The sequence below is a fragment of the Cibotium barometz genome, chromosome 26 (assembly GCF_041138505.1).
Source record: "Cibotium barometz isolate CiBa-2024 chromosome 26, ASM4113850v1, whole genome shotgun sequence".
In the NCBI taxonomy this organism is placed as follows: Eukaryota; Viridiplantae; Streptophyta; class Polypodiopsida; order Cyatheales; family Cibotiaceae; genus Cibotium; species Cibotium barometz.
In genome coordinates, this window is record NC_141071.1 from 35,296,706 (window position 1) to 35,368,794 (window position 72,089).

Below are 72,089 nucleotides of genomic sequence, written 5' to 3' on the forward strand. Positions count from 1 at the left end.
TTCCTATAAATAGAAGCCTCCCCTTGTTGAAAAAGAGATAGAGTCCTATGCTTTGTTACTCTACTCCACCTAAGCCAAATAGATAGTGTCTTATGCTTTGTTACTCTACTCCACCTAAGCCAAAATATAGAGTGTCTTATGCTTTATTACTCTACTCCACCTAAGCCAAAATATAGAGTGTCTTAGGCATTGTTACTCTACTCTACCTAAGCCAAGAACTGTGAATTCTTTAATAATTCACTAGTTTTTGATACTTCTCTCTTTCTTCAATCCCCATTGGTGGCTCCATCAACATACTAAACCAATTGATTGGTTGGGGGCCTCTACCGTGAATAAAGAATCAAGCAAATCATAAGGTAAGTATATTGAATTTTGATCTTTTCTATGATTTCTCAATGATTCTCTCTTCTCAACCCCTCTCAAGCTTGAGAAGTTTAATTGGTATGGTTTTTTTAAATACTATTGAAGTTAATTGGTGAATAGTAGTGAAGTGTTACATAATTTAATAAATGCTATAGAAGTTAATTTCCACTTATATTTAAGTTCTAATGGTTTTTATAATTTCTCTCTCTCACTCAAGAAATGGTCATACTCATGACCCATTCTCAATCCAAATGAAGCTTTTCATAAAGCTTTTCCTTAATCCAAGATTAAGCTATGCTTGAGGCCAAATTAATGGCTTTTTGCTATGCTTTTAGTTTATGCACATTGATGATTCAATCCATTATGGATTGATGACCCAATTAGAGACCATTCTAATTGTTTTCTTAATGATCCAATTAGAGACCATTATGGATTGATGATCCAATTAGAGACCATTCTGGATTGATGATCCAACTAGAGACCATTCTAATTGTTTTCTTAATGATCCAATTAGAGACCATTATGGATTGATGATCCAATTAGAGACCATTCTAATTAATTCTTTAATAATGAGCTTTATCCCTTAGAAAAAAATTGAGATTTATCAGTCATAGTAGCGGAGCTATGGCAAAATTTTTATAGAAATTACGCATAAAATAAATTCATTCAAAGCATAAAAAGAGGATTTCCTACCATATTCTAGGAACTATCATCCTAGATTAATTAAAAGAACTTTATTATGCATGGAGATGTAGATGTTTGCATGTAGATGTAGATGTATAGATGTAGATGTGGATGTGGAGGTGGATGGATGCATGTAGATGTAGATGTATAGATGTAGATGTGAATGGAGATGTGGATGTATGCATGTAGATGTAGATGTATAGATGTGGATGTGGATGTATACATGTAGATGTAGATGTATAGATACGGATGTGGATGTGGAGGTGGATGTATACATGTAGATGTAGATGTATAGATGTAGATGTGGATGTGGAGGTAGATGGATGCATGTAGATGTAGATGTATAGATGTAGATGGGAATGGAGATATGGATGTATGCATGCAGATGTAGATGTATAGATGTAGATGTGGATGTGGAGGTGGATGGATGCATGTAGATGTAGACGTATAGATGTAGATGTGAATGGAGATGTGGATGTATGCATGTAGATGTAGATGTATGGAGGTGAATGTGAATGTGGATGTGGATGTATGCATAGAGATGTAGATGTATGCATGTAGATGTGAATGTACGCATATAGATGTGGATGTATGGATGTGAATATACGATATGCGATGTGAGGGAATCCGAAGTGATGAGATAGAAATGATGTGATGGGATGAGTATACATATAAATGGAATATGGAATAAGTAATGTAGATTGATGAAGGATAATGTGGAAAAATGAAAGTTTAAATAGAAATTGTGTTGTAAACTGTTTGTAAATACTGTTTGTAAATGCTGTTTGTAAATGATTGTTTTATGTCAAGAATGCTGGGGGGAGCATTTTGACCGTCTTGTGATTAAAGTCGTGATGGTAAAGTTGCAACTGCTGACGGGGAGTCAATGAAGGACGTCTCGCGTAGCAAGGTCGGCCGAGGTCTTGACCAGCCTCGGTGCGATTAAAATGGTGAGCTTCCGGTACGGTGGATGAGGGGCCAAGGAAGCGGCCTATGCGTGAAGCGCTAGGTTACCTGCGAAGGATCCTAGAGGGTGCTGACCATACGGTGCTCGGGCTCTGGGTTGCCTAGGATACCCACGCGTGCGTCGAGGAAGATATTGGAACAGAGTTGGAGTTGTTTTCTGAAATCGAGCATGGATCTGGTTGATTGACCTTGCTGGTCTTCAATGGATGAGTCCATGGCTCCTTATATGGATCTGTTGGTTGATCTTGCTGATCTTCAACGAGAGTCCATCTTGTTAAGTGATTATATTGCCAAGTATTATGGGCTAGGAACTATCGAAACGGCTCCTGAGCGTTCTAGTTGCCAATGATGCCATAGATACTCTGATGAAGGAATGATGGAAAATTAAGAATCAATTGGATAAATTGGAAGATGGTGATCAATGATACTATGGTTTATTTAAAGGATTGTTTTAAACTGGTTGAATCTGGTTGAAAAAGGCAATTTCATATTGGGTGTGTGAGTGGTGTGACTAGTTTTATTTTGCATGAACATCCGGCTAGGGGGCCTTGGAACTCTTTTCCTTGGTACCCGGGACAAAACCTAACCAAATTTTTAATTGGATTCCATCACTACAGTGGTTGGGCGGTTGGCTAACCCATGGGACTGGATGGGGTTAGGCTGGACTGATGGATCCGTAAATCGAGACTCAAACTTTTGTTTTTACGATAGAAAAAAAAAAATAAATCCCGGACAGAAACTGTTCTATGGATAGGAATCAACGGCTGTGCCTCTTGAATGGGGAAAAAAGCGTTGATCCCAATGATCCAAGTGCAAGTTTCTTCCTTGAACTGACTAAGTATCTTATAGATGTAATCGGACCATCTCGATCAGAAATGATCTTGACTACGTTAGAGTAAAAAGTTATCCTGGTGGAATCGCCCGTGCTTTCCGGTAGAGGAAGTTTTTCCGGGTTCGGTTTTGGAACAACCGATGGATTAGTCTCTTATCCGGATATCCGTGGGCGAGGCCCCGAGTGTGGGACCCCTGTCCCGCGCGAGAAGCGCTACTTCCGCTGCCAGTACCCTGAATCCGTTGCTCGGTGGGAACAGGGATCTTACAGTTGGTATCAGAGCATTTGGTTAATAAAGATCAACTGAGAAGACAAATATGTCAAAAAATTATCAAGAAACACCAAAAGGTTATAATTGTGTGATATAATTCATACAAATTGATATTCAAACTGAAATTCATAATTTGGTAATCGGTTCTTCAGATGGAAGTACCACAATTATATAGAATCCCTGACTTGCTTGAGGCCTAGACATGATAGTATTTACCTTATAATTCCAAGGGCCGTGACTACGCGTATATACCGAGAGTATACTGCAGCTCTTTACTGACAGTATATACGAGTAAATCTAAGACTTGAAATTATAAGCGTTAATGCTATCCAGATACATCTCGCGTTTTTTAAGTGGGGTAGAATGTAAGATTCCTCCCCCAACCCCCTTTTTGATGTCTAGTATATTCCCCTGTAATCAATTCCTTTTCTGAAATATAAGAGATCTTGTTTGTGACTGTTTTAACCTAGAGAGAGAAAATATTCTAGAGAGAGAATATTCAGATTTTGAATATTTCTGGATAGAAAAATATCTCTTATAATTCAGATGAGTTCCCCTGAAACAAAAATTTAAAAGGAATTTTCCAATGTGCAATTGGAATTAATTGGAAATAGGTATAAAGAACCTTAGCCTAAGGGTCTAGATTTTCATAAATCTTTAGACTATGGTCCAATTAAGGTTCCTATGGGCCAATAGCATCAATCCATGTGTAGGGAGGAGATAAATCCAAATTGTAAAAAGGAAATACCCAAAAATGAGTAAATGCTCACATGAGGTGAAGAGTTGAAAATGTACAAGGTTTATTAATAAAAAACTATGAGCAATATTAAAAATATGAGATATTTTGGGAATAATGATTTTATTATGACACATATGTAAGGAAGGGGAGTCCCTTAAATGCTCACATAAGATGAAGAGTTAAAAATGTACAAGGTTTATTAGTAAAAAAACTATGAGCAATATTAAAATGATTCCATTATGACACATATGTAAGGAAGGGGAGTTCTTTAAAGGAGGTGCATATTTCACATAAGATGAAGAGTTGAAAATGTACAAGGTTTATTAGTAAAAAAAACTATGACACGTATGTAAGGAAGAAGAGTTCTTTAAAGGAGGTGCATATTTCACATAAGATGAAGAGTTGAAAATGTACAAGGTTTATTAGTAAAAAAACTATGAGCAATAAAATTTTGACACATATGTAAGGAAGGGAAATTCTTTAAAGGAGGTGCATATTTCACATGCTTGAATGAGTTTTAAACTCAAAAATAATGTGATATTTCTATCTCTCATCTCTCTTGAACCAAACCAAATCAAAATGGAACCAAACCGAATCAAAAAGTAACCAAACTAGGTTCAAATCTAGTCCAAATTCAACCAAACTGACTTGGAAAATTCTAGAATCAGTTTGTTTGGTTAGGAGCTCAATTTTTCCTATAAATAGAAGCCTCCCCTTGTTGAAAAAGAGATAGAGTCCTATGCTTTGTTACTCTACTCCACCTAAGCCAAATAGATAGTGTCTTATGCTTTGTTACTCTACTCCACCTAAGCCAAAATATAGAGTGTCTTATGCTTTATTACTCTACTCCACCTAAGCCAAAATATAAAGTGTCTTAGGCATTGTTACTCTACTCTACCTAAGCCAAGAACTGTGAATTCTTTAATAATTCACTAGTTTTTGATACTTCTCTCTTTCTTCAATCCCCATTGGTGGCTCCATCAACATACTAAACCAATTGATTGGTTGGGGGCCTCTACCGTGAATAAAGAATCAAGCAAATCATAAGGTAAGTATATTGAATTTTGATCTTTTCTATGATTTCTCAATGATTCTCTCTTCTCAACCCCTCTCAAGCTTGAGAAGTTTAATTGGTATGGTTTTTTTAAATACTATTGAAGTTAATTGGTGAATAGTAGTGAAGTGTTACATAATTTAATAAATGCTATAGAAGTTAATTTCCACTTATATTTAAGTTCTAATGGTTTTTATAATTTCTCTCTCTCACTCAAGAAATGGTCATACTCATGACCCATTCTCAATCCAAATGAAGCTTTTCATAAAGCTTTTCCTTAATCCAAGATTAAGCTATGCTTGAGGCCAAATTAATGGCTTTTTGCTATGCTTTTAGTTTATGCACATTGATGATTCAATCCATTATGGATTGATGACCCAATTAGAGACCATTCTAATTGTTTTCTTAATGATCCAATTAGAGACCATTATGGATTGATGATCCAATTAGAGACCATTCTGGATTGATGATCCAACTAGAGACCATTCTAATTGTTTTCTTAATGATCCAATTAGAGACCATTATGGATTGATGATCCAATTAGAGACCATTCTAATTAATTCTTTAATAATGAGCTTTATCCCTTAGAAAAAAATTGAGATTTATCAGTCATAGTAGCGGAGCTATGGCAAAATTTTTATAGAAATTACGCATAAAATAAATTCATTCAAAGCATAAAAAGAGGATTTCCTACCATATTCTAGGAACTATCATCCTAGATTAATTAAAAGAACTTTATTATGCATGGAGATGTAGATGTTTGCATGTAGATGTAGATGTATAGATGTAGATGTGGATGTGGAGGTGGATGGATGCATGTAGATGTAGATGTATAGATGTAGATGTGAATGGAGATGTGGATGTATGCATGTAGATGTAGATGTATAGATGCGGATGTGGATGTATACATGTAGATGTAGATGTATAGATACGGATGTGGATGTGGAGGTGGATGTATACATGTAGATGTAGATGTATAGATGTAGATGTGGATGTGGAGGTAGATGGATGCATGTAGATGTAGATGTATAGATGTAGATGGGAATGGAGATATGGATGTATGCATGCAGATGTAGATGTATAGATGTAGATGTGGATGTGGAGGTGGATGGATGCATGTAGATGTAGACGTATAGATGTAGATGTGAATGGAGATGTGGATGTATGCATGTAGATGTAGATGTATGGAGGTGAATGTGAATGTGGATGTGGATGTATGCATAGAGATGTAGATGTATGCATGTAGATGTGAATGTACGCATATAGATGTGGATGTATGGATGTGAATATACGATATGCGATGTGAGGGAATCCGAAGTGATGAGATAGAAATGATGTGATGGGATGAGTATACATATAAATGGAATATGGAATAAGTAATGTAGATTGATGAAGGATAATGTGGAAAAATGAAAGTTAAAATAGAAATTGTGTTGTAAACTGTTTGTAAATACTGTTTGTAAATGCTGTTTGTAAATGATTGTTTTATGTCAAGAATGCTGGGGGGAGCATTTTGACCGTCTTGTGATTAAAGTCGTGATGGTAAAGTTGCAACTGCTGACGGGGAGTCAATGAAGGACGTCTCGCGTAGCAAGGTCGGCCGAGGTCTTGACCAGCCTCGGTGCGATTAAAATGGTGAGCTTCCGGTACGGTGGATGAGGGGCCAAGGAAGCGGCCTATGCGTGAAGCGCTAGGTTACCTGCGAAGGATCCTAGAGGGTGCTGACCATACGGTGCTCGGGCTCTGGGTTGCCTAGGATACCCACGCGTGCGTCGAGGAAGATATTGGAACAGAGTTGGAGTTGTTTTCTGAAATCGAGCATGGATCTGGTTGATTGACCTTGCTGGTCTTCAATGGATGAGTCCATGGCTCCTTATATGGATCTGTTGGTTGATCTTGCTGATCTTCAACGAGAGTCCATCTTGTTAAGTGATTATATTGCCAAGTATTATGGGCTAGGAACTATCGAAACGGCTTCTGAGCGTTCTAGTTGCCAATGATGCCATAGATACTCTGATGAAGGAATGATGGAAAATTAAGAATCAATTGGATAAATTGGAAGATGGTGATCAATGATACTATGGTTTATTTAAAGGATTGTTTTAAACTGGTTGAATCTGGTTGAAAAAGGCAATTTCATATTGGGTGTGTGAGTGGTGTGACTAGTTTTATTTTGCATGAACATCCGGCTAGGGGGCCTTGGAACTCTTTTCCTTGGTACCCGGGACAAAACCTAACCAAATTTTTAATTGGATTCCATCACTACAGTGGTTGGGCGGTTGGCTAACCCATGGGACTGGATGGGGTTAGGCTGGACTGATGGATCCGTAAATCGAGACTCAAACTTTTGTTTTTACGATAGAAAAAAAAAATAAATCCCGGACAGAAACTGTTCTATGGATAGGAATCAACGGCTGTGCCTCTTGAATGGGGAAAAAAGCGTTGATCCCAATGATCCAAGTGCAAGTTTCTTCCTTGAACTGACTAAGTATCTTATAGATGTAATCGGACCATCTCGATCAGAAATGATCTTGACTACGTTAGAGTAAAAAGTTATCCTGGTGGAATCGCCCGTGCTTTCCGGTAGAGGAAGTTTTTCCGGGTTCGGTTTTGGAACAACCGATGGATTAGTCTCTTATCCGGATATCCGTGGGCGAGGCCCCGAGTGTGGGACCCCTGTCCCGCGCGAGAAGCGCTACTTCCGCTGCCAGTACCCTGAATCCGTTGCTCGGTGGGAACAGGGATCTTACATGGATGAAGCATGGGAAAAGTGTAGTTCTCTCTCTCATTTGGGTTCGTGGACCTTGACCAAGCTAGAACCCATTAGTGGGGCCAAGATGGCACACCCATTGAGCAACATGATGTAATGTACTGAGAGGATAAGGAGCAACTCGCTTTGACATGGTTGAGATGGGTGACCACTTTTCTAGTTTCACTGCACCCACAAATGTAGATAATGAAGAATATTATGTGGTACTCAGCAAGAAATCAAAAATATTCCTATCAAAGGAGGTGAAAGATGGGGTAATGTTTTCAACATCACTAATGAAGTGCTATATGTAGATAATGAAGAATATTATGTGGTACTCAGCAAGAAATCAAAAATATTCCTATCAAAGGAGGTGAAAGATGGCAGAGGTAATGTTTTCAACATCACTAATGAAGTGCTATTGTCTATTATGAAAAACTCCTTATGTCCTTTTAAAGGATGCGCCAACTACTATACTGCATGTTAATGCAATTGTGGTGATAAATTTCTAATGCTACGTGTGAAACACAAGGTGAAGGGCTACAAAATTGTGTACCATGTCCCCCCCCTCCCCGAGGTGCACAACATGAATTTGTAAAGAATTTCCTTCTAAGTTTTAAGTTTGAGGATCTTGGAGGGCATTTCATTTCCCCATTCAATCCCATGCTCAAGAGCGTGATTACTTACTTAGAAATGAAGAAAGGAGAGAGAGTAAGGTTTTGAAGATTGTTTCTAATATGATCAAGAAAGATGTAGCTTTATGTTGATTTTGACTTACCAATCATCAATCTTTTACTTTTATTAATATGATAAGAAAGATGTAGATTTATGTTGATTTTGACTTGCCAGTCATAATTCTTTTACTTTTATTAATATAACTTCTCTTCTTCGCATTTAAAAACTTTAGAGCAATGTTCATTTTCAGTAAGTTCACACAATGTTCCTTTTGAATAATAGACTACAAGGTTCCAAGCTTCATGGAGCTATTCAACTGAAGATGTACACAAAGAAAGTCTACTACTAATGTTTCTAAGCACATAAACATGGTATAGATAAACATAGTAATAAACACCTTTAATTGACTATATGGTCCAATGTAAAAAAGTGCCAAATATATATTTACCAACATAGTATACATATTTTTTGCTGATGTCCCTTAATACAATGTGCTAGTAACAACAACAACTTTAGATCTTCACATTTACAAAAGATGTAGAATTCGAATGGTAACACTCATAAACATGGTACAGAAAAACATAATAATAAACTCCTTTAATTGACTAAATAACATAAAAAAAAGACAGTTGGTACAAAGATACATAGTAAATGTCGAGCAAAGAATATATCCTTGAGAGAATCCATAATTCTTGTAGACCTACATGGTGATGAAAGCATCATTGCTTGTCTTTGCTTTTTGTAGAGGGGATAACATTCTTCATTATGACTTTTTCTTACTTTCTTACTGTTTACATCAAATTCTCCTCATCATACAAACTGTTATCTTCATCCAACTCCTTAGTGCGCTTCTCCTTTTCTTTTCCATCATTTAACCCATCTTGTTCTTCTTCAAAACACTTCTTACTTGGGTCTCCACACAATCCTTGTGCCTAGGCATGCAATTGTTTCTTGAATTCTCGCACACCAGAGTTAGTACATATAGTACCATGTAGTCATACACTATGTAATATACTCATAGACTCCTATTTAATAATGAGTATATGACTACAAGGTAGTACATAGTACTAAATAGAACTATTTAGTAGTCATATTCAGTACGATATGACTACAAAGTACCCTATAGTCATGTAGTGCTTGATAGTGCTCATAAAGTACTAATTAGTACATATAATACCCTATAATCATAAACTCATAGTACTAAATAGTACCATATGAGTATTAATATATAGTATATGACTACAAGGTACTACATAGCACGACATGTAATCTTATTAGTACTAAATAGTACTCATGCAACACCATTTGATAGATTATGGTTGTGTAGTAGTAGATAATAGTCATAATGTGCTATTTAGTAATACCTTGGTACTTCTGTCAATTAGTTGCTATCTAGTATTACCAAAATACCACAAATAGTACTAATTCTAAGTGCTAATTAAATAAGTGCTCACGTTCCACTTGACTGAATCCCATGCTAGCCACCCATTCTTGAGGTACGTTTTCTTTTTCAATGAATGGTGCATGACATTGAAGACTACTAGAGAAATGAACTGCTACACACAACATATGGTAGGTGTGGAGATATGGTGTACTAACTACATGCAATGTCTCTCTACTAAACCCAAGTCCACAAAACATACACTTGTCATACATCAAAATGGTCAAACTTAACCATGTTCTATTATTGAAATCATATATTACAAAGTACCTATGTGTAACGTGTTCATCATTGGTAAGATTTTTAACCTATCTAACTTCACAACTACATTTGTGACATGAATGGGATGCTCCATTAGCAGGTGTGACAAATTTAGAGAGAGAGAGAGAGAGAGAGAGAACCAAACCTGGAACCTTGGAGCCTATAACCTTGGAAATTTGGAGCCTGTTGCCAACTACTCGCCCATGAGTTCGAGCGTTATGGGGCCAGCAACAATGGGTGGCCTATGATACCCTCCTTGTTGTCGTGGTGGTCAATGGTAGGTGGTCTATGATACCCTCCTTGTTGTCCTGGTGGTGGATGCTCTTGCCCACCATTGTTGATGCTTTTCCTCAATGTAAGGACGTATGAAATTGATGTCCATGCAGTCCATGACCCGCTGGGTAATTGGCACAGCTTGGAGTTGTTGATTGAGCAGGATCTGGATTGTTACCTGCTCGAACTCTGTGCAGTCGAGGGGGTCTTGCGAGTTGAGAGGATTAAGAGAAGGGTCGACCTCCTCGCGCTCATGTGCTCGCAGTGGCAGAATCTCATTTTCTTCGAGGGTTGTTTGGGGGGAATGGGGAGTTGGTGACGAGAATGGAGGGTTAGTCGATGTAGAAGTTATGGTTGTGGCGAGGTTAGAACCCAGGGGATTCACTCTTAGAAAACTTATGATATCACGTGAGTGTACAAGAGGATTAAGCTTATAAGGTAGGGGTAAGTCCATGTATTTAGATGAATAATAAATCTTAAATTTAAGTTAGGGGGAGGGGGCCTCGGTAGTACTTACTTTCATGATGCATCTATGGTAATGATCTAATGATATCAAGAAATGATCACAACATGTTTCAATAGTGATTCAAGTAGGTTGTGGTGATTTATAGTGATTATTTCATAGTATTCAACATCTATTTCTTGGTAGCATGTATGAAGTAATTATGGTTGCTTAATAAGGTTCAAAGTGACATACTTTATACTAAGGAGAGGGGGTTCAAAGTAACATACTTTAATCTAAGGAGAGGGGGTTCAAAGTAACATACTTTAATCTAAGGAGAGGGGGTTTGTAAATGCTAGAGAGAAAACATAGATATAAGGAAGGGGGTTGACATAGTCATTTTTAAAGGTATATTTATAAGCTTAAAGAGGGGGGTGTTATCATCTTATGAGGATCATATATAGGGAGTTTTCTTGAGGTTCATGCATGCAGGTGACATCCCCCTTTGTTGTGAGTGAATTCGTTGGGGTTAGCATCAAAAAGTGGTGGGAGCTTTGCGGAAGAGGAAGGGATGTCACAGAATGTTGTGTGCATTCCCAAGTTCAATGATAAAGACGGTGGTGAGGGTGGGGTTGGTGAGGGAGGTGGGTAGGAAAATGAATGGGTGAAGAGGATAGGGGAGGGAAGAGGGGTAGTGTGGATGGATGAACCAGAGGGGGGTGGGGGTGGTGGTGGTTGGGTGAGATAGACTAGGGTGTGGAGAGGAAGGTCTTGGTGGTGGAGAGGAAGGTCTTGGTGGTGGTTGGGTGAGATAGACTAGGGTGTGGAGGTTGATGTGGGGGAGAGGAAGGTCTTGGTGGTGGAGAGATGAAATACCATGAGAGCTTGCATTGGGTAAGCAAGGAGAGCTATGGTGGGTGTATATGAGTGGCATTCATAGTGGCTTGTGTAGTGATAGTGACATAGATGCGAAAGATAGAACTAGAATAGCCAACCCACAATTTTTTTCTCATTCATATGGCCTATTAAATAGGAAAGATACATGGCTACACTGTTACAATGATTGGTGCCATTTGGAAATGACCTTTTGTTCATTGGCTTGTGCTATAGCACCCCTTTCTAATTGGACCACCTTGACTTTGCTCTAATGTTATTGGACCACCCTTTCTACCATTCCCTTTGTTTTCTAAAGGTGCCATTGGCTTTATGTAATGTGATACTTTGTACTCATAGGTGCATAGCTACCATCACTATTTTAACACCCCCCTTTGATGCTAGGCTGGTCATGACCATTAGCCTATGTCACCAAAAAGTGTAGGTGTCCCCCCCTTAAGCTAGGCTGAACCAATGGTGTATTCTTTATGACAAAAGGGTGTGGGATATAACCCCCTTGAGTGCCCACATTTTTTCATAGCTTGTGGAGTCACAAAAGGTGTAGGAGCTATACATAAATTGGCTTATTGAGCTTACAAATTACAATGGTTAAAAAAACTTTTCCTCATTGAGGTCGTATGAATTAGGTGCTGCATTTGATACAAAATTATATTTTTTCTTTTGAAAGCACTTGTTTTCTTCATGCCCAAATCTTGGACAAATAGAGCATTTTGGTTTACCTTTGTTCCTGCAATCTTTCTCCTCATGGTTGTTGTAGCCGCAACAGGTGCACTTGAGTCCTTGTGTAGCCATTTGAGGTCTTGGATTCCTCCTTGTAGCCATGAATGCTTGACTACTTGATGTAGACGTCCCTGCTTCCTTCTTCACCTTCATCCCCCTCTCCAATAGAGAGGCCTCACATGTAATGATAAATTGTCCATATTTGAAAGATACTAAACCAAATCACTATAACCTTGAATGTCACAGCTTGCCAATAAAATGGCCTTAGCCTCGTCATCTTCCAGCTTCTTGACAATGGAGACAAGTTGTTGCTTTAAGCTCTTATATATCTATTGATATGACTCATTACATCTTCATTGGGTTTTAGTTTAAGGACATAGATTTCCATGAGTAATTTAACCTTGGAATGCTTAGATTTTGTTCCAATATCTTTTCTAACTCATCCCAAGCCTCTTTGTCATTACTAATGCCGCTAATATTATGAATTACTTCATCACTCCTTTGCATAAATTCTCCACTCTAATTAACTTACTAAGTATGATTAGGCTTCAACCTTCTAGCTGCCATATCCACTATCACCCACATCTTATCCGCTCACTACTCTCTACACACACACCCACGACCAAAACCCTCTTAGGAGAACTTAGAGCACCCTAGGGAATTCCTCTTTAGGATATTAATTTGACAATTTCATTCTTGGAAAGCTTGGCATCATTCAATTTTCAACACCCACTTTTCAGCAACGCAAGTAGCAAGGTGAAAAAGGCTTGTTCTCTCAAACGGTGAGCACTAAACTAAAACGGCTTGAGTTGGAGGCTTATCTAGTGCCCTTCTAAGAGGCTCTAAAGTCTTGTGGTGATCTAAGAACCCACGTGCCTATACGGATTGATTTTGTCATCAGCTATCCACCCCATCATCAAGCTTCCATTGAAGCTGTTGGTAATCAACTTCAACTTCCTTTTCAGAAGTCTTCAATTACCATTTGTTGGAGTTTAATTTGGCTTTATTTGAGTCAATCTTCATCAAGTTAATCCTCCTCTTGAGGTCCTCTGACACATAATCCTCCTTGCACAACTTGCATAAGTGCACACACACAAGGTATTTAGCTCAACAAAGTAATTGTGGCCAAATCAACTTCTTGCACTCATTTTAGTAAGCCCAAGTGAACACATTTTATTGTAAGGCATTAGACTACCCTTGGGGAGTTCCAAGTGGTAACACCTTGCCATTTGTAGTTCCTTGTAACGTGTCATCATCACCATGGCACATACTATTGAAGTGGATAAGTTTAATGGCTTCGGATTCCATACTTGGCAATCCAAGCTTATGTATTTACTCATGAGAAAGAATCTATGGGAGCTAATGATAGGGAGGCAAATTGAGTCAAGTTTAAGAGGGCTTTGGGAGGAGAGAAATGAAAAATCCATAGGTACTATTGCATTGGCTTTAGAGATGACTAATGCAAGCTCATAGCATGTAACCAAGCTCTCATACCAAGATAAAATGCCATGAGAGCTTGCATTGGGTGAGCAAGGAGAGCTACAGTGGGTGTATATGAGTGGCATTCATAGTCGCTTGTGTAGTGATAGTGAGATAGTGGTCATAGATGGGAAAAATAGAACTAGAATAGCAAACCCAAGATTTTTTTCTCATTCATATGTCCTATTAAATAGGCAAGATACATGGCTACACTTTTACAATGTTTGGTGCCATTTGGTAATGACCTTTTGTTCATTGTCTTGTGCTATTGCACCCTTTTATGATTGGACCACCTTGACTTTGCTCTGACGCTATTGGACCACCTTAAAGGTGCCATTGGCTTTAACGGTAATGTGAGATTGTGTGCTCATAAGAACATATCTAGTATCACTATTTTAACATGGAGGTGGTTGGGCCCCTTGGTCGTTGCTTTTGCTGTCGTGCTCATCGTCATTGCTATCTTGATCTTCATCTTCAGAATCCTACGGCCCATGGGCTTTGAAAAAAGCTTTTTCTTCTGCAGCTTCCTCAAGCGTGAATTCCATGGGGAAGGCCACGTGCGAATTGTCGAATTGGCAGATGCCCATGGCCTCCATGATCTTCATGACCTTTACCTGGATGTGGCATCTTTGGTATAGAATGAGGAGTCCTACCGCGAGATGAGTATGAAGGAAGGGTGTCATTGTAAGATTCCTCCCTCCAGCTTTTGAGGAGTAAAGGTATGAGAACCTCCCCTTCTGTTCTTGAAATTATTCTCCTCTCTGAAATAGAAGAAAGATCTTGTTTTACCCTATTTTGGCCAAGAGAGAGATAATCCAAAATTGAGATATCTTTGTAAATAAGAATCCTCCTAGTGTCTAAAATGGATTCCCTGAAATAGAAGTTCAAAATGAACTTTCCAATGTGCATTAGGAATCAATTGAAAATGGTATAAGGGACCTTAGCCTAAGGGTCTACATTTTCAAAAAAAATTGGATAATGGTCCAATTAAGGTTCCAATGGGCCAAATGGATTAATCCAAGTAATGGGATGAGATAAATCCAAAAGAATAAAGAAAAAAATCCAAAAATGAGTAAATCATTAGGAAAATTCTAGACTCAAAAGAGGGCTGTTTCAATAATAATATAATAATAGACACATAGATTGAGTGTGACATGAAATCTACCAACAATATTCACCGGTGGTGGGACCTCTGTACAAATCCACCTAAAATGTGGAGAAACTCTTATCTTCATGAAATATAAAAAAAACCATCACCTTGTCTTAAAATATTTTAAACCGTTTTTTTGTCAGCACCTAACACAATAGAAGAATGTTTTCCACATTCCTGTGTTAGACGTGGAGTAATAAAAACTTCTTTCCACCACCCCTAAAACTAATGATTTTGAATGCTTGGAATAAATAGATACCCAATCTCCTAGTTATTCCCTCAACTTGGTTCCACTTTTGAAACTCGAAACATCTTTGGTGCCCAAAAGGACACACCGTCCCCTCATTTCTTCTTCCCTCCTTGATCCACAAAAGTGGTTAGCTCAGTCATCCACTTTCTGCTACTTCTTCTTTCTCATATGTCTATTAATCTCTCATGGCAACGGAAAGTGGACTGAAACCAGCAAGGAGCAGTATCTCATCTGTTGTGTTGTATAACATAAAAGACGAGAACGAAGAATGGATTCCCCAAGTATACAAGAAGTACTCTTGGGTCACTATGCAGCCAGGAAAACGTGGCCACTATCGAGTGAAGGAAAAGGCATCTGAAGACTTGGCCAAACATTGGAAAGGAAGGATCCTTGACTTCAAGATGGCACTAGGAGGGAAAACTGTCAAAGAAGTGTTGATCCAACATGTATTCATGCAAAAAGAGATCAACGTGGGACCATTGGAAGGACTTCTAAGACACAGACCACAATGTAAGTGCTTGTGTTTTTTATTCCAATGTTGCAAAATAAGGTGATTGATATAAATTTTTCTGCCTTGCACAGATTTATACCCATCCAATCTCCAAGAGTGGGAGCCTACACAATGCTTGATGGGATTCTTGAATGTCGTACATGGTGAGGTGGGGGAACTTCAATACGAAGGTCGTGCACCAAGTTATCTCGCCGCAAGAAGTAGAACATATTTCTATGACGCATTTTATATCTTTCCCACTCAATCGAGTCGACATGGAAAGTTGGAACGTATTCATTTGCCTGCACTTGATAGTCCTGTGAGTGGCCATTGCTTGATACAGAAGTGATAGAGTCATAGAAGACCAAAATGTTTAATGATATTAAATGTGCTATGAAGCCTAGCATTGGTGCAAGAAATGTCCACTTAAGTTTGTTTGTTCTAATTGCATGCTTTGTTGATTTATTTTCTGATTGTAAACAATTGAGAAAAACTAGAACAACTTTTATGTGCAAAGATATAGATAAAGACTGGCTTGATCATTTGTTTGACAAAGGTTGAGTGAAATCATCAAAGGGAGATGATTTGATCGAATGTCGATTGAACACCTCCGACATTGCATTTCGGTGAGTGTTATAACATTCAAATGTCTTTTTGTGAAACAGTTACAAAGCTTATTTGATTATACTCGGAAAATTATCCTAATGATATTTTGGAAGAATCTGATACTATATTGCCAGGCAACATCTATGCATATCATTTACTTATAGAAGGAGGCGATGAATCAACAACAACTGGGAAACCATGGACCAAGATTCAAGAGATGGCAGCCACTCTTGCTTGATAGATATAGTTATGATTCAACAAGGTCACCCATCATTGACATTGGAAGTGGAAGAGAATTGGACTCTCGAATATGTTAGGAAGGAATTAGAAGTAGCTATTCAGAATCCTCCAAATCAATTTTGCTTCAAGCTCGATGGTCGGAAGGTAAGTAGAAGAAGAGAGCATCAGATCATTTGTAAAGATGTTGGAGCCCCACATGAATTGGAGGCATTAGAAGATATATGATGTGACCATGTATATGTATACGGTGACAATGTATTTTCCATATGCAATAAACTTATCTATTCAAAACATTGCTTTTGTAATGCTTTATTGTTTAAAACAGTTTATTGAAGGTAAAAATTTCCCAATTGAATTTTTATGTACACAAAAAGGCCTAAAGTAAGAAAACAAGAAGTGAAGGAATACGGTAGCAAATTTGATCCTCTGATTTTCAAATTAAAAGTGCATTTACAATTGATGTTCTCTCTCCAATAACACTAAATATGTGTAAAAAAATATAAATGTACATGTGTAGTTGCATATTTACAAATAGCATGTTACAGAGTGGAGTACATTTGTTGGAAGAAGCAATCCAACAACACATCGATAAGAAAAAAACTATATATCACTGGAACCCATAGGCCTAGGCTTTAGGATGGAGCCGTGGCTCTTCTACCAAGTACATAACCCATCTAAGAGGCTCAAGGGGGCCTATCCCCCCTCGTGGATTGGGCGGGATGAAGTCCATTGGGCCGTCTGGAGGCATTGCTTCTGTGACCTCGATCATTTTCACAATCATTTCCTCCTCCCTAAACGTTTGGACGTCTAGGTCCATGTAATGAGACATGGATGGAAACTGCCATCACAATTCATCAAGGCATAAGATCAACATGATAATATACAATAAGATAAACAAGAGTACGCATGTGTATGGGAGCTGAAAAATGCTTACATCCTCTGAAGGGAGCTGAAAAATGCTCCGTAGCAGCAACAATGCATCCACCCACAGCTATAACCATCATCTTGTTTGGGCACACTAACCGTTCGAATGGTCGCTCGCTCCAGGGTGTCGGTGTCCATGCTCAGGCTCTCATAAGCGGCCATTAGTTTCCTGACACCATTACAAACAAAGACGAATCAATATTCTAATCAATCTGGACTTCTAACTTAAACAATAATATGTATCGTAATGATTTTAACTCACAGCAAAACATTGCCATGGACACCAGATGTCGAATTTGCAAGGTAAATAACATTGTCTTGCACATTGACTAGAACAAGACTCCAATGGACACTGCATCACATCCAAATAAATTTCTATTAGTTTCAAGCTAGATAAAAAACAAAATGCCTCCTTGCATTGTGGTGAATTGATTCACTGTGAAGCGAAAGCACGTGCTAAAGGAAGCACTATATAACTCGTGTGTATGGTGATTTGTATAAACATCATGCAAGAGAGATACAGAGACAAACTCACTTTTCATGATATGCCAAAAAATTTACTCGAGCATCATCCAGCTCTGGACCTCCCGAAACCAGTTCAGCACATCAAGGTAGGGAACTGACTCTACTAGCAAAAGTGTTGACACTAGCGAATCAATCTGGAACACCCGATGCTGTACATCCTCGGGCAATTGTGAAATAACAAAACTTCACAAGAAAACATATCAAGAGTTAGCCATAAACTTTTAAGAGCCAAGAATGAAAAATTGTGGGAGGATAGAGGAAAGAGTATACCTTAAAACACATCTGAGCACTTTGTCGTTGACTTCAGTTCTAGGATCAAACAAAATGTTTATCTCCTCATCATGAATCGGGAAATAACATCTTTGTCCTCTAATATGATAGGGTACATAGAACTCCGGCAACAAAAATTGAAGCGTCTCCTGATTCATAGCGTGGAGTGTGCGAACATTTTTTCTTTTTGTTTGCAATGCAAGCATTGCCACATGATGTTCCCTTTGAGCACTTGCTTGAAATTTTGCCCGATTCTCATGTTCATGTTCTAGAACTCCCTCCGTCACCTCTTCAATTCTCACTTTTTGAACGAGACATACATCCAAAATTTGCACCATTCGTGCATTAGTAATTGTAAATAGCCTAAGTAACTTATCATATCTAAAACAAAGGGCTACTAGGCTGAAAAAAGCTTTCTTCATCACTGTGACCCTGTGTGCATGGGCCGCAAGAACGTAACTATCCAAAAAAAATTCAATCATCCAATCCTTTGCGGCCTCCTGCAAAGCAAAACAGGGCCGATGCCTTCCACCTAAAAAAAAATTCCATTTCGCTCGCAAATTCTCCTGGAAAGCCTCTGGAAAGGTAATCTTGGAATAGCACCAGTCAGGTGCTTCATAAATCGTGTGATTTCTCATAGCAGTGACGAATGCTCTGCGAAACGCGTTTGTCTAGGCTGCAATTTGGATAATCGAGAAGGACTGCTCGATTTCCTCGATCTTGAGGCATTCAGAGTGCCCATCTTCTTTCCCACTAGATGAGGGACCTACATTGTCCTTGGGTCTACCTGTATACCTTACACGAGCCATCTGAAAACGCAAGCAAGTACAGAAAACTTAGCTATTCAGTAGTACACGAAGGTGATAATGCGATGGAGACATGTTATGATATACACAATTGATCACTGATACTGGCGCTGTAATTCTACTCCTAGGAATAAAGCGGCTAAGAAGTCTAAAAATATGGCAAGAAATTCTAAAATTCCAGGGTGAATGATTATAGAGTTGTACATAATGAACAACTCCTAGCCTTATCAAGATCATGGCTAACGAGATATTCTGTCTGAGTCTCTATCGTTGATTGGTATTGACGTTAATACTTCACCCTCTAAAGAACCACATATGCTGATGTCACTCTATTGGATCGGGAAAGTATACATCCTCAAAGTGACGAGCGAGTCTCACTCTGCTTTCTCGGGTTGTAGCGGAGTTGATGAGATTTTGGAAGGCAAGGGCAATCATATCCTCACTCTGGGAGAGTCTAGGAATGCTAGACAGATCTGGGGTATCCATCTAAAAATCTAGTTCAATTTATGAGTTTTCAATTTATGAAGTTCATTTTAAACATAATCTTAACAAGTGAAAACATTATTTCCGAGATTTACTTTAAACTTTTAGGCAATTTTTGCTGCTGTTTTGTAAGTTTATAACAGCGCATTGATACCAGCTGTGTGAGACCCCTCTCCCCTCTGCGCACTGGAAAGGTCCTTTTATGCATGCTTCCCAAGGAAGCATTTTTGGGGTGAGGACTCCTCTTTCTTTTGGGACACGGACCTCGATATATATACCGGTGTGTTTGACAGCTGCCAAAATGTTTTTTGGTGAAATTGTCCAGGGTGTTATCTTGGTCACAAGGGTGCAATCCATTCGTATCGGACATGAAGACATGTATTTATTAAGGTCAGAAGTTTACTGTAATTTAACTAAGAATTTACGTAGATTCTTATTATGGTGTCCAGTTTGAGTGCTGTAAAGTTCTATACCAAGGTAAAATCATGCACACATTTCAAATTTGGACTCAGAATTATAAGATTTCGAGTAAAAATAGCTCAATTATTAAGTTGATGATTTTTACACTATCAAAAGGAACATAATTTCATCTATTAAAGGGACATATATTATTATTGAAGATGGACATGTTACAATTATAATGTCCCCAACGTTTTGGAGGGTAATTAAAGGGATGCTCATATTGTAAATGTTGTGGATGATGATGTCATTGAGAAGATCAATTGATAGAGGAGGCCTCATTATCATCTAGGGAACTTATAGTACATCCTTAGATCCTTCTATAGATATTGATAAATTATCTTTTAACCTCGTATTTGAAATATAGAAGATACGAGGATTGCATTAGAAATTGACCTATGGAGCCATGGACCTTGTACAAGATAAATAGTAATGATTTCCTCTTTAATCTCGTAATTGAAGATATAGGAGATACGGAGATTGCATTTAAAAATAGTAATGGTTTCCCCTTTAATCTCGTAATTGAAGATATAGGAGATACGGAGATTGCATTTAAAAATTGATCTATTTAGAGCCATGGACCTTTTACAAGACGAATAATCATAAAAGAGTATTACCGATGGGTTTACCGAGTCCCATAAGATCACATCCCTAAAAAAAACTCTCTCCTTAAAAAAGCTAATAGAAAATGTTGGTAATGGTGGGTAGATCTCTTGTAATGTATGAATTTGGTAAGGCTATGAGAAAAATAAACACCAATGAGCTATCTAGATAGGCCTCATCAGTACATGTAAGCCTGTCCTTGAGATCTTTGATCCTTGTGAGAAACTCATCCATTAAATCTCCTTCATTCATATGCTTGGACTCTAACTGCTTATACAAGTAGGTCACTTGTGCCTCCCGTCAAGATTATCCATAGCGGAAATCATCCCAAGAATACCATTTCATCCTACAAAATATGAATCTCTACAAAACATGCAATTATTACAACTATCTATAGGTACTATCAATGCCCACCAATGAGATGATGCAACCAAGATTGGGATAGCTGATGATGAAGGAAACCTGCAAAGTGTATGAAAAATGAAAAACTGTAGAGTGTACAAATGCTACAAAAGGAATGGAAAAGTGTATGAAAAATGGAAAAGTATAAAGTGTAGAAATGGTACAAAAGGAATACAAAAGTGTATGGAAACTGGAAAAGTATAGAGTGTAGAAATGTTACAAAAGGAATGCAAAAATCAATGATATGATGATGCTCTGATGATCAGCTTGAAGATGCGATGTTGATGATGACCCTCTCTACACACCAAATGTTGTTGCAATGCATAAAACCCGAAATTGAATAAAGACAGTTCAAATCAACACTCCCTCGAGATGTTTGCGAAAATGTTACAATATGCGAACAAGTCTTGAAACGCCCCAAAATGCACTAATATTCTATCAACAAAACATTGTAGGGTATACCTTCTCCACCTAAGAGGATAGGTTAATTTGAGATAATCAGAAGAGCAGGTCGAGGAAGAGATGACAAGGGGATGAGAGCTAAGGAAACCTACTCTGCTACCAACTGTTGGAGTGGAGACAAAGGTAACAATGCACACACCAATGCAACAAGCAAGTAGATATTGAGAGAAGAATAACACTCAAAGTAGATTGACAAGAATGAGTGAAGAATAAGTTAAGTGACATGATAAGGCTTACACACACTCATAAGAATGTTTAGAGAAAAAAAACCCTTAAAGAGGGATAACGTTCCCTAGCCCTTGTTAGCCTACATCCAGAGAGTTAATACCATATAAATGACTACCTTTCTCAATCCCACTCTACAACTGTTAACTTTGCCCAAATTTTTGAAGATCCCATGTATGAAAAACATCCCTTTAGAAAAGGACACAAGGGTACTAGGTAATATCTCTTATAGCTCTTTACTTCCAATTAAAGCGTTTGATCTTGCATAACTCAAAGAGATCATCAATACATGTGCAATGTTTTCTAATTGGAATCATATGCACAATCCTCAATGTAAGTCCCCCAACTTGTTCAAATATACTTGGACCCTAATAAACATAAAGTGGGCATCTCATTTTTTGGGAGGTCACAAGGTATTACAAGAAAAGTAAAAGGAGGTGAAGAAGAAATTCCACTTGTGATCAAGCATTGATCAAGAAGGTTGCAGGACTTACAATTCAATATGCCCCTCTTCTTGCTTAAATATTTTTGGGTGTAAATTGTAGAAAGTGAAGGGCCTAGAAGATGATCAATCATCGTATATTACCAAGATGAGATGGTCATATACTACTAAGAAGTATTGGGTGTGCATATAGTTGGTGCTTCAACTCTTGAATAAGACCGATTTGTATCTGATTCATTCCAACTTTTACCTATGGCTATCCAAGGATATTATAATTTCTAGCTATGCTCAATGACCTAATAGCCTTGCATGCCAAATCTAGAGCTCATGGACAGATAACAAATTTGTATATGATTCATTCCATCTTTTATCTATGGATGTCCAAGGATAGTATAATTTCTAGCTATGCTCATTGCCCTAGTAGCCTTGCATGCCAAATCTAGAGTTCATGAACAAGCAACAAATTTGTACTTGCACACACACGAGAAAATTCAGCCAAATCAATTTTACCTAAGACTAGCCACAATGGAAAGAAGGACAGGAGTGGACATAGTTGTCGACCTCAAGCTCATGTTAGACACCTTCTCATTAAGAACGAGCCAAAAAAATTCAAGAAGATGGAGAACAAAGTAGTTTGAGATGATTGCATTCAAGCCAAAGTACAATTTCTAGCTATGCTCATTTCCCTAGTAGCCTTGCATGCCAAATCTAGAGTTCATGAACAAGCAACAAATTTGTACAATTTCTAGCTATGCTCATTGCCCAAGTAGCCTTGCATGCCAAATCTAGAGTTCGTGAACAAGCAACAAATTTGTACTTGCACACACACGAGAAAATTCAGCCAAATCAATTTTACCTAAGACTAGCCACAATGGAAAGAAGGACAGGAGTGGACATAGTTGTCGACCTCAAGCTCATGTTAGACACCTTCTCATTAAGAACGAGCCAAAAAAATTCAAGAAGATGGAGAACAAAGTAGTTTGAGATGATTGCATTCAAGCCAAAGTACAAAAACAAACAACCAAGATTTTTTAATTCACCCATGGATATAAATGTATGTTTTCTACATTGTCCAAGTCACATATATTATTGCTATGGATTGCTATGGAGAGAGAGAGAGAGAGAGAGAGAGAGAGAGAGAGAGAGAGAGAGAGAGAGAGAGAGAGGGCTAGACGTTGAGAAAGTACGCATACATAGGTTTTTGTTGCTTTTGATTTTTCATATTCAAGCCACAATTAAAATGCATGGCACATGGAGCTATTGTGATATAAGGTCTTGACTAGAGATCGTATGGAACTTTGATGACACTATAGCTTCCTTAAAGCAAGCTTATGTTTTTCATTCCTCTTTTACATTTTTAAGGAAAGAGAGAGAGGAGGGTTGAGTATTTAGCATAGAAATGCTTATGTATACCTATTTTAAAAAGAAAATTCCTATAAAGAAGATGTTTGATTGATGCTAGTTTTATAAAGGGTTGAGAATATAAATAAGCATATTTAATATACCATAAAAAGAGAACTTCAATGTTTGATGGAAAGGACCTTGCTCGAAGATGAGAAGATAATATTTAGATAAAGTTTGATTGTTTGTATTGGTCTTGATTAAGAGGTCATATACATAACATAATTTACACATATAAGGAAGGGTATATTAGCAATACAACCTTAATATAGTTTGCTAATTGAATTGAGATGATTAAAAGTATAAATTCTTTTTTCTTTGGTAGTTTTGTCTAATTATAATCATTGGGTAGTGAGATTAAGAAAATTGTAGCTTCTTTTTTCTTCATGAGAAGAACAAATTGAAGAGATGGGTGATACTACCCTATGTAGGAAAGAAAGGACACGAATGAGGTTACCATAGTGATCAAAGTAAAGTTTCTTGACCTCCAACATCTTGAGTAGTCATAGTTCTTTGGAGGTGTGCTTGTAACCAAGAAAAGATGGTGGTAGAGAGAAAATCATCCTGTATAGGGATAAGGTACCCCTATTGAGATATTTTTAGCTCAAGAAGCATCTTATTCCACTTTTTAGAATAACCAAGTCAAGGAACAACTTCAAGCAATAACTATCAATCAAAAGTGGGCAAACACGTGGCCACCCAATAAGATGTAATTACACTTAAATAAACATGGTAATCTCTCAATTAAAGCTCACTTAGGTTCCCAACTATAAGAAGATACGTAGTTGTTAGTTCATGTTACAGTTCAATTGGGTTACCACTAGTTAAAATTACAAGAAAACACCATGAAAAATAGGTTCTTGACTATACTTAAGATATCTCTGTGTCATTCACAATTGCCTATTTATAGGTGTTATGGGAAAAAACAAACAGTCTTGAAGTAAACACATGGGTCCTCTTTGCCGAGTATATATATTGAATCTAGAAAATTAGCATAGTCAATGTTTAATTGCTTGAGTTAAGCTTTGCAATTAAGTAGTATTTTAACATGTACGATGATGTGGAACAGGTCAAGACTAGGTGTTATGGGAAAAAACAAACAGTCTTGAAGTAAACACATGGGTCCTCTTTGCCGAGTATATATATTGAATCTAGAAAATTAGCATAGTCAATGTTTAATTGCTTGAGTTAAGCTTTGCAATTAAGTAGTATTTTAACATGTACGATGATGTGGAACAGGTCAAGACTTTGGAGGTACTTTTTTGTTTTCACCCACCATATCTGGGCTGAAATTTGAGGGCCTACCTAACGTTCAATTTGAAAGGAAGGTTAATTTTGGAAGGTCAAGCTAGTTTTTGGCCCACCTTCAATTTGAAAGGAAGGTTAATTCAAATTTCAGCCCTAGCTTTGATATCCTATGAGGGCTTCAAATTTCAATATTCCCCCAATGCAAGGTAATTATTTCCTTATAAGGGTCCACTAAAGGATTTTTCAAAATCGAGCTTTTCTTTGACTCGGGGGGTTCACTATATGTAAACTCTCTATATCACGTGCGTTCAAGGCCTATTTTAAAAACCCCTTATCTGTAAATTTTTCATGAATAAAACACACCCTTTTTCTATTCAATCTGTAAATACCGTCTTTAAATGGTCCCTTATGTATGAAAAAAATGTGTAAAAAAGGGACTTTAAAATCCCTTCTGTTGAACCCACATGCTACACTTACATATTGATGAGTGACCCCCTCGAATTCTTTGAAAGGTAAAATTTTGTGTCCTCTTATCTGAAGGGTAAAATACCTCAAGAAGGGTTCCAACTCCCAAAGGCTTCAAATTTGAGGTTTGCACCAATGCTCGAAAAAATGTTTTTTTTCAACCCTTAAAATTAAAAGCAATGCTTAGGCCTACCTGGGATGTAGACTTGGAAATCACTCTAAATAGACTTGGTAATCACTCTAAATGATGGAAATGTCAGGATTTATAACTAAAACACATGAATTTCATCCCTTAAAATTAAAGGTAACGTCCAATTTCAAGTGGGTTTGCTGAATTTCAGCTAGGAAAATTACACTACAAGAGCATTGGCTTGCACCTGGAGGAAACTCTCACACGAACTGGATTCTGTGCAGGATTGAGGAATATGTTCGGGATTTGACTGAAGACTTGCCTGGGCAAAGTCGAATGTCAACTGGGTTTTCTGGATTTCAACCAGGAAAATTACACTACATGAGCACTGGTCCACCAGGCGCGGCCCTGCACTGTGCAGCGACCAGCTATGCGCCAAGATGGCCGGACATTGATCCGGCATCCCACCCTCAGCAGCAGGTAGATACCATTATTAGTTAACGTCGTTTGCAGTGGTGCTTGCAAGCTATCATACAGTACAGCGCTGCAGTACAGTATTACGTGGCCTTTTGCGCGTATGTCTCTCACGAGTCACGTGTGTGTCACTGTGTTGTGGTCGAGGTGCGCCTATAAGCAACTCTCCTTTCGGCAGTAACGGCCGGCAGCTAGCTGCAGGTGGGGAACATGAGTTATAGAGGAAGACGCTGTACAGGAGGAGAGGAAGACGACGTCGCTAGCAAAAACGACCGTCTACTAAAGTCAGCATTATTTTTACTAAACCCATGATTTTGAAAGTTGCCTGAAATCTGCCTTGTTTGGTCTTGGCCTTCTACCTCACCCTCTCTTTGAAGACTCCTTACCAACACATTTGTTGCCCAGAAAAAAAAAATGTTATCAAAATGCAAAAAGAGAGTGTTCTCATGGTATGTTAATTTTAATCATTTTAAGAAAAAATACAGCACAATTCCATCAAAATGTAAAAAAAAGCGTTTAATTCCATCAAAATGCAAAAACACAGTCTCTATTGTAGCCCGTGCCGATGCGGTCTACTTTGGCAGACTTACACACGCACACATACCCCCATCAATGACTAAGCAAAGTAGGTCAAATCACCATAATTCCATTAAAATGCAAAAAGCAGAGGGTTTTATTCAATCAAAAAAGAAAAACAAAGTCCCTTTGATAGCCCGTGGCGCTAGCACGGTCCATTTTGGCCATATTAAATTTCACCAAAACATACAGCATAATTCCATCAAAAAGACAAAAAGAGAGTTTAAAGGACATTTGCACTCTCTCTCTCAGCTGGGGCACGTATAACAAATACGTTATAATAGATGAAGCTAGTACGATTAAAGAGTGCCTTACCTCAAGCAATGAAATTATTGGTGGGTCTATTGCATTGTCTCCCACACACCACAATGAACTCTTAAGACTCTTAAGAGTTTAAATTACAATGGGTTCTATTGCATCTAGTTCGAAATTGAGGTTCAAAATAAAAATAGCTATATTTCATCCATGGATGGATTTGCTCTTGAGGGGAGTGGGGTATGGAATTCTTTAATGATTGCTTGTCCTCCTCTGTATATTGCACATTTGCCATTCTTTCTTGCTTCTTTAACTTTATTCAGCTCTGCCGATCTGTTCTTGAGTTGTAGCGGGGTGAGTTCATCAGCTATCCATACCTTTGTCCCTTGGAGAGACCTTATTTGCTTCATCACTGCTATTTTCTCATTGTTGTCCATATAGGAGACTTTTGCTTGTGTACCCTTTACTATAATAGAGATAGGGTCTCCTAAGTCCACGAAGGAAACTACTTTGCTCAGTTGTGCTATAAGTACATCTGTATCTAATATGTAGTCTTCTCGAAGCTCTTGAGCTATGTCTGTCCTATCCCAGTCTTGAGGAAGACCACCGACTCTGATTACCTTTTTGTTACTTTCCATTCCTTCCTTTTATTTGACCGCTGATATGACTTCTTTAACAAAATCTTGTGAGTTAACTGAATTTACCTTTGAAACATGGTTTGTCGTTTCTGTTTGTAGTGTTGTAGGCATGGGTCCGTCTCGTGCTTCCTCTTGCTTCGTTTTCATGGCTTGCACTTGCACTTTCAGTTCGTTGATTTGTTCATCTTTCTTGATAGTCTCGTGTTTCAGTGCTGCTAATTCTCCATGGAGTTTCTTTAGTTCTTGCATGAGGTAGGCTTCCCATGATGGTGTCGGCTTGCTCACGGGTGGAGGAATGGGCGGTAATCGTGAAGCAGTGACTGAGGCAAAAGACTTCTTATTTTCCATGTGTTGCTACTGATAAAGGAGAGGGCTGTTGATGCACGCTCTCTCTCTCTCTCTATATATATATATATATAGAGGGAGAGAGAGAGAGAGAGAGAGTGTGTGTGTGTTCGTATATATATATATATATAGAGAGAGAGAGAGAGAGAGAAAGAAGAAAGAAGAAAGAAAGAAAACTATATTAACTTCCTTTAGAGGCCACATCTGACCTATTGGACTAATCAAATACATCCATGTGATTACATTCCACTTCGGGGGCAACAAAATGAAACAGAGATAAAACTAAAAATAGTTTAAATTCCCTACATGACCGTAGGAGAATCCTAGATAACATGAAGGATTTCTCTAGCAGCTACTCTTCATTACTACCATGTTTGGTTGTCCTGAAATTGGCAAAATAACAGCTCTACCTCTACGATAGACTACCCATTTTTCTTGTTTCCTTGCTTCGTATACTTTATTGAGTTCTTGTTTCCGGTTTTTTAGTTGTGTGGCTGTGATTTCATCTGCCATCCACACCTTTGTTCCCTTAAGTGACCAGTCGTGGGATTTGTCTGTTGGCCGCCTGCTCTATAACTGCTGAAGAGTAGTATAAATAGGAGAGGTCCACAATCCCATCATTCATCTTAGTATTCACCAAGAGCTCAAGCCAATCAAGGGCTAGACAAGCCAAGGAGATTGCTAAGCAAAGGGGTGGACTTCTGAAGGTCAAGGGCAGGATTTCCTAGCCAAGAAAGGTCAAGAATTTTGTATTTGTTTTCAGATTTACATCATTCTACTATTGCAAATACACCATCTGTGGTGGTGGGGGCCCTACAGAGGGTAATTGGGACCCAATACTGTGTCCTCTCCATCTCTCCCTCTCTCTCTCTATTTTTTGCACTTCTCCTTTCAAGTTTGTGCGTTAATTTCCTGCAAAAAGAGTGCTGAATTCTAAGTTTTGAAGTTACCGATCTTTTTCCGAAGCTTTCGCATATTACACAAATGCTGAGGGATGGTGGCTGAAACTGCAATCGCTAATGCTCCTTGTGCTGAAGATGTTAGCGCTTGAATGCTTATGCTGAAATATGATTGAATGAATAACTGAATATGCTAGGGCTCTATTTATATGGAACACAAGAGCCAATCGGTTGGCTAAAGAGCTGGTTGACTGCTCATGTCCACATTAAATGCATAAAATATGTATAAAATGCTGAAAATGATGGAAAAATTACCAAAAAACTGCTAGTAACTATCTTGATAAATACTACATGATATCTGCGTACCTCAAAACCACATGTTTTCCTTTGATTGCCACTGAGGGATCTCCCCCTTGTTTGTTTTCCTTTTCTAGGTCCTCAATGGCGTTGAAGTGTTTTATGTGCGAGTGTTTGTTTTACTGCCCGTCAGGCCGGTTTCAAGGTTTCGTTACCAGGGCATCGTCGACTTTCTCAAGTGGGCAAGCCCAGGGTTGCTTTGGTTGGGACATCATCGACTTTCTCAAGTGGGCGTGCCCAGGGTTGCTTTGGTTGGGACATCGTCGACTTTCTCAAGGAGGCGAGCCCGTGGTTGTCACATCAAAAGCTTCAACGTGAGGAAAGTGAAAAGGAAGTGTAGGAGACAGTGCAAGGTTGTGTGTCTTTGCCTATATGAGGTGAAGACATTAGGAACTCAATGGAGTCTTCTTGGGCCCTTTTATTTGGCAGTTTAAGGGAGTCAAACCTTTTCTCTTAAGAAGAAACGTTTTCTAATTTGAAGCTTCAAAACGGCTACTTTATTTGAATTTGAATTTTGGAGGGAAAATGGAATTTAAAATCTAGCGAATAAAACCATATCATGTAACATATCTATGGAAAGCTCTTGATGCGTAGATCACGGATCTGTAATCTCCGCTCAAATTGGAGCTTGTATGTAGAAGTTATGGAGGTCCGAAAATTGTAAAATTGCCCCCTCCCCTTTTTGGGGGAAAAAGTGCACCCTTTGACCACTCTTACACCTCTCTTACAAACCATTGGTTTTTGCTTACATGGCGGGCTCCTATTTGTCAAAAAGTTAAACGTTTCCATAACCTCATGGCGAATTAAAGGGCCCAAAAAGACTCCATTGAGTTCCTAATGGCAAGAGCTGAAGATGAAGCTCAGGAGAAAAGACACCAAGAACAAGAAGTAGTCAACCAGGAGAACAAGAAGCAGCTGAAGTGTTATGGTGCAAAACATTTGACAGTTTGTCACCGATCGTATCTTCATAGAGGCTTCATGGGTTTGGAAGACAGTTTCTTTCTATGTTTAGCAGTGGTGATCTACTATGCTTCATCGAGGACTCATGCTTGGGTGGAGTGCAAGCAGGTTTTGGGTGCCTGAGGATGTATCAGATGAGGCTCAGATGAAAGCGAAGGAACTTGACAGGGTTCTTATTCCCGAGCAGATACTAGCACATAAGGAAAGAAAGGTATAAGGTAAAGTTTCCCGTCGCTATCTTGTGAAGTTTATGAGCTGTTCACTGATGGATGCGAAGTGGATGGAGGAGGTTCACTGATGGATGCAAAGTGGATGGAGAAGGGTGACTTAGCAGATTCACCTCAGGATTTGCAGCTTTACAGGAGATGGGCTGAACTGCAGGTGTGCTTCAAGGCTGCAAACAGAGGAGGGTGTGCATTTTCTCTCTCTGGAAAGTGGCAGCGCTACACTACATACAGGGCCGACTGAACCTCTCTCTCTCTCTGTGGCGACTGTCAGCTTGGATTGCACGTGGTTGGACTACACGTGGACTGAACAGAGAGTCGAATATCATGTTGTCGGGCTGTTTGCAGGTGGCACACAGAAGCGCAACTGCACGTGGGGGTTCTCCCCTACTTGCTGCTAGTTGGGCTGAGTGCTGAAGGGGTACACATGCTTATGGAGGGGCTGGCGGCCTGTTTTTGGATGTTTTTGTGTGTGCGCAAAAGTTGAGGGCTGAATAGTAGAAGGAGGGCTGAAGCTGCGGCACATGCTCTTTCCAGCCAGGATCTATTCTACACCCACGATCCGTCCATGAGAACTCCATTGTCTGGCCGTCCCCATTCTCCTTTATCTGTGGGCGTTTGTTTTCTGCAGGGAAGTTCCCTCTGTGTCCCCAAGTTGTTGTCAGAATACGCAGCGGAGATGATGACCAGATCTGGGAACACAAGAGCAAAAAACACATGCAAAAAAATAGCACAAGAGAGAGAGAGAGATATAGGCGTGTAACTGTGCTCTGATATACACAAGAAGATCCCGATATGATACACTGAGTGGTATGGGGCTGGGGGCCTATTTATATGCCCCCAGATGGGTAGTCGGCCTGTTGAAAAGGCCCTCCACGACTGTAGCAATAGCCGGCCAGCAGCACATGAGGCCCAAGACTGCATACATCCAGTCGACCAGCAGTGACACACTCTATGACTGATGTCTGAGCAGTCGGACAGCTACTGGGTCTCACCAAGTCGTGTACTTTGCTACAGTTGTTTTCCCTATTTATTTCTTTATATAAATATCTTTTTCTTTTTCTTTCTTTGGCTGCTGTTGCTTTCCCCCGGACCTCTTGGAAGAGCTGGGGCCATTGCATTGTCAGTTGGGTGGTCCAGTGGGACATTGCACCAGTGGATGGCCAAGCCTGAGATATGCACTGAAATGTGACTACCAGTGAACAAGACATGGTCACTGTATGAAAGGATAGGCCAATGGATTTGGCTAGAAGCGACGGTTCACACCAGTTAGTGGCAGTCACCTGAAAGGTCTGTATTCTGATTTCTAAGCAGATTTTGAAGTGACCATAGAGGTCAAAGATGGTCAAGAGACCATAAGGAATGCAAATGACATCATCCCTAAAATTTAGGGAAACTGCTATTTTTTGACAGTGATCAAATTTGAAATCTCTTCACGTGAATCTCTCCGGAATGTTGCAAGGATCAATAATCACCAAAGGACTGATGTCAAAATGTTAGCAGATTGGGAGATTTTTAGACCGGAAGGCTAGAACGAGAAATGGACTACATGACTGCCATGTGGCAGCATTTAGGCCAGTTTCTAAGTACAGGAGGCTGGGCGCTGGATTATCTTCCCCCTGGGCTCATTTTTGTGGTTTTTCAGGCGGATTGTTGCAGGTTAAGAGTTATTGGAGCTTCCCCTTCCCTATTCTCTATGCATTGAGGGTTGAACTTGCTCCTCCCCACAGCCTCTCTTAACCTATATTCAGCTATGGTAATGCCCCTCTAGTGGGCTTCTCTCATGAATTATGTACAGCTGTGTGGGGAATATGCTTTTTATAGCTGAGGCAAGAGCCTCCTTTAACCAGAATAGGAGCAGCTAACTGCTGCTCCTGTTCCTGCTGCTGCTGCAGGAACATGTGAGGATAGTTACCAGCTCTGCAGGAACATGTGAGGGTAGTTACCTCACCACGCAGGTGTCCAATTCAGCACTAAATCAGTGCTATTTTTGGACTAATCAGGGGCTGTTTCAAGGCCCAGTTGATGCTTGATTACAGAGGGACCTTGCTAGGGTCTACCAGGACAGTGTGGTGGTTGTACAGAGCTAAAAACATAGCTGTACACAAAAAATACAGCAAGCTGAAATTCCCTTTTGGGACAGTTTTAGTGCTGTTATGCTGGCAAAATTCTTCCAGAACTTGTAAACTTTAGCAGGAATAGGTAGAGTGCCCAATTGCACTCCCGCTTTCTATTTTCAATCTCTTAATGAAGAAATAAATACCACAAGGGGCGCCGGACTTCAGGGCCAATCTGGTGTTGAGCGAGGGAGCAAGGATTCTGTTTGTGTGTGTGTCATAAAGTCCAGGTATTTAATTGAAAGAATTACTGCGTTATGTGTCCATAGCCCGGTTTCACCAGCCGCCTCAGGGTTGCCTCCCAAGCCTCAGGGTTTCACCGTGGGTAATCTTTTAGCCCTTCGCTCTCTTATGGTCAGCTATCAATATGAGCCTTGGCCCGATTGAGCTCCTCTCTCCAACAATGTATTGAGCTCCTCTCTAACAATGTATTCAGCTCTTCTCTAACAATGTATCTCTAGTCTGACATATGGATATAGATAGGATGAGTGACCACGGTTGTAAAGTGAAGTTGGCGATTATCAAGTCTTTGCTACGAGGCACTGGACTTTTTGGAGATACACTGTCAGAGGCCATGACAGTGTATGTGGAGATGGATGATGCGGGTTTAGACGGCGTAATTGAGATTCTTGGGAGATTCAGTATGCCCGTACAACCTGGAGAAGGTACATCCTCCCAGCCACACATGCAGGAGTGGAGACGTCTTGGCATGCACATACTACTGCGCATCGATAAGCTTCTTGATTGATAAAATAGTAATTTCATCCATTTTTTACATATAGAATTCTTAATATATATATCCTTTTGATGTCTTTGTTTGCTTAGGTCTCCTATCCCAGTTACATCACATCAGGAGAATCAGCGGCTTACTCGTGATGTACCTCCTAGTACTCAGGTGACACACCTCATTCACAGGGTAGTGGCCGTTCCTCCTGCAGGTATATCTTTTATGGCGATTACGGATTAAATATCAAGTATTTTTTACGAACTCACATCTCAATATATCGTATGTTTGTATTGCACGTACGCATCAGTTGGCGGTAGAGTACCACACCACCAGTGCCCCCACCAGTGCCGATGCGCACGTGCACTGGGACTTTGGGTGTCACATGTGACATCACACCTGACGGGGGTATCCTTCAGGTCGGAGCCGGCATTGCCTTCAGACGACGACGGATGAGAGATCTTTGCATGTCATATCTACAGCGAGTTCATATACCATGGCAGTAAGTATTATTTAACATAAAGAATATGAATTAAAGTTTCTTATTTGAATTACTAATAACTGAATTTATTTTGCAATGCAGCGATCAACTTGAGGATGACAAGAAATATGTCATCAACACACTGGGGACGGAGTTTGGGGCAGGATGGAGTCGGAAGTGGTTGCTGAAACAAATGTGTAAACTCCTAAGTCATCGATGCGACAATGCATGGTAAGTAAAGAGAGAGAAATGAAACAAAATGAAATGCTATATTTACATCTTCAAAAGTCCAAAATTACCTATGAGACCAAAAAGTTACCACCAGAGAGCTCTGATACCAAAGGGCAGCATGGGGTGTGTTGCGATTAAGGGTACTGCGGGTAGTCACTGAGGGTGCTGCTGGAACTACTACCACGAAATGCTAGAAGACTGCTAGCTTCGATGGTCTACTACTAGGCCAAGTCGATCCAAGGAACCTTGCTTCATTGCGGGTATTGAAGGTTGAGATGCTGATACTGGGGTTGAAACGCGAGATAGAAGCCTGTACACAACTAGAGTAAGAAAAACGAGTCTGAGGGGAATCAAACCCCGACACTGGCCATATGAGGCTATCACCACGAGACTCCCCACCACCCACCCTTGTTAGTAAGTTTTAAAAAAAAAAAAACAAGACTTCACAATGAATGATTTTTAGATTAAATCTTATCAAACATAGGCTGATCCGTGAGTTGATACGTAAGACTACTGGTCCTCATCATCATCTCTGAGCAGGGATTTTATATTCACGTGATCACAAGATTTTTTTTGTTAATAACACTTGTGAACATGTTATTAACATGTTCACATGTTTTCATGTTCTCAAAATAGCAGGTTACCAGTGACCTGGTAACCTGCCGAAGCCCGCCGGGCTTTTTGTTTTCCCGGCGGGCCCGCCGGGAAAATCCATTTTCCCGGCGAGAAAAAAAGTTTAAAAAAAATGGTCAAAATATATTCATGTTCACAGTCATTCCTACCATTTTTGGGCCTTCTGGACTCATTTATGATGTCAAAAGTTCAAAATTCTTTGTACAAAAAAAGTTATCTCTAAATTTATCACCTTAAGCTCGATTACCATCAATTAGATCTTATTATACTTCCAATTGAGTCTAATTGACATCAATTAATATCCAATTAAGTCAAATTGGTATCAATTAAGTCTAATTGGGTGTCAATTGATCGATTGGGCTCAATTGACATCAATTGACACCCCATTGGACTCAATTGGGCTTAATTGAACTTAATTGGATTCAATCAATTGACACCCAATTGGACACAACTGGGCTTAATTGGACTCAATTGACATCGATTAACACCCAATTGATGTCAATTGAGCTCAATTGACATCAATCCTAGTCAATTGATATCCAATTGATGCCAATTGAGCCGAATTGACACCAATTGCACTCAATTGGTACCCAATTGATGTCAATTGAGTCCTCAATTAACATTAATTAACACCCAATTGAGTCCAATTGACATCAACTAATACCCAATTGAGTCAAATTGATATCAATTAAGTATAATTGGATGTCAATTAATCAATTCGACTCAACTGATATCAATTGATATCCAATTGGACTCAATTGACATCAATTGGGTGCCAATTGAGTCCAAGTGACACCCAATTGATATCAATTGCATCCAATTGGACTTAATTGACATCAATTGGGTGCCAATTGAGTCCAAGTGACACCCAATTGATATCAATTACATCCAATTGGGCTTAATTGACATCAATTTACACCTAATTGATGTCAATTGAGTCTAATCCAGTTTAATTCACACCCAATTAATGTCAATTGGGCTCAATTGACATCCAATTGATGTTAATTGGACTCAATTGACATCAATTAACACCCAATTGATGTCAATTGAGCTCAATTGACATCAATCGTAGTCAATTGACACCCAATTGAGCCGAATTGAGCTTAATTGATATTAATTACACTCAATTGGTACCCAATTGATATCAGTTGAGTTCGATTAGACTCAATTAACATCAATTAACATCCAATTAAGTCTAATTGATATCAATTAATACCTAATTGAGTCAAATTGATATCAATTAAGTCTAATTGGATGTCAATTGATCAATTGGGCTCAATTGGTACCAATTGACATCCAATTGGACTCAATTGACATCAATTGGGTGCCAATTGAGTCCAAGTGACACCCAATTGATATCCATTGCATCCAATTGGGCTCAATTGACATCAATTCACACCTAATTAATGTCAATTGAGTCCAATCACGTTCAATTTAATTGATGTCAATTGGGCTCAATTGACACCCAATTAACTCAGCCCAATTGATATCAATTGAGTCTAATTCAAACCCAATTGAGTCTAATTACATCTAATTGGACTCAAGTGACATCAATTAACACCCAATTGATGTCAATTAAACTCAATTAACATCAATTAACACCCAATTGATATCAATTCAGCTCAATTGACATCAATCGTAGTTAATTGACACCCAATTGATGTTAATTGAGCCAAATTGGGCTTAATTGACATCAATTACACTCAATTGGCACCCAATTGATGTCAATTGAGACTCACTTAACATCAATTAACATCCAATTGAGTTCAATTGACATCAATTAATACCCAATTGAGCCAAATTGGGCTTAATTGACATCAATTGCACTCAATTGGCACCCAATTGATGTCAATTGAGACTCAATTAACATCAATTAACATCCAATTGAGTTCAATTGACATCAATTAATACCCAATTGAGTCAAATTGATATCAATTAAGTCTAATTGGGTGTCAATTGATCAATTGGGCTCAATTGATATCAATTGACATCCAAGTGGACTCAATTGACATCAATTGGGTGCCAATTGAGTCCAATTGACACCAAATTAATATCAATTGCATCCAAGTGGGGTCAATTGACATCAATTCACACCTAATTGATGTTAATTGAGTCCAATTAGGTTCAATTTACACCCAATTGGGCTCAATTGACACCCAATTGATATCAATTTGGCTTAATTGATACCTAATTGATATTAATTGGACTCGATTGACATTAATTAACACCCAATTGATGTCAATTGAGCTCAATTGACATCAATTGTAGTCAATTGATACCCAATTGATGTCAATTAAAAGCCAAATTGACATCAATTACACTCAATTAGCACCTAATTGATGTCAATTGAGTCTAATTGAGCTCAATTAACATCAATTAGTATCTAATTGAGTCTAATTGATATCAATTAACACCTAATTGAGTCAAATTGATATCAATTAAGTCTAATTGGGTATCAATTGATCAATTGGGCTCAATTGATATCAATTGACATCCACTTGGACTCAATTGACATCAATTGGGTGCCAATTGAGTCTAATTGACACCCAAGTGATATCAATTGCATCGAATTAGGCTCAATTGACATCAATTCACACCTAATTGATATCAATTGAGCCCAATTGATATTAATTGAGTCTAATTCACACCCAATTGAGTCCAATTGCATCTAATTGGACTCGATTGACATCAATAAACACCCAATTGATGTCAATTAAACTCAATTAATATCAATAAACACCCAATTGATATCAATTGACTCCAATTGGATTTAATTGACACCCAATTGATGTCAATTAAGTCCAAATAGATACAATTAGGCTCAATTGACACCTAACTGATGTCAATTGAGTCCAATTGGATTCAATTGAGTCTAATTGGGTTAAATTGGATGCAATTAGGCTTAATTGATGTCAATTGAATTAAATTGGATGCAATTTGTCCAATTGATGTCAATTGAGTTCAATTGGATGCAATTAGGCTCAATTGACACCTAATTGATGTCAATTGAGTTCAATTCATACCCAATTATTGTTAATTGTGTCCAATTGAGCTCAATTAACACCCAATTGATGTCAATTGGGCTCAATTAACATCAGTTAACACCCTTTTGAGTCTAATTGATGTCAATTGAGTCCAATTAGGTGTCAATTGATATCAATTGAGTCCAATTGATCAATTAATACCCAATTAGACTTAATTGATGTCAATTGGACTCAATTCATTCAATTTAGCATCAATTATAATCAATTGACACCCAATTGATATTAATTGACATCAATTAGGTGTTAATTGATGTCAATTGAGCCCATGTGACATCAATTGTGTGTCAATTGAATCCAATTGATGTCAATTGAGCCCAATTGACATCAATTGTGTGTCAATTGATACACAATTAGCTTCAATTGGGCTCAATTGACATCAATTGACACCCAATTGATGTCAATTAGGCTCCATTGACACCCAATTAGACTCAATTTGGCTCAATTGACATCAATTGACACCCAATTAGACTCAATTTGGCTTAATTAAGTTTAATTAGACTCAATTAGACTCAATTTGGCTCAATTGATATCAATTGACACCCAATTATACTCAATTTGACTCAATTGACACCCAATTAGACTCAATTTTACTCAATTGACATCAATTGACACCCAATTGATATGAACTGATGTGAATTGAGCTCAATTGCATCGAATTAGGCTCAATTGACATCGATTGATATCCAATTAATATCAATTGATGTGAATTGATGTGAATTGATGTCAATTGAGCTCACTTGCATGGAATTAGGTTTAACTGACACCCAATTAATATCAATTGAGTGCAATTGAACCCAATTCAGCTCAGTTGTAATCAATTGACACCCAATTGATGTCAGTTGCATCCAATTTGGCTCAATTGAAACCTAACTGATGTCAATTGAGTCCAATTGATGTTAATTGGCACCCAATTGATGTCAATAAGGTTCAATTGATGTTAATTGACCCCCAATTGATGTCATTTACGTCCAATTGAGCTCAATTGACACCCAAATTATCCAATTGAAGTCAATTAGACTTAATTGACTTCAATTGTGTTAATTGGATATTAGTTGATATCAATTAACATCCAATTGCTATCAATTGAGTCTAATTCGGCTCAATTGACACTCAATTTACATCCAATTGGGCGTGAATTGAGCTCAATTGTATCATATAAGGCTCAATTGACATTAATTGACACACAATCGATCACACAATTGAGTGCAATTGAGCCCAATTGATATCAATTGACACCCGATTGATGTTAATTGCATCCTATTGGGCTCAATTGAGCACAATAGGATGCAATTAACACCCAATTGAGTGTCAATTGAGCCCAATTGAGCTCAATTGACACCCAATTGATGTCAACTGAGCTCAATTGAGCTTAATTGACATTAATTGTAATAAATTAACACCCAATTGAAGTCAATTGGGCTTAATTCATATCAATTAACATCCAATTATTATCAATTGAGTCCAATTCGACTCAATTGATACTTAGTTTACACCCAATTTTTACAAATTTGGTGTAAATTGGGCTCAATTGCGTCGAATTAGGCACAATTGACATCAATTGACACCCAATTAATATCAATTGAGTGTAAATCAAGTGTAATTGAGTCCAATTGGGCTCAATTGAGTGCAATGATGTCATGGACAATTGAGTCAATTGATGTAAGTATAGTTAGATTTAATTGGTGTGTCAATTGAACTTAAGGCCAGCAAATTATACAAAACTTTTTTTGTGCCAATAATTTTGAACTTTTAACATCATAAATGAGTCCAGAAGGCCCAAAAATGGTAAGAATGACTGTGAACATGATTTTTTTTATTTTTTTTATTTTTTTATTTTTTTATTTTTTTATTTTTTTTATTTTTTTAATTTGCCCGTCGGGAAAATGGGTTTTCCCGGCGGGCCCGCCGGGAAATGCATTTCCCCGGCGAGATTACTGGCAGAGAAGGTTTTTGCAGGTCATAAAAAATGCCCGTGAATATACATTGTGATCACAAGAATTTTTATGTTAACAATAGGTTTTGTTAACGTGATCACGAAATTGTGAAGACGTTAATGAAATCCCTGTCTCTGAGATAAACCGTCAATAAAATTTCATCTTCATTATCCTTGTTGACTTCTTTGAACTCCTCGATCGTTAAATTTGTGTTCACGTTCATTTCCTCCATAGGCTCGACATCCATTGTTTCCTCCTCTTCGGTGTCTGTAGTGTCAGAGTCTGGATCGTTGTCGTTCTCATCACCTACAATGTCATCATGATCGACGGATAGAAGAATTCTACACCTCTCTGAGGTCGATGTGTCTAGATTCGAGGATGTAATCAAATCATCCTGATCTGCTGTCTCAGAGTCAACACTATCAAAACAAGTGTCGACCTCTAGGTTGGACATGCACAACTTGCCACCATGGATGAGCATCTGTATTCTTGTAAAAGAATGCTTGTTCAACATGAGTTGACATAATGTAAGGCTCTTTTGTTGCACGCAATAACTTCGAGGAGTCGACGGACCAAAATCCGGACGGTTCTCTTTTCATTGTGGCATTATTGCCTTTATACCCAGCGCATGGAACCAATCCACCTTCAAAACCACTTGTCAAAATACACGAATCAAAACTTTAGAATTATGTTTAGCTTTAAGAAATCTACATGTTATTGTTGCATGAAGAGAGATCTCATTTACCTGCTTGAAGATACAATATGATACTTCATAAATGCTGACTATGGTTCCCACATAACCAAGTTCACTGTCGATAAGATTTGTGTCTCTTGAACTTGCACGTGATAATTGCTTAAAAGAGGCAACAACGCAAGAATCCTGAGTTAGACGTAAGTCATCAAATTTTATCTGAAGATGTTGTCCATAAGCCCACATGTTGGTATACATTCGAGCCTACACCAAAACATAAATTATTAAAAAAAATTTGAGATTCATTTGTTTAGTTCAGAGTTTTCAAAACCAAACAAGTTACCTAGTTTTCACACCCGATCATAAACTCTCTTTGTTCCATAGAGATTGGCTCATGATCACTAACCGCACGTTGCATACAGGTGTATAACCAATCCATGGAAGTAGGTACGTCCCCGCTGTCGTTATTTACATTGGTTTGACGTCTGGATCTCCTCTTTTTACGTTTACCAACTCGTTTGCTTGTAAGTTCCTCCTTGTACTCATCAACGAATTGTTGCATGCATTCGCTATTATAGACAATAAAGTAGAAATATCCAATTTATCTTGGATCTTAAGTCGAAAAGGGACTCCCTTACTGGACAATACCTCATCATACATGGCAGAAGACGACTCATTTGTCCATACGCGTGGAGCTTCATAATCGATTTTCTCAAGGTATTCACAAACATAATACATGCATTCTTCAAGCATCCATCCCTCCGCCATAGAACCCTCTAGTCTTGCTTTTTGACATACATAACCTTTCAATACTCCCATAAACCTCTCGACCCAAAACATCCATCGAGTGCTGACAATACCATTGAGCTCTATCTCGTCTACTAGATGGATTAGAAGATGAACCTAAATATCAAAAAGGAGGTTGGAAATTCCTTTTCCATTAAACAAAGAAGCTCTATACATTCACGCTTCATTTGTGGAATTGACCCTTTGGCAATCTCTTTAGATGTAATCCATCTATTAGTAAAAGAAAGAAGATATTAGAGATGTTATTGAATAAAGAAGATATGAAATAAAATTTTATACTAAAAATTATGAGCGATAAATACCTTGCAAGAGATCCAAGGCGATATATCACATCTCGGACTCCTGTTATAGTACATCCATCAATAACAAGGGGTAGAACATGCTACATACATGATTAATCTGATCAACAAACATACAAGAAAATAAATACTTTCAAAGAACTGAATAGATTTACCTTCACAAAATTGTGCCAATCGTGTGTTTTTAAACCAAACAAGCTCTTGTCATGTAGAGTGAACATGTTTCGACAAGATGCTCCATATCCTATAGGCGTACGAATCGACTAAATCTTCCTGTTGATAGTCTCCAGCTCTTCTGTCTTGAGCACCCATGGGGCAGGCTCGTAGGTTGTCTCACGTCGAGTTTCATCATAAAGTGGCCATAGATTGGGCTTTGAGTTTTGATCCTTTAAGTCATTTCTTGCAGCCACTGTGTCTTTCAAGCCAACGAGGTGTTGCCATAAGGTTTGAGCAACGTTCTTGAATATGTGCATGGGATCAAGAAGATGACATATCCTCAAATCCTTCCAATATTCCAAAGTATACCATATCGAAGGACTTTGAGCTACAGTACATTTTCCTCTCACTCGCTGCTTTACAGCGTCATCATCATCGCCGCTTATGATCTCCGACTCCGGATCGATAGTGGGTCCAACAGTCCACTTTAGATACCAATCCTTTGGTGTCATTGGTATTGGACATCTTCCTTCTTTTACCTTTCCATTAAAATGTATGGCTTGCCTTCTGTCTCGTAGATAATGATCCTCAGATAAAAATCGTCTATGTCGAAGATATATATTTTTGTTGAGGTTTTTGCTATAAGTCGATCTCAACCAATCACCACAAATTGGACAAGCTTTTAACCCTTGGTACATATCCCTACATGGAAATCTTAACAAAGATGATTAGCGTAATGAACATCGTACAAACTTATGAAAGAATATATATATTTAAACCATTTACTTGAGCAAAAACCATATCCTGGATATTCCATGCTGAAATTCCACGAACAATGAACTATCTTTGATCGATGCTTGGACATATCCATGACATCAATCCCTCTCCACAAATCTTGAAGATCGTTGGATGGGAGGGACCAAATAAACATTTAGATCTTTAACTTGTCGTTTTTCCGGAATTAAGAGTGAGAGCATTAAATGCTCTTTCTTAATGCTGAGATACGGGGGTAGATTATAGTTAATAACTACCACTGGCCATGTAGACCATTTACTTGATCTCATTGAAAATGGATTCACGCCATCCAATGCTACACCCATCTTTAAATGGCGTGGTTCTTTTGCAAAATCTGGCCATCGCAGATCAATATGCTCAAATGCAGGACAATCTGATGGAATTCGCATTACTCCATCTTTGCTCTTGTGCTCCGCTCCCCATTCCATAACCTTAGCTAATTCGGGACTTTGGAACATATGTTTTATACGCAAAGCCAGGGGAAAATGTCTCAATACCTTTTGAGGAACCTTACCTTTCTCCTCTTTATAACGAGGAGTTTGACATTTTGGACATGTCACACCGTCCTCGTACTGACCTCTATATAAAATACAATCATTGGGACATGCATGTATAGAAGAATAGTCAAGTCCAAGACTACTTCTCATCTTCTTCACCTCATCATGTGATGTAGGAAGTAAATTGCTTGTCGGCAAGAACTTCTGAGAGAGTAGCCTGCAAAATCCATTAAAAATATGATCAATAAGAACAAAACATATTGTGATTCCTCCTAGAATATTTAGATTAAAAAAAATGTTAGATTGTTACATACTTCAAAAGTGCTGAAATGGATATATTACTCCATCCAAAACGATTTTGAAGATTCAGAATAAGTAAGCTTGCACTGAGTCGTGTCAGCTGGCTTCTTGCGTAGATACGCTTTAGAGCCTCTTCTCGAAGATACTTCTCGTTGTTATTAGCAATATCACTTGCACTATTATTTTGATACCAATCCTCAATAAAATCAGACATGCCATCGTCGTCATCAAAGATATGGTCCCGCACATTATTGAAGTCCTAAGAATATTGTTTTTTTAGTCTTGCATACGCATTAGGATCACTCCTGCGTAGGATCCTCATGCACTCTATTGACATGTGAGATGCGTCATGTGAAGGTTGATTTGTGATATTGTTGATGTCACAATCCGAAATCTACATAATTGAAGGAAATATCAATAGCATGCTTCTATATAAAAGAAAAGATAGATACAAAACAATTACAGACAATAAAAAATGATTATCAAATTAAAATAGAGACAGTAGAGAACGTGGTGCAAATTAAACTATAGAATTAGGGTACAAGAGGTCCAATAACATTAGGAAATGTATACAATGAAGCTCTCAATCCTCATCTAGTAAGGATGCTCGTGGAGGTCTACGCCATCCATAATTGACTAGCAATTCATCACCAGCACGTAATGATCTAATAGCATTGACAACTATGTATCTTTCTACATCCCTGCTTATATGTTCTGGTTCATGACTATTCTCACACTCCACAAACGTGCAATTAGTTCTTGAACTCATCCCTCGACTACTATTGATTAAACCTGCTATGTTTCCTTGAGAGTAAGGTCTTCCATCAACATAGAGTCTTTTTCCTTCTGCATGTGTGATCCCTCTATTAGAAAGAGAGGCTGCATTGAGACATAATCCATAAGTACTCATGCTCTGAATGTAGCGAGTAAGCTGATGCCATGGACCCCATCTATATATAGGGCCACAGAAAGACATAAGGGTGACCTCTAAACGAGGGGGCATATGTAAATCCTGTGCAATAAAGAGGCCTCGTCCTCCTCCACTAATGGTAGATGGAGCAATCATGTAGCGACTTCCCTAGAAGCTGAAAACCACTCCATCTAAAGGAAGTGATCCTCTCTGCCATCCTCCGTATCGTCTGCGATCATACGTCTATACTAGAGAATGCAAACAAGTAGGCAAAGGATGATCTCCACCCATCTCGGCCTCCAAAGTAGGAGGTAGAGGATGTCGAGAAACCTCGAGCTGCAAAGCTGACAAGTGACCTGTCCGTGCCATGTGTGAGAGACATGTGCACCACTGATAGTGAAGTCGTCCTCGTCATCAAGTGAATATATCTACATATATGATATGGTTACCTTTTATATGAGCCTTTGATTTATAAAATAACCAATAATAAAACTAAGGGAGAACAGTCACATACCATAGGTCGATGTCGCTCCTCAGGTGGCGGTGCTCGCTCCTCAAAAGTACCATGAGTCATCTCATGTGAAAAGCACTCCCGTCGCGTGGCCTCCGATATGTGCCACACGCAAACAAGCGCACCAGCATATAATAGACTCCTCGTAGTAGAAATCATCATAAACGGGTTCATGTGTAGTATTGGAACTCTGTGCACCCCAATCACCACGAGTAGGAGGTGGTGGTGTACCCTTTGATTGGTCCGAATCTGATTTTCAAGTACCATAAAAACACGAGTCATTAATCAAATTATCGAGAAGAAAAAAGCAATGCATCAAAGAAAACATTGAAATCTAACAAGTTCTATGGTATGCAATATGAAAAATAAATAGACGCTACTGTACGGTGGAGACAAACAAGAGGAGGGTTGATATGTGCATGGAGACATGGCAATACTTCCGCAAGGAGAGACGCCTACGCATCACTTTTCCTTAGCAAAAGGTGCGTGCCTTTGCTAATGTATATTAGAATTAATTTGAACTTTGATAGATTGATTCTAAATATTCTCTAATCTGTGTCATTTTGTTTAATGAAATTTACATAGACGGCAGCACAAAAGAGACTGCAAGTTGGTCACAGATCTAGACTAGGCCGGATGGGTCGAGATGGATTTGTGGCCACATTTGTGAGTATAAATCGTTCTAATTTTAACTTTCAAAGATACTATTATTGAATGAAGAAATCAATAAGTCTTTGGTTGTCTTGATGTAGACCAAAGACTATGGTCATGCACCTACGGCGCAGGAGATGGAGTACATTACATACTACGGGTACCGTGCTTTACAGGCGACACTTCCGGACACGCCTGTTCCACTTGTGGGTATCATTGATTTATTTTGTGGTTTATTTTCATATTAACTGTAATATATTCTTATTTTATTTCACTAAGTAATGCAGGAGCAACATGGCGAGGAGGACATGATAGAAGTGGCTTGACAGGAGGCCGAGGGGCGACGACGAGAGTCTGAGGCGGTGCGGCAGCGGCGTGATCTTGGGTGGGGATACGGGTGGTGGCGGTAGTGATGGTGGCGTTGTGGTTGGGGGGCACAGGTGGTGGCAGTGCTGATGTTGATGATGATTCCGAGTCTGATAGTAGCGACTCATGTAGTGATGGCTCACGTAGTGATACTTAGTGATCTGTTTTGTATATGAGAGGATTGATCACCACACACTGTAGACACATGTACATATATTTGTTGATGATATATATTGACATATGTTCTCGTTGCATCGCTGAATTTGTCTATTGTCAAACAATTAATTATTTGTCGGTAAGTTAATTAGCCTAAGTATGTGTGAGAAGATAGAACGTTATTTATTTATCTGTATGTTTTAAAACAAAACAAATCCTAGACAAGAAAAGAGGCGAGTCCACAATGTAACACATCAAAAGAAGCAAAAGATTGGCAAGCATCACCAATTTCTCAAAAGCTCTTGGAAAGCTAGATAGAGACAAATCAAAAACTTTATCGCAGTTTCACTGACTGTTTTTCTATGTTAGGCTCTAATATTAACAAGCTTTTGATTTTCATATTTTTTGCAGGGGTCCCTGATTGTACGATACGTATCAACTCAAGCTAACTTTCAAGCTTAAAGATCCGAACCATGAAGTTTCAAACATGTGATTTCAAAGTACCAATTTATGTACCACGTACCTGTACCATGTAATCATTTGCAAGTACAAGGTTTCAACATGATACCCAACTTCAGTACCAAGTCTAACACTAAAAAGCTTTCTTTGTTCCCATGTTTATTGCTTGGTACCCCAAAGTTAGACCGACCAATTGATACCATATATCATGTATCGATTGCGAGTTCGAAGTTTCATTATGGATCCTGATACTAAATCAAGTACCAAGCACCGAATCTAGTACCAAGTACCATGTACCAAGTATCAAGTACCATGTACCAATTACCATGTACCAAGTATCAAGTACCATGTACCAATTATCAAGTACCATGTACCAATTACTATGGACTCTGTACCAATTATCATGTACCATGTACCAATTACTATGGACTATGTACCAATTATCATGTACCATGTACCAATTATCATGTACCAATTACTATCGACCATGTACCAATTATCACCATGTACCATGTACCAATTACTATATGGACCATGTACCAATTATCATGTACCAAGTACCATGTACCAATTACCATGTACCAAGTACAGTGCACCAAGTACCATGTACCAAGTAGCTTGAAAATAGTTATTAAAAAAGTTTTTTCATTGCTGTTTTTGTCCATCCCCGTTTTTGTTCGTCGGGATTGCTTACATACATACATACATACATACATGCATGCATACATACATGCATGTATATACATACATACATATGACATACATACTGTAAGGACCCTTTTTGATATAGACATGTATATATAAAATTTTGGCATAAAGATTTAATTTTTGGTTGTGTATATTTTGCCTCTTAGTAAAATAATATATTTTGAGTCAATTACTATGTGTGGGGCCTAATAGAAGTACGCCACTGTTTGGTTCTCTAGTCTTCATTTTGAAGGAAAATATAGTCCGGAATGCGGATCAGAAAGGAGCCGGAATATTTATATGAACCGAAATGCAGACCGGAATGGAGTTCCAGAAGGCAGAGAGACGGGTATAGAGGAGATCCGAAAGAGTGCGGGACAGTACGGAAGAATGCGGGACAGGAACCTTCCGCAAAGCCGTACAGAAAACTAGTCAGATTCTGTACAAAAATAAGAGAGTACGGGATACCAGATGAGAGCAGATGTCGGATGAGATACATACATACATAATGTCTTACATACATACATATCGGATGAGATACATACATACATAATGTCTTACATACATACATATATGTATAGATATACAATGCATGCATGCATGCATTATGTATGCATAACATATGTATGTACTACTATGTGTGTATGTACTACGTATGTACATACATTATGTATACATATACAATGCATGTATGCATGTATATATGTATGTACTACTATGTGTGTATGTACTATGTTTGTACATTCACATTGTATATGTGTGTATATGTCTATTTATTGTTTAAGGCTAAAAATTAGATGCTCTTTTTGACTACTTTTTTGTCTTTAAGTTTGTCATAATCGGAGCTAATGAAAAGTGTCTTTTGGAATTGGATGGAAGCTAGAAGTTGTGGGAGTTTTTATCTATGGGGTAGTTCTTGGTGGTCAGAGGAAAAGATGGAGAAGAAAGATGTTTTAATGGCGGATTCTCTATGTAGTTTTTGGGCAGATTTCTGAATGCAAGATGTAATGTTTTAATCTCTTTGTCAATCTACTTGTCAATTCAGTTGTCAATCCATTTGTCACCAACGCTGTCATTTAGTTTGTCAAATAGTCTGTCAGGAAGTCTTAAGTTCTTTTAAGTCTGTGGAAGATGTGATAAGCAATAAACACTTGGCGATCACGATGTTTGTGATGAATTTCATGCGCAGGCTTACATTCTTCTGTTAATGGTGAGTGCTGCAAGATGAAGAGGTTTATGTAGGCAATGGTTAGATTTTTTTTCATTCATGCATTTATAGTGGCGGGGGTTTGCGTTCGCTCTGGAGGATTCAGGGGAATCATCTCATTTCTATTTTACAAGGTCAAGAGCAAGGAGTTTGGGTTTGCAGTATTGGGGAGATGACCAACATCAATGATGCTCGCATGAAGGAGATGACAGTGGAATGTCAACAGATAGTTCTGATGAGGATTCAGAGAATGAAGTGGTTAATTCAGGGGCAGCAACTCCAAGATTAGCAGGAGGATTTCCACATGTTTTAGCAACAGCAGTAATACAACAGGCATTATTGCCTCGAAGACGGTTGCAATTCAATCCGTTACCGAATAGGAGAACCAATAGGCAGGTACTCCTAAATAGACCTTTTAACATGGCAACAGCGACGACGAGCAGATTTGCGCGTCAAATTCGGAAGCTTTTCAAGAAAGTCAAAAGAAGACCCTGATTTTCACGTAGCTCAATTTGAGACTCGATGGTGGCAGGCTAGAGGATTTGCCGGAGTATATGATGCGCAAGCCAAGATGCGCCAGTTTGAGACAACCTTTGAGGGGAAAGTTGTACAATGGTTTAGCAATTTTGTGCCAGGACATTTTGCAGATTATGATGCATTGAGGATTGCATTTTTGAATCGGTTTCAGGTGGAAAAGACCGCCAATGATGTGTTGACAAAACTTAAAGCAGTAAAGCAAAAGAGGATGTTTGTGGAGGATTACACACAGAGGTTCAATCGGTATGTGAGAAGGCTCACTCCTCAAGAAAGGCCCACTGATGAGATATTGGCAGCATATTATGTTAAAGGCCTCAGAAAGGAGTTGCGAAATGCAAGATGTAATGTGTTAATCTCTTTATCAATCTACTTGTCAATTCAGTTGTCAATCCATTTGTCACCAGCGCTGTCATTTACTTTGTCAAATAGTCTGTCACGAAGTCTTAAGTTCTTTTAAGTATGTGGAAGATGTGATAAGCAATAAACATTTATATGTATATGTATATGTATTATATAGATATATATATAATATGACATATGTACTACATATACAATGCATGTATGCATGTATATATGTAATAATGTACTACTATGTGTGTATGTACTATGTTTGTACATGCACATTGTATATGTGTGTATATGTATATTTATATGTATATGTATATGTATATGTATTATATATATATATATAATATGACATATGTACTACATATGACATATATCCATGCATATATATATACATATATAATGCATGCATGCATGCATTATGTATGCAGAACATACGTATATACTATTATATGTGTATGTACTATGTATGTACATGCACATTGTATGTGTATATATATGTATATGTATTATATGTGTATATGTTTATGTACATGTATTATATAGATAAAGTAAAGCTTGAAAATAGTTGAAGTTAAATAAAGTTTTTTGAACTGTCAATCTTTGTCCCATCCCCAGGATGGCCCTATCCCCTTCCCCGCTCCCGTTTGTCAGGAATGCTTACATACATACATACATGCATGCATGCATGCATGCATGCATACATACAATGTACATACATACATAGATGCATGTATATACATACACACATGCATGGATTCATACACTGTAGATACATATATACATGTGATATACATACATATATACATAATGTCTTACATACATACATACATATATAATGCATGCATAATGTCTTACATATATACATATATAATGCATGCATGCTTGCATTATGTATGCATAACATTAAACATATGTATGTACTACTATGTGTGTGTGTACTATGTATGTGCATGCACATTGTATATGTGTATGTATATGTATTATAAAGATAAAGTAAGGCTTGAAAATAGTTAAAGTTAGAGTGTTTCAATTTCAAAAATTAACAATAAAAGAGAGCTAGATAGCGTTGTTTACCAGAATTCATGTTCGTTTATGCATCGGTGTCTGACCAATCTCTGCAAAAACAACGATAGCATGGAGTGCAATCACAATTGCAAGATCACAATTGCAAGATAGCAAGCGACAAAGAGAGTAACAGTAGGTAGATCATGAGAAAAATATAGACAACATTATGTTTAATGTAAATGAATCAACAACTGGTATATAAATTTTGTAGTTGTTCGTTTTTTTTTTGTTGCGCGTCATCGCTTAAGCGACGTAATGTCGAATCATCGCTTAAGCAATTGAGCCTCGCTTAAGCGACGTTAAATAACTTTTTAAAATTTCATCGCTTGTGCGACGCATATGCATCGCTACAGAAGTTGCTATTGTCGTCGCTTAAGCGACGTACAACAACGAAGCCTGTATAGCGATGGCTCGAGACGTGGCGTAAGCAACGCTTTTGCGTCGCTTCTGTCGTCGCTACGAGCCCATGGACTAGTAGTGGCAATCGAAAGCTCCTGTGTGGGTCTACTGGCCCATCCGTCTCGCATCCTCACTTCATTGTCACACAAGAATACTCCTTCGCTAAAGGGGTGTGAAGGGAGCACTCTCAATGGCTTGATGGAGGCAAGAAGATCCTCACTTCATTGTCACACAAGAATACTCCTTCGCTAAAGGGGTGTGAAGGGAGTGCTCTCAATGGCTTGATGGAGGCAAGAAGATATGGGCCTTCATGATGGTTCTCTCTAATAAAAGATCGGAAATGAAGAAGCCATTGCAAGAGAGAAACCTACAATCATACCTATCCAAGCATGTAAGAAACACAATAATATATAAGTAACAAGAAGATGGAAGGAGGAGATCTTGCAAGAAAACTATTGCAAGATAATGATTATCCTTGCTTTTTTTCAAAAATGACTTAAATACAAGTGACTAGTTTTCGTGCTAAGCCAACCAAATTTAAAAAATAGTCTAGTCTCTATCATTAGACTTAAATAAGCAACATGTACACTAAGTTTGTAGACTTTCCCCATTTGACATTAAGCTCTTGGTAAGGCTTCTTTATATGTTCCAATGCCATCTTATAATAGATAACTACTGTGACATGAAAAATTGATATCTTTCATTTTCAATTTTGTGCATATTTTAATGGTTTCTCAATGGTGATACGGTGGAAGCTTGTCCAAGAAGATTGCGGCACCGACAATGGAATAACGACGGCGTGGTGATGCAGTGGCTTGGCGGCTACCCCGATAACAATATTCTATCTTCAAATATAATGGTTTTACTTGATTTAGGGTGCACACATTGTAAATGCCACAAGTATGCTTGATAAATACTTTGGTATGGTAGATAGGCTAGTGATGTGAAAAATAAAAGTAGGCCTTCATGTTCACATGGATTTTTATTATATTAATAATATGGTATTCACCATAAGGCTACAAGTTGGGGAGTGTGGAAGGCATGTGGAGGAGTGTATGTAGGTGCATAATTGGGAAACATTCTTCTAAAATGCCTACATGGAAGAGAAGAATTTCGCCATGTGTAAGTGGGATCTCCACCTACATGCCACTTAGACTTGGCTATTATCTCATCACACTTTCAAAGTCAAAAATTCTTCAATTTAATAATCAATAGAAGACTTAGCCTAAGAGGACAATTAATGGTGGACATCTACCCTTATGTCACTGAAGGGTTGAAGATTTTTATGTTGTAATTTGTAACAATGGAAGAGAGGGTGATTCTCCACCTATAAAAGGAGTCCTCCTCTCCCTTTCAAATCAAGGAATGAGTCTCCTCAATTGCGCTTTTTGTGTCATTGCCATTCTCTTATCTTTCAAACCCCTATTCAAACACTCTCTTTACATGTGAAGGTCTCATTTAGCATTAGCTCCTCATGCTTAACCCAATTTTGGACCTCTTTGATGATTCATGGATAAGTGGGATAAGGAGTTATTATCTTGGCGGACCTGTAACTTCTCAAGGTAGCCTTTGCCTTATTACCGCCCTCCTTTGGAGGTGTAGCGGTAAGGAGGGCGACAATGAGCATGTGGAAAGACTTTGGGGACCATAAGTAAATCTTTATGATTGTCTGTGCTGAGAAATGTTAACCCTTACCCTCTAGCTTGAATCATGAAGGAGATGAGAGGCAAGAGGCTATGTGAAAATTGAGGTTTCATGCAAAGAGAGGGAAGTGCAGTTTTTGTGGTCCAATACCCAAATTTCAATCGGTAATTACTCATCACACTCATCACACTCGGGGATTGGTTTCTAAAATTGATCATATGTCTAGGAAGCTCTTTATATGCTCTTTCCACTCATGTAACTAATTTCTGAATCCTTTACTTTATTGATGATCAAAATTTCTCCCAAAGTTGCTAACTTTTAGGCGAATTTTGGCAGTTTTATAGTCTTGTAGTAAAATGCTCATAACTTTTCGCTCGGTTGCCCGTTTTTGAAAGTTTTTATATAGACACGAAGCTCTCTTCAAGCTCTAGGCATCTATCTTATCCTCTCTTGCACGGCCTATATGGATTTAAAACTGCAATTCTCTGTGTATCTCTGTTTTTATAGAATTTTGGCAGTTTTATAGTCTTGTAGTAAAATGCTCATAAATTTTCGCTCGGTTGCCCGTTTTTGAAAGTTTTGATATAGTCACGAAGCTCTCTTCAAGCTCTACGGATCTATATAATCCTCTCTTGGATAGCCTATATGGATTTAAAACTGCAATTCTCTGTGTGTCTCTGTTTTTATAGCCTTTTGGCCATTATTTCTTCTTAATCATGATTAATTTCTCCTAATCTCTTATCAAAAGGCAAACCGCATGTGTCTTATCCTCTTGTAAGTGATTGCTATATTCAGTTGCTTTAATATGTTCTGACCAAATCGCCCAATTCGAACGGATGAACCTTACCAATATTCCCCATATGTTTCCGTTCACATAATCTTGAGTCGGAAGATTTTCTTCCAACAAAGAATCGCCCTCTTGTTTGGAGCTGCAAGACTGGCAAGACTGGCAAAAATTCTTACTTCTTCAGAGCCTTTCATCTTTCCTTCCATGAATTATGATCTCACCTTTGATGTGTATATCTTTATCTTAACCTAGGGAGAGAAAGGGAGGTGAGGAGGCTGTGAGGTTTCATACAAGTGTGTTTTGATTCTAAGAAGTGACCGAAGTCCAAACCCCAACTTTGTGTCACATCTTTTGGTGGCGTTGATGGGTAGGTTTTACTTAGAATTATTCTATTTCAACCTCAAGGTCGCGCATGATTAAAGGAAAGTTATTTTGAAACAAGTAAATTTCCCTTATTACTACTTATCTTTTGGTGCAAGATGTTCAACATTCCGGTGTTCCAAGGATCGGAAGGAGAAGACCTAGGGAGTTATCTCCGAGAGTTTAACTGAGCATGCCGCTTGACGAGTTGGTCTATGAAGGAGAGGGCAGAAATACTCCCAGATTTCTTAGAGGGTGTAGCCTTAACTTGGCATGAGGCTTTGCCAGAGGAGTCCAAGAATGATTGGGAAAGGTTGACCAAAGCAATGAAGGAGAGATTTGGGACAGTGGAGTCGCCAAATGCTTTACTATTGCAATTGGATCAAATTTTCCAAAAGGATAGAGAGTCAGTTTTTGCCTTTTCAGTGAGGTATGAAGCCTTATTCATCAAATATCAACAAGCTGCTTTACATGTTGTTGCTTCTTCTTCTTCACCTTCTATGGAAGATTCAAAGAGTTCTTTAGCAATGGAGCACCTTAAGATGAGCAAGTTTATCAAGGCTTTGGATCCCCGATTGCATGGAAAAGTTCTTAGCAAAGATCCCACTAATTTTAAAGAGGCTCTTCGTACTGCTTTGAAGAAGGAGGCCACTCTTCATATTGAGTCCACATTCCAATCTTCCCCGAGTGTGCCGACCCCACCACGAGTAGAGATAGCCTCAACATCTCAGGTACAAGCTCCATCCTTGGATCATAACATTGCAGAACTTATGGCAGAATTTACTGATTTGAAGTTACACTTAGTCAATGCAAGGCCACCTAGGGTTCCACGAGCTGAGGATAAACCTATGGATAGAAGTAGTGTCATATGCTATGAATGTCAAGAGAAGAGCACTATCGCACTGAGTGTCCAAAATTGAGGAAAAGAGAGGATAAAAGTTTAGCACTTTTAGAGGAAACATGCTCAGAAGAAGAAGAGGAAACATTGATGCCATTAATGGCAAAAAGGGATTGTAAAACTAGGACTCGGGAAGAAGAAGAACAAGAAGATAAATCTGAAGAAGAGGAGAAAAATAAGAAGAAGAAGAAGTCGTCTAGGAGAAAAATTGGACAATATGACTTTCCTCTTGGACAAGGATCTCTTAGCTATGACCTCTTAACAGATCTTAGGGAGAAAACAGCACAAATTACATTTGGGCAGCTTTTGGCACTCTCTCCAAAGCTCAGAAAGGAATGGGGTAAGCTGGCTAGCACAAGGGAATCTAAGAAAAAGAAGAAGAGGGATAATGGGACTCCTATGGCTCAAAAGGTGGATATTGATGTAGGAGATGATGTGCCGATGATTGATGTCATCATTGAGGGGCAAGCAATTTCTAATGCATACATTGATGGAGGTGCGTCAATCAATGTCATGAGTGAAAAAACAATGAAAGATGCTGATTTAAAGCTGTCTTCTACTAACTCTCCCTATCGCATCAAACTTGCTGATAATACTAGGGTGAAAACCTTAGGAATTGTCAGGAATTTGGGAGTGGATGTATGTGGTATTTCTGTGCCTACAACTTTTCAGGTCATTCCTACAAAGCCTGATGCTAGGGCTTACCCATTGATATTGGGTAGGCCACGGCTTCGCCGTGTGAAGGCAATTCAAAAGTGGGAGATAGGTGATCTTATTCTACAAGGTGAGAATAAGAAGGTCCATTACACATCAAGAGTCGTCGCAAGAAAGTGGTAATAAGAGGTGAACCTTCAACTTCTGAAAGTTCAGAGTCAGAGCATCCGATAAAGAAGAGACAAGTGGTGGCTCTGAGGATTCCATCTCAGAAGGAGAGGTGGAGGGAGTTGCATTTGGTCTTTCCCTGGTGGGAAGGGATCGAGGGGATGCTGAAGACAATGGAGCCTTGGAAGGGGAAGCTTCTTCAACCATGTGCAAGAAAGGAGATGTGGACCTCACTAGTCTTCACCAACAAAATGAACTTCTTCTTGATGAGTCCATAGCAGGTACTGAAAGGGAGAATTACTTAAAAATATTGGATGGATTTCCTAACCTTTTTGCAAACAGCTACTCACAAGTACGCCAAGTTATCCTAGTAGAGCACAAGATTGATCTCAAGCCCCAAAGTAAGCCAGTGGTACAGCGGCTAAGGCATTTGGGAGTAGTGCAAGTAGAGGTGCTTAAGAAGGAGGTAACTAATTTGCTTGAAGTTGGATTTATTTTTCTAGTAGAGAATTCAGAGTGGATTTCCCCAGTTGTAGTCACTCCCAAAAAGGGTGGAAAATGGCGTGTGTGTGGACTTTCGCCCTCTGAATGCATGCACAAAGAGGGATTATTATCCTCTATCCTTTCAAGATGAGATTTTGGATCAAGTTGCAGGTCATGAGTTGTATTAAGTGTGTGATGGATACTCTAGATACTTTCAAATCCAGATTTGTGAAGAAGATCGAAGGAAAACCTCATTTATTACCCCTTGGGGAGTGTATGCCTATAGGGTGATGCCATTTGGCTTGACCAATGCACCAGCAACTTTTCAACGCTTCATGAGTCAGGTATTCGCACCTTACTTGGGGAAGTTTGTAAGGGTCTTTCTGGATGATTTTTGCATTTATTCAAGCTGCATGGATCACTTGGAAAAGTTGAGGTTGGCCTTGCAAAGTATTGATGATGCAAAAGGGTGTCTTAATCTTGGAAAATGCCGTTTGGCACGAAGGAAAGTGGTTCTCTTGGGACGACATGTTATCTCAGAAGAAGGCATAGAGATGGATCCTGAGAAGGTGCAGGCAATTGTGGCCCTCCCACCACCTACCAATGTAAGGGAGGTAAGGAGGATTTTGGGTAAAACAAAGTATTACCAACGCTTTGTTGAGAAGGTGTAGGCAATTGTGGCCCTTCCACCACCTACCAATGTAAGGGAGGTAAGGAGGATTTTGGGTAAAACAAAGTATTACCAATGCTTTGTTGACATGTTCTCTGAGAAGATGTATCCTATAAATCTGTTAACAAAGAAGAATGTTTCTTTCCAATGGGGGTCCGATCAAATTCAATATTTTTGTTTGCTCAAGGAATGCATGAGTCAAAGTCCAATTGTGCAGCCTCCTAGGTGGGGGGAGGACTTTTATGTGAACCCAAGTGTCTCATCACATTTAGTGGGTGCTATACTCTTGCAAAAGGGAGAGCCAGGGCGTATGCAACTAGTGTATTATGCAAGCCGACAACTCACTGACGCCGAGGAGAGGTATGGTGAAATGGAGAAAGGTGGTTTGTCTCTTGTTTTTGTAGTAAAGAAGTTCAGGTCATACTTGTTACCTCGCCCTTTTTTCTTCCTCACATCTCAACCTTCTTTACAATTCTTGGTCTGCAAACCCAATCCTGCAGGAGAGGGAAGTTTGTAAAGTGGATTTGTGAGCTTCAAGAATTCTCTTTCACTTTTATTATAGAAAACACCACTAGGGCCTCTCTTGCAGATTTGCTTTACAAGAAAGGAAGAGGAAGAAGGAACAGGAACAAAGGAAGAAGTATATGAAGATTTGGAGACACCACCAACTGCTTTTGCATTTTGATGGAGCCTTTAGCCCTTCTAGGCAATGTGGGGCTGGGGGGATAGTTTTATTTGATCCAGGAGGAAAAGAGGTATGATGGCCCTGTGAAGAAACGGCTAGATAAGAAGCTTCTTCGATGCTGGGAAGGCCCCTTCAGGATAAAGCAAAAGTTCAAAAATAGCACCTATCTTCTAGAGGATGCAAGTGGCCAGGAGGTTCCCAGACGTGCCAATGAGTACCAGCTAAAGATATTTTACCCTCGAGCACCATGGCCAGCAGAACCCCAAGACAAGCATGCAGGATCTGCTGGGGGGGAAAGATGTGACATGAAAAATTGATATCTTTCATTTTCAATTTTGTGCATATTTTGATGGTTTCTCAATGGTGATACGGTGGAAGCTTGTCCAAGAAGATTGCGGCGCCCACAATGGAATAATGGCGTGGTGATGCAGCGGCTTGGCGGCTACCTCGATAACAACATTCTATCTTCAAATATAATGGTTTTACTTGATTTAGGGTGCACACATTGTAAATACTACAAGTATGCTTGATAAATACTTTGGTATGGTAGATAGGCTAGTGATGTGGAAAATAAAAGTGGGCCTTCATGCTCACATGGATTTTTATTGTATTATTAATATGGTATTCACCATAAGGCTACAAGTTGGGGAGTGTGGAAGGCATGTGGAGGAGTGTATGTAGGTGCATAATTGGGAAAGATTCTTCTGGAATGCATACATGGAAGAGGAGATTTTCGCCATGTGTAAGTGGGATCTCCAGCTACATGCCACTTAGACTTGGCTATTATCTCATCACACTTTCAAAGTCAAAAAGTCTTCAATTTAATAATCAATAGAAGACTTAGCCTAAGAGGACAATTGATGGTGACATCTACCCTTATGGCACTGAAGGGTTGAAGATTTTTATGTTGTAATTCGTAACAATGGTGTTGAAATTTGAGCAAAATAATGAGCTATGGTGGATCAAACACTAGAATCAACATGATTAACAAAGTGATTAAGAAATAATTAAGACGTAATTAGTGAATAATTAACAAATAGATTAATGTAGGCATGGATACTCAAAAACCAGCAAATTCTCATTAGGGCTATGCCTCAATTTATAGAGTTTACATCAAGCATCAAATCCCATTGATTTCTCCATCATTCACTCCCAGAATATCTCCACCTTTTGCCTGATTCTCTCCACCTCTTCTCTTTTCCCTGATTATCTCCCAGAATAACTCCACACTCCTAAATTCCCTCATGCTACCCATTATTCTCTCCCAGTAGATTCTCCTAACCTTTTCACAGGTTCTTTCACAATTACATCTCCTCTTTTACAGCCTCTATCCAAGAGCTTGTTCCCACACACACCCTATTCACTTGTATATTTCAACACCTCCCCTCAAGTGAATACTCCTAGTACACCTAGACCCTATACCAAGTTTGCCTCCCCTTACTTGGTAGTCCGCGACCAGTGTCTACTCCTTCCCTCAAGTTATCTCAGCACACCTGGACCCTGTATCAAGTTTCTCTCTTACTTGACAGTCCGCGACCAGTGCCTCAAGTCCCTAAACTCCATAGTCCTTGACACTCTCTCTCTCTATGTGTCCAAGGCTACTATAAGTGCCCGCGACCTTGACTAAAGTGCTCACACATACATCTACCACGTGGCCTACATCATCGGTGGCTTAGAGGTGGTTTTACTTTATTGGGGCAGGTTACATTGGGTTGTGGGGTCTCTCTCTCTCTCTCTCTCTCTCTCAGAGATTTTCACATGGCTCCTCACTCTTTGGAGCCTCACATCTTCTCTTTTCTTCAGTCTTCTTCTCGTGGCAGCATCTGTCCACGCGTCCGTCTCTTCTTTCAGTCTTCTCGGGGCAGCTTCTCTTCTTGTGGCAGCTTCTCTTCTCGTTTCCATGTCTTCCTTCAGATCTTCTTCTCGGTGTGGATCCTCTTCTTGGGAAGAGATATTCTTCTTCTTTCATGGCTGGGGCCATGAGCTCGTCCGTCAGGTCATTTTGCTCCATGTGAGCAACATGTTTCAATGTTTTGCTGACAGTTCCTTTGGGCTTTTTATGTTTATTTTGTATCATTATGCAATGCAAACCCAAATTTATGCGGGAGGTCTTACCTCTTGCCTTAATCTGGACAAGGGCAGTGTCTGTTCCCATTTTTACACTGATAAAATGTGCCCAATACATAATGCGTATAGCATTCATTCTCATGCACATTCCAAATGCAACTCTGGCTGTGAATAATCTTGAATTTGAGTGAGATTTACAGGCATTAACCAAGGGTTGAATGCAAAATGTTGATTTTCACAAATTTATCAGCACAATTTTCCCAGAAATTACACTGAATCAAGGGTAACCAATTTGTACGGGATGGTTGGAGTATCAAACCAACTCCGATTTGAAATCTGAAGTTATAGGGATCTGTATCAGATACCCAATGGTTAATTTGAACCCTCAATTACACCAAAATACAGTGATTAGTACTGATTAATCATTGATTAGGAAATTAATGCTCTGTTTTGTGTGCAAAAAACAGAGTATGCGGGGAGTCCAGATCTGGTGCCTTCCACTTCAAATGAGCTCAAATTCTTTCAAAGGCATCAATAGTAATGAGTCTAGTAGAGGATTGAGCCAAGAAACACAAGATTTGACCAAATAATGAAAGCTTAATCTCTGTTTTACCAAAGTCACCTGCAGATTTGATGAAGAGCTTTGATCTCAATGTAGACTCGATGAAACTGAATTCTGTCTTCACCAGCTTGTAGAGCATGCTTGATTACCCCTTGGGCTAAGAGGAATTAGAGAGCTTTGATCTGTGGAAGTTGCAATGTCAAAAACATCTCAGAAAAACGTAGCCTGCAAATCGAGCTCCCGCCGGCGTTCTGCGTTGAATTAGCCCACAAGATTTGAGATGTGTGTAGCCCTAAGAGTCTACTATGAGTACCTAAGAGGGCTTAGCCTAATGTTATGTGTGCAAGGAGAATGGAGTCCTCCACTGGCTGGGGGTGAAGGGGAGAAGTGAAAGCTTACTAAAAAATTGATTTTTTTGCTAATTATCTACTAATCCTCATTAATTAACTAATGGGCTCATAAATATGATTGATTCTAGGCATGGCTCTGATACCATGTTGAAATTTGAGCAAAATGATGAGCTATGGTGGATCAAACACTAGAATCAACATGATTAACAAAGTTATTAAGAAATAATTAAGACGTAATTAGTGAATAATTAACAAATATATTAATGTAGGCATGGATACTCAAAAACCAGCAAATTCTCATTAGGGCTATGCCTCAATTTATAGAGTTTACATCAAGCATCAAATCCCATTGATTTCTCCATGATTCACTCCCAAAATATCTCCACCTTTTGCCTGATTCTCTCCACCTCTTCTCTTTTCCCTGATTATCTCCCAGAATAACTCCACACTCCTAAATTCCCTCATGCTACCCATTATTCTCCCCCAGTAGATTCTCCTAACCTTTTCACAGGTTCTTTCACAATTACATCTCCTCTTTTACAGCCTCTATCCAAGAGCTTGTTCCCACACACACCCTATTCACTTGTATATTTCAACAAATGGTAGAGAGGGTGATTCTCCACCTATAAAAGGAGTCCTCCTCTCCCTTTCAAATCAAGGAATGAGCCTCCTCAATTGAGCATTTTGTGTCATTGCCATTCTCTTATCTTTCAAACTCCTATTCAAACACTCTCTTTACATATGAAGGTTTCATTTAGCATTAGCTCCTCATGCTTAACCCAATTTTGGACCTCTTTGATGATTCATGGATAAGTGGGATAAGGAGTTATTATCTTGGCGGGCCTGTGACTTCTCAAGGTAGCCCTTGCCTTATTGCCGCCCTCCTTTGGAGATACCAATGGTTTTAGCAAGGTAGCCCTTGCCTTATTGCCGCCCTCCTTTGGAGGTACCAATGGTTTTAGCGGTAATGAGCATGTGGAAAGACTTTGGAGACCATAGGTAAATCTTTACGATTGTCTGCTGAGCAATGTTAACCCTTACCCTCTAGCTTGAATCATGAAGGAGATGAGAGGCAAGAGGCTATGTGAAAATTGAGGTTTCATGCAAAGAGAGAGAAGTGCAGTTTTTGTGGTCCAATACCCAAATTTCAATCGGTAATTACTCATCACTCGGGTATTGGTTTCTAAAATTGATCATATGTCTAGGAAGCTCTTTATATGCTCTTTCCACTCATGTAATCAATTTCTTAATCCTTTACTTCATTGATGATTAGAATTTCTCTCAAAATTGCTAACTTTTAGGCGAATTTTGGCAGTTTTATAGTCTTGTAGTAAAATGCTCATAACTTTTGGCTCGGTTGCTCGTTTTTGAAAGTTTTTATATAGGCGCGAAGCTCTCTTCAAGCTCTATGCATCTATCTAATCCTATCTTGCATAGCCTTTATGGATTTAAAACTGCAATTCTCTGTGTGTCTCTGTATTTATAGAATCTTGGCAGTTTTATAGTCTTGTAGTAAAATGCTCATAACTTTTCGCTCGATTGCCCGTTTTTTAAAGTTTTTATATAGGCGCGAAGATCTCTTCAAGCTCTAGGCATCTATATAATGCTCTTTTACATAGCCTATATGGATTTAAAACTGCAATTCTCTGTGTGTCTCTATTTTTATAGACTTTTGGCCATTATTTCTTCTTAATCATGATTAATTCCTCCTAATCTCTTATCAAAAGGCAAACCCCATGTGTCTTATCCTCTTGTAAGTGATTGCTATATTTATTTTCTTTAATATGTTCCGACCAAATCGTCCAATTCGAACGAATGAACCTTACCAATATTCCCCGTATGCTTCCGTTCACATAATCCTGAGTCGGAAGATTTTCTTCCAACAAAGAATCGTCCTCTTGTTTGGAGCTGCAAGACTGGCAAAAATTCTTACTTCTTCGGAGCCTTTCATCTTTCCTTCCATGAATTATGATCTCACCTTTGATGTGTATATCTTTATCTTAACCTGAGGAGAGAAAGGAAGGTGAGGAGGCTGTGAGGTTTTATACAAGTGTGTTTTGATTCTAAGAAGTGACCAAAGTCCAAACCCCAACTTCGTGTCACACTACCCATTTGCAAGGGTAAGATGGCAAAGTGCCTTATGATAGGTTAGGTTGACCAAAACCATGTTAACCAATAGAGTGATTAAGATATCCCCTTCCTAATGGTGACCACATTCTCACGTTACACATTAAGTCGGTGGTGAAGACCCCCCTTCCTAATGGTGGCCACATCCTCATGTTACCCACCAAGTTTGTGGTGAAGGTGTTGACGACGAGAAGTGAATAGTATGGGTGGTCTAGGATACGCGATGGAGTTGGTAGTCGAGGTTAAGGGGTTAGTTCGAGACCTATCTACAACTAGATGACAGGGTTGATGATGAAGCTAGAAGTGTATCCTCCAAGATCAAATGGATAGGCATGAACACCATGGACTCCCAAAGCCGTGACTTGTCCACACAAGGTCCTATTGTTTTGTACTCTCTCTCCTCAACTATTGGTTTGCCACCCACTCAACTAGAATGCAAAAAGTACCTACACATTTGTAGCACTCACAAGCTCCATTTGGGTTGGAACTTGGAAAGGTTCAGTTTATCAGCTCAAGCTTGGGCGCAACAATTGGAAAACACACATTTTGTACCTCTCTCTCTCTCTCTCTCTCACACACACACACACACATTTTGGACCTCTCTCTCTCTCTCTCTCTCTCTCTCTCTCTCACACACACACACACACACACACACACACACACACACACGCACGCACGCACGCATGCATGCACACACACACACACACATAGAGTGGAGAAAGAAAGTAGAGCCTCCATCCACCTATGCATCCAAACCTCTCGTTTCTTTGTCTCAGTAGTGTTAATACATCCCCCATAACAATCTATTCTATTCGAGCTTGCCCGGCTCGGCTCCCAGCTTTCAACAGCTTTGTTATTCAGGTTGTATCTTCACTAGGATTTTCATAGATAGTAGTACCTTCTCATCATAGAGCTAGGCTACCTATCGTTATAGTGTGCTTAGCATCATACTCGTGTGACAATATGAACATTTGCATGGATTTTTTATAATAGTTGGGTAAGGGGTGCATGACCATTGTACAAGCAATAACACAATTAAGAGTAAGTTGCAACCAAAAAGAGAGTTGGGCTGTTAGATTGTGCGTCACAAGAGCGTAATTGGAAAGAGAATTATGGGTCAAGAATTTAGAGTGTCTAGTCCTCGCTATCAAGCATAAGAGTAGGAAGACAAGGTAGCATTTCATGTTCTCCCCTTTATCTTGCTAAATGCAAGTACTAATGATTAGTGGAGGACATTGCTAGCATATCCAAATCATATCTGAATCGTATGACTTGACCTCACTGCAATTGATTCCCAAGTTTGTGTCTTATTCAGATTCTTTCAAGTTTTTGCCAAGCTGTCTTTAGTAATTAGGCTTCTCCCTTTTGTGTCTTATTTTTTCCTTGTTAGTCCATCGCCCCTTAGTTACAGTAGTATGATTGCATGTCTTATGGTTTGAGTTATGTTCACTTCTTGTACAAATGTCTTGTATAAATGCCTTTCTTGTGGTCTAAGGTATATACTCAATTTTTTTTTCTTCTTGTCTGCTTTTTTTTCTTATTTTTGAGTCATGGCTAGCTGTCCAGGACTCTCCAAAATGAGTAAATAGATTTTTTTTTTATCAAGAGGGAGTGAAGCCAATGCAAAACATAAGAGTAGTGGTGGGAACTTTGAAATTGGTACTGAGATCGCATCGGAGTCTTCTTCCAATAAACCTAAAAGGAAATGGAGGACTTAATGGAATCTGCTTCATCCTTGGACATATTATGCAAGTCTCCTTATAATGAGGTTCGAACCACATGTATATGGTGTGAAGCTGCAAGAGTAAATACTTTCATACTGGGCAGATCTTAAAGCATTCAACTTTTAGCCTTGAATGAGCATGCAAAATCCTCATATCATAGGAGAGTTGCAGATCACCATGCAAAATCAAAGGCTAATCCAATAGATGGGGGCATTGACACAATGGTGCATTCTGAACAACCGAGGATCATAACTTGTATGAGGTTGGTGCACTTTTGTGCATGCAATTATATTGCATTGGAAAAATATCCCACTCAATGTAAGTTACAAAAGGATCTTAGAATTCCTAACATTCCAACATCTAATGAATATGGTGTGTATACTAATCCCATATCTAGAAGGGAGTTCTTGATTGCTTTAAGAGATTGTACTAGAAAAGATTTGTATGTTGAAATTCATGGAAGCTCATTCTTTTCAATCCTCATTGATGGAAGTACATATAGAAATATGGAGAAACATTTGATTATTCTCATTTTGTACTTAAATGGGAATGGTAAAGGAGAGATTAGCAAATTTGTGAGATTGTTTCCAGTTGGTAATGGATCTGGGGAGGCAATCTACAATGCTATTCATGCTATGATCTTGGAGAGAAACTTGGAGTTAAAGAAACTAATTGCATCTGCACAGCTGATGGTGCTTCAACTATGACACGATATAAGTCTGGTGCAGTGGCATGGTTCCAAGCATCAACTTAACGAATTATGGGTGTGCATTGTATTGCCCATCATGAGGCACTTGCAAAAAAGGATGGTTTTTCATCAAATCCTCATGTTTTTTCTTTTGTTGATAAGGTTGCAAAAGCAAGGTATATGCATGGCTAGGGAAATCAATAAATTGACATGTTGAACTTCGAAACTTGATGCATGAGTTATGATGTTACAGACTAGAAAGTGTTACAAATCCACTCTATTCGATGGCTATCTAGAGGCTAAGTGATGGAAATATTAGTTCCCTTAATGTATGCTATATTGTAGCAGTGGAGAATGCATAAGAAAAAATGGTAGAGCTATGCTACAATCTATCAAGTGAAGTTTATGATGCATCTTCTAGCCGATGTTCTCGTGGAATTGAACAAATTGAATATTGTTCCACGGGAACACGGATTATGGAAGGAGGTCGAAAGCAATTAATGCGAGAGAGCAGGATTGTAGCCATGGGAACATAAAGACGCACATAATTTTTTCATATTTTTGTGCCGAAGTGCAATGTAAATCGTTTTAGGTCAATGTGGGTTCTAAATGAGAGTTCTAAGTGTATTAAGCAAGGCTCACTTATGGGGTTGTCCGCCCATGTGTGAAAGAGGCCTAGGGTTAGGGTTAGTGACATCTCTATAAAAGAGATGTTAGCTAAAGAAAGGGGATGTTTTTGGCCATTCTCATAAGCTATTGAGTGAAGCTCTTGAGCTCTCAAGCTATGGCAACTCTCTAACTCTCTCTCTATTGTACTCTAATGAGCATCAAGCTCCAATGAGTATAGCTCCACTTCATTCTCTTATTCTGTTTTAGCATCATTGAAGTAGATTAATCTATGATTAGTTGAATGCTTCTTTCTTTCTCTTGTGTATGCTGCATGCTTGTAGTGTGTGTGTGTAGTCTGATGCAAGCTCTTGCCCACTTCATTGGCAATGAGTTATTCATGGATAGACTATGAGCTTGTGGGTTTGTGAATGTTACATTCTATGCTTGCTTAAGCTTGTGGGTTAGTAGATGCACGGTTATAGATTTGCTGACATTAGGAAAAGCTAAGATTTAATCAATGTTTGAATGGGATTAAGAGATTGCTATGCATTGCTTGTTCTATTGATTAGTGTAGTGGGATTACGAGATTGAGAGATTGATTGAGGTGTTGAATGGCTGAATTGTCAAGTGGTGGTTCGTGTATGTGAGCTCTCCCCCACAAGGGATAAGCCTTCATGCACTAATTGGGTCAAGTCCTCGGATTGACATTGTGTTTCTCAACACATCTGTTGATCGGTAGTACTCTATGAGCACTATATTTCATGGTAGAGAGAACCGCTCTATAATGGCGCCGTTGCCGGGGAGCGAGTGCCTACATAGTTGAGCACCATACACACACTACCACTCCTTGTTAAGCTCCAATCGGTTGCAAAACTATTGGATAGGAGAGCAGAACACCATATTAGTGAATTTGGAAATTTCCCAATTCCCATTTTTGAATACTTAAAAAAGGGGACATGGATAACATGTTTGTAAGTTTCTCAAAACCCTATCATATGACCTATCGTTGGAAAGCGCTTGAAAAATGGAATCTAAAGAGCTATAGAGCGCTCATTTTGGATTAGTGGTGTTCAAGTTATGGTTAATCCAAACTTTTGACCACGTGTCCCAAACTTGTGGGAAATTCCCATATTCCCCAATATGGTGTTGCAGGCTTTGGGACTAATTTTGGTACTTATTTAAGACTAATCTGTTGTTAAATTCTCTTTATTTGTCTTGCAATTTGAGTGCGATTGGCTAGCTACGCTTCTCCCTTGAGGTCAAGACAAGGATTTAACACACGGGAAGGATTGGAGGTAGGCACTAAACCTGCCAATTTCAATTTGTGTGCGAAAGAGAGAGGCCTATTTTGCATTTCTGTCATTCTGTCTGAGGATAATTTTTGCTGTCTGAGGTTAATTTTTACAGTTTCAATTTTCTGCATGTTCGTTTTATTTTCTATTCTTAGCTAAGTTTAGTTTTCTGCATCTTTAATTTTGTGCATTTTAGTTCTCTGTTAAACTTGCACCTGTAGAGAAACTGAAATCTATACACACACATGAAGATTGAACATTTCGAATTTGTTGCAAATCTCACAGCTCTACACGCATTGAGTTCCCTGCACACGCATTGAATTTGCTGCAAATCTCACAACTGCACAGTACTTCAAAAAAAGAAAAAAATAATAATAATAAAAGAAGAAGGTTGTGCGTGAACAGTGCACCGCGAGGAGAGACCCACACACCGCACCATAAAGACTGCCACTGCACCGGATAAGGGAGTCTGGAAAATTTTTCATTTTCTGCCGCAAAAAAATTGGGAGGTTATCTAACTTTTTGAGAGGAGTTAGAAAACACTCATCGCGTCGAAATTTCGGTCCCGGAACCATTTTCCCATAGTGAGTCAGTATGGGAAACTGGTAAATTTTAGGCAATTTTTGATCCTGAAAAATATGCTATTTTTTTGGCCTAATGTGTTCGAGGGGTTCAAAAGGGGTTCTTGCAAAGTTTAAGCCAACTTGAAAATTTTTGGATTTTTTTGAAGAAAAAAAAAACCTAAAAATTTGACCTTATGCACTTGCGGTCAGGACGTCATATAGACACCATAGGGTCTAGGACACCTTCTAGAGTACCTACATAGGAAAGTGGGACCCAATCGGTAGGTAATTTGGCAGATATTGCTGAAACCTTTTTTGAATCCCGATCTGATACCCTTTCCAGGACAACTAGCTCATTGTCTATGGACAATCTAGGGCCGTCAAATAGTCATCCCTTAGCCCCAAATAGGACACCCACAAGATCTTTTAATCCGTTTGAAGCTGACACCATGGGGTTACCACTCAATGTGAGACTTCAATATGTCTACACGAATGCTCAAGGAGCTGAGATCTTCAGGGATCCACAACAACGGTATCTCGTTAAGATTGCGGACTTTTTCTCAGAGCTTGATAGAGCACCTCTAGTCAATGACCAGGGTAACATGTACATGGGTGGAGATGGTGTTCGCTACGAAGTAACCTCTCATCCAGAGAATGTAGACAAATCAAGAGAGCTCTCTAAGAGTGAGTTCCTAGATTTATCAAAGCCTTTCGGAGCAAGGGAGTCTAGAGATGATTGGCTCATTGAGCCGGACATGCCTAAACCATCCAATGCCCAGTCCTCAAAGCCATCCATAGATTATTTACTTTTAATTGTAGATCTAAATTTGGAAAGGGATAGGAAAGGCAAGAGCAAAATGGATCAGGGGGCTGAGAACCAATGGAAGTTTGTATGACAAATTCTAGTGACAAAGGTCTTTAATGATGACCCACTTCAAGAGGTCTATAAGAACTCTTTAGAAGGATATTATGCCACAACTAGATTGCTAGAGCTAGATCTTCCTCTAGCACTTGTGGTGGTAGTTGAGAAGCTTGCAGGATACAAGAACCGAATCATTGATAAATGGGCCAATGAATACCGAAGCTTAAATTGGAAGGAGATTCGTGAGCTCACGTGTAGAGGACAACCATTATTCATGGAAATGTTCTCAACTAATACAACTAAACCAGGAGAGATAGCCTTTCTTGGAGAAACTATTGCTCCTCCCCTACGAGAGTTCACTAGAGAGGGACCCTCAACATCAAAGTGGACCACTGCAAGTAGCCCAACTCTAGCACCAAGATATTATCCTACACCAAAAGTGCGACCATAGATCACACCACAATAATGTTTCTCTCACTATGACAATCGAAGGGTAGGAGAGCCAACTCGGCTTTCCATAAATGCACCTCTTGAAATGCGGATAACAAGATCTTTGGAGGGGGTTGGTGAGGCAGGTAATAGGGGACCCACACCAATTTGGGATGCATATGGACCACCTTACCAAAGAGAGGAACCACTGAGAGAGAGGCCGTAGACCCGATGATGAGTATTCAAGACGAGTAAGGCCATCAACTCTTCAGAAACTGGTAAAGAAGTACGAAGGGTCGGGAGATCCATATGACCATGTAACAGCATTTAGGCAAGCAATTCGAGCTGAGCAAGAGACTGACAAGCATACGCAAATTGAAGGATTTGGGCTCACTCTTGAGGGAAAGGCCCTTGCTTGGTTCCAGGCATTAGAGGCTTGAGACAAATCTTCTTTACGAGTTTTGGAAGAGAGATTCATTGCTGCTTTTTCCTTGATGGGGATTCAGCATGACACAGTATAGCAAACATTTACTCTTTCAAGCAAGGCGAGACTGAGAGTGTTAGAGATTGTGTAAATAGGATGAAGCAGTACATTAATCATTGCCCAGAAGATGAGAAGCCCACCCAGAGTCGATTAGTTTCTCTTCTTAAAAGGACTCAAAAATTCAACACTGCACACACATCTCTATGCAAAGAAGCATACAAATTTCAATGAGTGTTGCCATGATGCCATGGATTTCACAGATAACTTCAAATTCCAAGATGGTACTGGCCCTGAGGTGCAACCTAGAGATCAATGGGGTGATGACCAAAGTTCAGGGTCTATAGAGAGCTAACCTAGTACTAAGGAGATTGGGACAAACCTATCGCCCACCCATACAGCCACAACAGCAGCAGCAGCGAATGAGGAGTGTACTACCTACAGGTCCTCATCTTTGTGGAGCATGTGGCGGTAACCATACAACCGAAGAATGTAATACCTTTTCTCCTCTAGTCACAAACCAACCCACAAAGAAGTGGTGCCAGGCATGTGCTTGGAATTATACCCACACCACACAAGAATGTACTCGCATTACAGGAATGAGACAAGAGCGTCAGCAGCAAAGGGGTGTAGGGGCTCCACAAATGCATCAACAGTACACTAATTTTGAACGTAAGCCACCGATGGCACAAGAGCAAGCATGACCTATACTTGGAGCTCAACCTCCTGCTCCTGGGACTGCTCCTGTGAGGTTTGTTGACTACGACAATTTAAATATGTGTAGAGACTTGGTAAACCCAAGCTATGTGGAGGAGGAATATGCATCATATTCATCCAAGGAAAATCTCTTTGAAAGTTCCGCATATCCAAGCCAAGCACTGGGAACAAAATTCTTTGATGTTGCTAGGCGGCTACCAACCTAGGACTCCAGGTCCCTCTCAGGTCAATGGCAGCAAAGGAAAGTAGAAGCCAAACTAATGGGCCCCTGTTATGAGTGCGGAGAACCCCATTGGGCTCGTGATTGTCCACATCGCCCAAGGCAAGCAGCTCGATCCAATACAATAGCACCACACTTTTCACCAATCGAAAGATATTGTCTAGGGTGTTGTGTAGAACACTTTCCAAAGGATTGTTTGCTGAAACCACATGAGGAAGGCACCTCTCAGCCAAAGGTCTCACTCAACTTTGTAGAGGTAGTTCCATCGCCACCTTCATCAGAGAATGAGGATGTCATGCCACACTTAGAGTCATGACTAGATCACAGACACGAAATGCCAAAATGCAGACTGATGAGACACCTCAAACTAGGGATGCAAAGGCAAATCTAGTGGACAAGACCCTACATTCCAATAGAAAAAGGACCACTAGGAGGAAAAAGAACCGCAACAAGCAAACTAAGAGTGCATCCACTAGTTCTCAAGAAGTCTCTAAACAAAACATGAAGGATCAAGCTTTTACATCCCAAGAAGTGCATGAGGAGCATCAACCTCAACCTGGGCCTAGTGCTAAACAAGATGAGGCTAGTACAACCGAGGATAGTTCAAGGGGTTCTGTTTTTATGGATAAGGTGAACGAGACTCTAGATGCCATCATTGATGCTCATAGAAGTCGCATTGCAGCTTTATCTGAGCTACCCAAGAAGCTTCAAGAATACCCAAACCCTTGTGAGGAGAAGATCAATCTAGCTGTACATCAGTAACTCATTAGGGAAGCTCAATCAATACTTGAGGGCCCACCTCCACCTATCCCTCGGGGCCCCACCTCTCTTAAGCCAACATTAAAAACCATACCAGAAGTGTCATCAAGTTGGGAAATGAAAAGTGAGCTGATCTCACAAGCTCATAGTGAGAAGTCTGCACCAATTGACACCCCATTGAAAGAAGGCACTCTACCACCACCTCGTCTTGCCTTCCCATGCAATGATGAAGTTATTGATGCTAATGAGGACATGGCAAATGAGATGTGGGCAGCAGTTCATGAGAGATTTAATGAGAATATGTCCTCTATTATTTCACCTCCATTCTATTTTGTCAGCACTAGTGGCTTGTACCTTACCTTTGCTTGATTTGATAAAGCTTCGTCCAGAGTTGTGGAATGATATTGCCACATGTTTGTCAGAGTAGGTATTGCTACAAAAGGGTCACCATCAATGTACTATACACCCTGAGACAAATCATGTTATGCCAGTTCCTATCAACAAAGTATGAAAATTTTGTGAGGACGATCAGGGAAATGCTACCCTCCCATTAGAAGTGCGAAAAGTAGCTTCAACTATAATACTTGATAGTGGTGCAGGAGTGGGCATTGTGACAAGGTCCATTTGGGAAAAGTGGGGCAAACCAGCTACTAGGAGTACAAGAATGCGCTTGCAGCTAGCAGATGGAAGCTTAGAACATCCCATTGGGCTTCTAGAGAACATATTGGTCACCACATGTGGGATTGAATATGAGCACGCATTTGCAGTATAGTGGATTTTGGAAAGCATCCAAACTATGAAGTGATATTGGGTAGACCATTCATGCGACAATTTCAAATGATTGAGGATTGGGGATACAATTATTTGTACCTCCGACATGATTCTGTCATCACAAGGGTCAACCTAAAGAATCACTCATATTGTGATGTAACGCGGTCTCCAATAGATGAGTTTGATTTTGCTTCATCTGAGGGCTCAAGAGTTACATTGTCAGATGGGCAAGAAGATCTGTGGATGTGTGGAGCCTCATGTAAGGATTTCAACATTGAAAGAATTAAGGGTAATCGAAGTGTATCAAATGAGGCATACATTCCACAACCCTTCCCGTGCAATTGAGGGTTCAAATTAAGCATTAGGTATCTGATACAGATCCCTATAACTTCAGATTGCAATTTGGAGTTGGTTTGATACTCCAACCATCCCGTACAAATTGGTTACCCTTGATTTAATGTAATTTCTGGTAAAATTGTGCTGATAAAATTGTGATAATCATCATTTTGCATTTAACCCTTGGTTAATGCCTGTAAATCTCACTCAAAATCAAGATTATTCACAGCCAGAGTTGCATTTGGAATGTGCATGAGAATGAATGCTATATGCATTATGTATTTGGCACATTGCATCAGTGTAAAAATGGGAACAGACACTGCCCTTGTCCAGAATAAGGCAAGAGGTAAGACCTCCCGCATAGATTTGGGTTTGCATTGCATAATGATACAAGATAAACATAAAAAGCCTAAAGGAACTGTCAACAAAACATTGAAACATGTTGCTCACATGGAGCAAAATGACTTGACGAACGAGCTCATGGCCCCAGCCATGAAAGAAGAAGAATATCTCTTTCCAAGAAGAGGATCCACACCGAGAAGAAGATTTGAAGGAAGACATGGACACGAGAAGAGAAGCTGCCACAAGAAGAGAAGATGCCCCGAGAAGACTGAAAGAAGAGACGGATGCGTGGAGAGAAGCTACCACGACAAGAAGACTGAAGACAAGAGAAGATGTGAGGCTCCAAAGAGTGAGGAGCCATGTGAAAATCTCTGAGAGAGAGAGAGAGAGAGAGACCCCACAACCCAATGTAACTTGCCCCAATAAAGTAAAACCACCTCTGAGCCACCCCGATGATGTAGGCCACGTGGTAGATGTATGTGTGAGCACTTTAGTCAAGGTCGCGGGCACTTATAGTAGCCTTGGACACATAGAGAGAGAGTGTCAAGGACTATGGAGTTTAGGGACTTGAGGCACTGGTCGCAGACTGTCAAGTAAGAAAGAAACTTGATACAGGGTCCAGGTGTGCTGAGATAACTTGAGGGGAGGAGTAGCCACTGGTCGCGGACTACCAAGTAAGGGGAG